This window comes from Chlorocebus sabaeus, chromosome 2 (genome assembly GCF_047675955.1).
Source record: "Chlorocebus sabaeus isolate Y175 chromosome 2, mChlSab1.0.hap1, whole genome shotgun sequence".
Lineage (NCBI taxonomy): Eukaryota > Metazoa > Chordata > Mammalia > Primates > Cercopithecidae > Chlorocebus > Chlorocebus sabaeus.
This window is the reverse complement of record NC_132905.1, coordinates 41308585-41380673: the sequence shown is the minus strand read 5'-3', so window position 1 is coordinate 41380673 and position 72089 is coordinate 41308585. Positions and strand designations below refer to the sequence as shown.

The window sequence follows — 72089 nt, the reverse complement described above, 5'->3', positions numbered from 1 at the left end:
ATTTTCTGCTCATCAGAAACACTGTTAAGAGAATGAAAAGACAAGCCACAGGCTAGGATGAAATATTTGTAAAGTGTGTATTTGAGAAAGAACTTGTATCTAGAATATATAAAGAATTTACAAAAGTCAGCAATATAAAAGCCAACTACCCAATTGTTAAAACTAGGCAAGATATTTGAACAGATACTTCTCTTCATTAAAGAAGATATTCAGATGACAAGCAAGCAAATGCCAGGATGCTCAATATAGTTAGTCATCAGGAAAATGCAAATTAAAATCCCAATGAGATAACACTACACACCTATTAGAATGGCTAAATTTGTTATGAAGATGTGGATGAAAATGTGGAAGAACTACTTATGGAGATGTAAAAATGACACAACTACTTTGGAAAATAGTTTGGCAGCTTCTTAAAAAATTAAAAATATATCTACTCTAGGGTTTAGCCACTTCTCTTAGGTATTTACATGAGATAAATAAAAACCTATGTCCACATGAAGACTTGTACACAAATACTCATAACAACTTTGTTTGTAGTAGCCCACATCTGGAAACAACTCAAATATCTATCTACAGGTGAATAGATAAATTGTATGATATCCATTCAATGGAATATTACTTACTCAGCAATAAAAGGAATGATTGGTACATACAGCAACATGGATGGATATTGAAATAGTTATCCTGGGTAAAAGAAGATGGAGTATGATGATATTTATGTAAAATTCTAGAAAATGCAAATGAATCAAAGTGACAAAAAGCAATTCGGTAGTTTGCTGGGAGTGCAGTGGGTAAAGGGGGATGTGGAAAACTGGGAGGGAGGGACTCCCAAGAGGATAGCTATGGTCTGAATGTTTGTGTTCCCCCCAAATTTATATGCTGAAACCCAAACCACCCCCCCAAGGTGATAGTATTAGGAGGTGGGCCCTTTTGGGAGGTGATGAGGTCATGAGGGAGGATTCCTCATGAAGAAGATTGTTCCCCTTAGGAGATAAGCCCACGGGAGCTCATTTGCCCCTTCCACCTTATGGGGATACAAGAAGACTCCACCTTTGAAGCAGAGAGAGAGCTGTCACCAGACACTGAATCTGCCAGTGCGTTGATCTTGTACAGCCTCAAGAACTGTGAGGAATGCATTTCTGTTGTTTATAAGCTACCCAGTTTATGATATTTTGTTATAGCAGCCCGAAAAGAATAAGATAGGGCCCAAGGAAATTTTGGGGGATGATATATATGTTCCCCTCACTTGATTGTGGTGATGATTTCATGGATAGATACAGATACAGCCTCAAAATTCATCAAACGGATACTTTAAGTATGTATAGTTTATTATACGTCAATTATACCTCAATAACAAAACATTTAAAAAATAAAACTATGACTACAAATTGAGATTTTAAAAAATATATTCAGTGAACAGAAAAGGAAGTTTTGGTATTGTGGCTAAACTCCCTTTTTTCTCCTAGTATTAAGTAATAAAGAGTAGGCATATTTACTAAAATATTGCCATATACTAGGTATAATTTTAAATACTTTATATATGTTTGTTATTTAACATTCAGAACATCTCTGTGAGATAGATAATGCTATTAGACCATTTCATAATTGGAAAACAGATGGACTTAACCAAGTACTCACTGCTAAAACTGACAAAGTCAGGATTTAAATCACTCACTACCTCACGTAAGACAAAGCACTCCTTTAATTGTTAAACTGTGCTTGCTGTCTTGAATTAGAAATACTAGACTAGGAAGGAGACCTCCAGAGAGCCAAAGAGGACTGAATGAGGGCCAGAAAGAATCACCCAGAACTGAGTCTGGAGTGATAAATAGTTTAGATCTGGCTCCGTACCTGTCCTGCAACTGCATCCTGACTCTGTGTGTAATACTTAACTGCCTGTGTCGAGTAATTCAGACTAGACCTGACCCTTTCCCTTATTTGTGCAGGTGACTCTGTTTCTGCCCCAGGCCAACCTTAACACCAAGGCCCTTCACCAGTTTTTACAGCAAACGATTTTTGGTAATTTTAGTGGTGATCTGAAGATTCATGGGAACGAGTCACCTCTCCCAGTGCACTGCTCAATCCCCCACATTCTGAAGCTACCTATTTCTCTAAGCCTCCCACCACTTCTCCAGTCAGACTCCCATCACTCTTCACATTTCCCCCGCAGTGTGTGGTCCCAGTCTTCCATCTACTTTCCTTCTTCACTTAAGACCAAGGCATGTCTTTTACCCAACTCATTGCTATCAAAACCATTTCTCCCTTAGGAAATTCTCTTGCCACCTACTAAGAAGATAAATTTGCTTCTATGTCCTGACAGAAGTTCTTGCTGTCTTCCCAAGGCTGACCTGACAAGTGTGTTGCTGTTGTAACCACAGCTAAAAAATGTGTGGCCAATAGCAAAGATATGGAGTCAACCTAAGTGTCCTGTCAGTGGATAATAGGATAAAGAAAATGTGGTATATATACACAATGGAATAGTATTCAACCATCAAAAAGAATGAAATAATGTGTTTTGCAGTGACATGGATGGAACTGAAGGTCATTACCTTAAGTGAAACAACTCAGAAACAGAAAGTCAAATACTGCATGTTTTCACTTATAAGTAGGAGCTAAATAATGTGTACTCATGGGCAAAGAGTGTAGAATGATACACACTAGAGACTCAGAAGGGTGGGGGGCACAGAAGGTGGGGAGATTATGAGAAATTACTTACTGGGTACAAAGTACATTTTTCAAGTAACAAACCAGTAAAAGCCAAGACTTCACCACTATGCAATACATGCATGTAACAAAATTTTGCTTAAATCCTTTAAATTTATACAAATAAAAATTGCATGGAGAATGGGAGAGGACCTTCCTCTCAAAGAGAATCTCAGCTCTTGGTTATTAAAACAAAGGCCAAAGCTCATGCACACCTCAGAAATCAGGTATAGAATTTTCAGATTGATATCAGATATCCACTGGTGGCTAGCAGGCTCATCTGCATCAATTTGTATGAGTTCATTAAGGAGGGGATAAAAAAAAGTATGCACACTTCTGTCCTCCTTGCAAACTTTGCACAGCTACCTCACTAGGGTTTGCAAAGTACAGTTTCAAATGTGAAGGGGGCATTTATAACTCAGTATCTCAGGTCTCCAGGGGCAGGAAAAACAATACTAGGATAATGTCTGCCACCAACCAGGATTGTCTCTCTTACCTCCTCTGTGGCTGCATTTGGGAGAATAAGGGCTAGAAAGGCAGGGAGAGAGAGTGGATGGGGCCTCTCCAACAGTTTGGGCAGGATGAGGTGGAGAGCAGAATAAATACTGCTTAAGGAAGTGAAAGCCGCTATGGGATTTGTAATGCCTCTTTGCTGTTCTGCTAGCTCCCGCACTCCAGAGATGACTAAGCAGCTGATTCATTGTGACACACTCAGAAAAACAACTCAGCCTTGAGAAAGGAGGCAGGCAAGAGCAGAGAGCATGCATGTATGTGTGTGTGTTGCGGGGGAGGGAGTGGTGTCTGTCAACATGTCTTTTAATGAGCTGTCACAATGTTTCACAAAGGCTTGAATTAGTTACCAATATGTTTAAAGAAACACAAAGATGAGGTTTTTTGTTTTTTGTTTTTTTGCATGAAAAGTCAGAATTAGTGAATATCAGCTGATCCAACACCCTATGTTACTTTAATAGCTTCCTAACTGGTCTTCCTGCTTCCATCATTTTCTCTTTTACAGTCTGTTTTCGACCCAGCAGCCAGAGGGATCCTTTTCCAATGTAAATCAAATTATGTCACTTCCTTGATTAAAATCCTCCCATGATGTTCCATCTCACTCAGAGTAAAAATGAGAGTCCCAGAAATGCTCTGTGAGACCCTACCTGCTGAGGTACCCAGTTACCTTTCACCTATCCTGTTCTTCCCTGTCCTCTTCCTCTCCTTCCCCTTCCAGTTTCCTCTCCATCTCCTCCTCTTTCTTTTCCTCCTCCTCCTAGGATAGAAGATGGAACCAGATTATTCTCTGGCTCTATTTTCTGTATGTTTTTGAGTAAATTACTTAACTGATCTGTGCCTCACTTCCTCATTGGTGAAATGAGGCTAAAAATCATATCTTGTTTGTAATGTTGTTTTGAGGACAAACTGAGTTAATATTTTTAAAGCCCTTAAAACAGTGCCTGACACATAATAAAAACAATCCCATTGCTCTTTTAATCCAACCATGTAGGTTTTCTTAATTTTGCTCAAATAAGATAGGTTTGCTCCTGCCTCAGTACCTTTGCAGATGCTCCTTTCTCTGCCTGTCTGTGGCTTCCACAAATACCCATCTCTTTCAAGCCTTGCTTACCCATCTTTGAGGTGAATCAAAAATTGAAAAACAAAAACCCAAGTGGACCAAAAAATAAGCAAACAAAAGCCAACCAGGAAGAAATGAAGAGTATTGATTAAATTCGGGAAATAAATGGAAGAAAAAAAACAAACTATCTCAAAATAAAGACTCATTTACAAGGTGGATTTAGGAAAAGAGATTCAAATTAAAATTTAACAAGAAGCATTGAAGAAAACTGGAAAGTAACCAAGATAATTAAAATTTATAATAATTTTTTTTCTAGAAAATCATGAGGACACCTAAAGTGTAAATTAGATACGGATCAGCACTGTCTAGTTTACAATTTACCTTATAAAGTCAACTTATTGCTCTAAGTATTTGGATCCAGGCATCTGGGACCAGCTTGTCACCATCTCTGACTACTGGAAAACTTTTGCCAATTGCTTCCCCTCTGCTTCCTTTTCTAGTCCCGTCTGAACTGTCTTGTCTGGCCCTGTTGCCACTCAGGAAGCCACAGATCCTGACTCCTTTTGTTTATTTCTCTGCCCGGATGAGAAACACCCATCACCCCTGACTTTCCAGGGAGCAAATCACGCTCCATGCCCCACTCCCCCACAATACCTCTCCCTATTCCTAGGTACCTTCCCTTGCAATCCCCAGGTCCTCCTTTGACACTTCACTTCTCCGGAGAATCACACTGCTTCGGTTTCCACTCTGCATGCCGGAAGTTATTGCTTTCATCTATTCAATAAAGATTTATTTTAAGCAATTAAGTACCTGATATGTTTTCTTTTTTTCCAGCAGGGGACTTTGTACAATCTTATGTTTTTAAAAATTATTTCCAGAGTCATCTGAACAATTACAAATGGAGACTTCAGTATGAGTAACTTAAATAAATATCACCTATTATTCAGAGACAAAGAGAGGATGGGAAAGGTACATTCCCTCTCTGGTCCTGGGGAGTTGAGGCTGCATAGAGGGGTCTCCTCTACGGAGTCTGGAACATTGTTTATAACTCCTGGTTGGCCCTGTCCTTGATCATGCCTTTCCTGGACTCCATAGCACCGTGGGGCTATGTAGAAAGGCTCTGTTCATCCAATAAGAAAAAAGACATTTTATGTCATGCCTGGCAAGAACCTGCCTCCCCACTTTATCCTGAAGTGAGGCTTGTCTGGGAGACCAGGACTCACTAAAAGGACTCAGAAATACATAAGCTGTCAAGGTGTGAAAATGAATGTTATTTGACAGAAAAGTTTTCAAAATATTAAAAATTTCAGGAAGCGGAAGAGGAACAAAACTATAGAAAAAAACAAAATCTGGAAATAAGAGCGTGGATTTTGTGTGATGCTTGAATTAGAGCTAGAGGAAGAGTGGAGAGGAGAGAGTCATTGGATTTCCCCTCAGCAACTTTTAAGGCACTTATGAAACTCAGATGTTGATTTTATTTTTTCCTATTTAGTAACCTTGTCTGATGAAGTCTTCATCTAGCCATTCTCTGCCCCTTCAAATGAGATCATTGTTTTCCTAACCTGTTGTGGGGTGGAAAAGAGTTCGGTGAATTTGTTCCAGAATAGACAGTGTCAATTCAACTGAGGTTTATTCTTTGATTACAGAAGATTTCCCTTCTAAAATGCCAACAATATCACCATTCTGCCATATCGCTCTACGCTTCTCTCCTCTTCTTAAACCAGATGCAGTGTCCTTTGACCACAGCGGGGAGGAGGCGAGCTGACTCCACATGTCCACCCAGATGGCACCCTGATGAGCATTGGAATGACCCATTCAGGATGTCACTGCTTACTGTCTCTGACTTTTGGCAGAAGGAGGAAGTTGCTTGAAACAATTCCAGAGAGAGGGATAAATTTAGAGGCCAAACAACATTCATTAATGTTTTTTAATTAAAATTGATGTTCACACAAAAGTCAGTCAGCTCTATAAGTACTAATTCTAGAGAAATACTAATGAGTAAATTTTAACAATTGAAGGCCATATTAATATTCATTTCCGTAGATACACAAAATACCACTTACCCCAGTTTCCCCTTGAATCCCAATACTACTGCAGTCTGTGATTATGGAAGATTACACCACTTGAGTTCTGACTTTTGAAATTGCCTATGTTTTTAAATATAAAATAAGCTGATTCTTAAAATTCAGAAGTGAATGGCTTTCAGGGTTTTGGGGGCAATTCTGTACATGTCCCCGCTCCCTTCAGATCTTGCCATCTGCCCCACACATACCATTGCCCACCCCTACTCTCTCCTACTGCCCCTGGATGAAGAATGCCTGTTGTTCACACGTTTTATGCTGTGTTATATAGAAGAGTAACAGCCTCTTAGCTCCATATGACGTTGGGCAAGTCACTAAATCTCTGTGCTGTATTCCTGCCATCTTTAATATAAGAGATCATTTAGAACTTATCTCATAAGGCTCTAAGGAATAAAATAAATTAAGATGTATACAGTGCCTAGAACAGTTTAGCAATGTAGTGTGAATGTTAAATATTATTTTCCAATCCTTTTGTTTACACTATTTGTCTGTGAGCCCCTCCAGAATTATTCTGTCTGATAATTTAATACCTCCCTGTCCTGTCAATTCAGATGAATTTCTTCTTCATGTGAAATCATTACCTGTACCTTGTACTTAATACCTAATATATTCCATGTGTTATTTATTTTTTCTTATGAGCCTTTTTTTCTGTCTCAATTAGACTGATCTCAAGGACAGTAATGCTCTTCACACATTTTTTTTTCTGTGTCCTGTTGAATGCTTTGCACACAATAGATCCTCAAGTAAATTTTTGTTATTGAGACTACTGAAGATAGCAACAATGTAGAATCTGGAAAGAAAAGCATGACAAAAAAATAAAATAAAGTATTTTGGTATGATGTGTTGGTTCCTGTTCTTACACTGAAGAATCCAGATGATCTATGCAAGCAAGAAGACAAAATTTTCATCTTGTCTGGATGGGTGAGCCTGAAATGAATAATTTCCTTTGTGGATACAATGTGGGTTTTATTTGAACTGTCTCTATAAACCATACAGGAATTTTTATCTTTCTGCAAATTGGTCTGCTAAGGAAAGATACTGAGATCTTTCAGTCAATGCAGTTCTCACCCTGTTCAGCACTTCTCCCACAATAGTCTGCAGTCCCTCTGCAGAAATCTCTGCAGAACTTTGGCCTAAGGGTAGCTCAGCACTCTGACACCACATGTGATTATCTAGAAGGCAGGGACCCTGCATAGACCCATATGACTGATGTTCCTGGTGGGATTCTGGTAGTCAGATGGATGCACAAAGCTAACTGCTAGGGAGTGGAGGGCAGACAGAGACATGTATAATGATAACTTTACACCTCTACAGCTTAGGGGGAAGAGCCTGATCAATCTGACTTAGTTTAGAGGATGTGGGTTTGTCTTGGGAAAAACTGAATGGTAAGGGTTTGCTCTAAGTCTGATCTTAGCACTTGGAAAACGAGTGTCAAATTGCTGTCTATTGAATTAAGAAATTAGTGAATGAGAGAGTGGCTTGAGGAGATCTGGGTAGTTCTAGACCTTCAACTCTGAAATATGTGAAAAAGACCAGGTTGGTCTGTGTATCTGTTTCTGTGGCTCAAGCCACACCTGGGATATCTACTGAGTTATGAAAGCAAATGGTGTCATGAACTATTGAAATTTTTCTACCCAAGGCTTTTTTCTACCTTAGCCTTATACAATCCTCTAGTCCATTCTTATCTAAGTTACAAAAGTTATCTAAAACACGAATGTGATCGTGTTACAGACACTCCTTCAATGGCTTTTTTTTTTTTTTTTTTTTCCTGCGCTTGGGAAAAGTCCAAAGTCCTTAGCATAGCATGCAAAGTTCTCCGTGTTCTGCCTTCTGCCTTTTATCCCCATCATGTCTCTTATCTCTCCTCCATTCAGTATCCAAAATTCTATATCTTACACTCTCACGATGGAAAGAATTTACTGTTCTGCAATGTGCCAGATTCTCTTAAGCCTTCCTGCCTTTGCATTCCTCTGCCAGGAGTGACCGCCAGCCTTTTCTGCCTTGCTAATGCCTATAATTCCCCAAAGATTAGCTCACGAGTTTCCTCCTATGTGGCACTTTCTCTGATTCCCTCCAGGAAGAGTTAGGTGTTCTCTTTTCTCTGTTCTCCCAGCAATCTTTGCTAGTCTCTTTTGTTACATACTTGTCTTTCCCGCCACACTGTGACCTAATTTAAGGCAAATATTCCATTGTACCACAGAGCGTAATTTTAGTAGATAGCTCTTGTTGTCCATAAATATAATTATGAATTATAATATAGCATAATGCTTATATTATGCATGTTTAAGTTTGCTGAGCCTGTGTTTGCACCATAGAACCTCCATTTTCTGAACTGTGCGAGTTTTGTAACCTCTCTAAGGCTCAATTTGTTCATCTGTAAAATGGAGATAATAATCATATCTTCTTCATAGCCTTATGTGAGTATTAAATCAGACAGTGACTGTGAATGTTTTAGCCCAGTGCCTTGAACACAGTATGTATTCCATTTTGTAGCAGAGGCCCAGCTGGAGATAGAATTTGGTTTTGTTTTCTCTACTTCAAAAAGAAAGGAGTGGCTGGACATGGTGGCTCATGCCTGTAATCCCAGCACTTTGGGAGGCCAAGGTGGGTAGATCGCTAGAGATAGGAGCTCGGCACCAGCCCAATCAATATGATGAAACCCTGTCTCTACTAAAAGTACAAAATTAGCCGGCCGTGCTGAACCCAGGAGGTGGAGGTTGCAGTGAGCCGAGATCACACCACTGCACTCCAGCCTGGGTGACAGAGCAAGATCCTGTCTCAAACAAACAAACAAAAAAAATCTATACAAAAATTGTATTATAATAGTTTATGACACTGTTTTAATCCAGAACTCAGTGGACAGCCCAGGTGTGGCTTGAGCCACTGAAACAGATACACAGACCAACCTAGTCTTTTTCACATATACTATACTGATGTCAATTTTTCTTGCAAGTGAATTGCAAGGCATTGTGTTTTTATGGTTTTTTGTTTGTTTGTGTGGTATTTTTGGTTTGTTTGGGTTTTTTTTGAGTGTTGCTGTGTCTCCAGGCTGGAGTGCAGTGGCATGATCTCAGCTCACTGCAACTTCTGTCTCCCGGGTTCAAGAGACTCCCCTGCCTCAGCCTCCTGAGTAGCTGGGACTACAAGCGTACGCCACCATACCTGGCTAATTTTTTGTATTTTAGTAGAGACGGGATTTCTCCATGTTGGCCAGATTCACAACTTATACTCAGAAAGCTGGAATTCTAAGCAATGCTATTCAACGTGTGACCCAAAAACTGTTGTTGCAGCCTGTGACAAGATAAGGACAGATATTGACAGGAATATTTAGAAACTTTTGTAGCAGTTTGGTGTTTCTGTGACATCTATGCATGTGTTTGCTTTTCTGGCAATTATTTTTATTGTGTTGTACGAAAGAACTAGTCTGCAACCAAATGTACGTAAAACAAAAACAAAACTAGAACTTCGCCATACACAATTTGAGAAGCATTGACTGAAAGTACTTAAAAATCAACTAGTTCAGCCTTTTTCATATTGGACTGGAGACTACCAACACCCAGAGAAGTAAAGCGAGAAAATAAGGAACCAGATCTAAAACCCAGGTGTACCAATCCCTGTTCCAATGTACTTTCTCAAAGACTCTCAGTCCTGAAACTAGAATTACAAATTGTCATCTGGGTTAGAATATCTAGGTTTACTACTACCTTTTCTCTTCCCTTCTGCAGCTTGTACTTGAGGACCATTTTCGTGCTCAGAAATATCTCTGCTAGCAGGGGATTCCAATGTATCTTGGAAGAAGGTTCGAGAATGACCCACATTGTGGACTCCTTGGTCCCTGTGTTTTTCTGTTCTGCCAAGTAAGGTGGCTAGGCATCAGACATCATGTACTCATACATAGTATGGACAAGTTCCTAATTTCAGGAGTCCCGCCTGTCTAGACCTATATGCACCGTGTTTAGTCTGTGGCCAGGGATCCCAAATTCCTATTACTAGAGCATTGAAAAGCACCCATTTACCCTTTACCATAATATGGAATTCAGTTTGTTACATTTCTCTCTTTCCTTGGAAATCTGAGGTCTCTCTTTACCTGAAGATGGCTTATTTTTTACTGAGTCCCATTGCCCATCAGGAAAAGCAAACACAACTCCTTGGTAGAGATGGAAAAAGAGAAGGATGATCAATGGGGAACTGAAAAAGGGCTTGCAAACCTTAGTTCCCAGAGATAATTATACAGGAAAGGACCCAGGAGGCCAGATTCCCACAACAGTAAGACAATCCAGTCCAAACCATTTGCATTCAGATCTGAGTCTCTCTGAGAAAAGGCATGTTTTCCTTTTAGCCTGTTTCTTCCCATTGGTATTCCCCTAGTTTCCTCTAAAATCTTCTCTTGGAAAATCCCAACTCCTCTTAGCTTATCAAAGGGAGAGATGAAAACTTAACCTAGGACAAGATGCCTGTGAGGATCTGAAGGTACTTGGGGCCAGGGGTGGTGGCCACATGCATCTGGGGAGATAAAAGAGAAAGGAGGAAACCATGGGATGACTCTGATTGTGGATCCCTTTCTGACTGGCATTTCTTCAGAAAAGATCCTCTTCCCTTGTCCCGTAGTCCCTCGTTTGCATTAGACAACCAAAGGCAGAGGCACGCTCTCCAGAAGTCCTCAACACTTAGGAGGATGGGAAGAAAGACCCTTAAAGACCTGAGGCTTCATGAGCACCATCATGAAGATGGAGGAATCCTATTGGATAACTGTCCTCTTGGGTACACAAAGGGCACAGATTTTGAGGGCAGGGCAGAGCACCATAGTAGGGGCTAGGAATGCCTAAGGAAAGAAGGCTGGGAAACTACGGATGAAGAGCTAGAACTGAGGGACAGACCTTGAGAGAGGAACTAACTATAGAGGGTTAACCCCTTTGTGATTTCCCCAGGATAGGTCTATGATGCAGAGATAATGTAATATAACATTTGCATGGACCCCTTTAGGCACATACACTCTCTTCAGGTCTCTTGGGTCTGAATTAGTTTTTAAGAACTACTTTTAAATTGATGAAATTTTATTTTTAATAAAAGCAAGAGTGCTGTGTGAGAAACAATATAAATTATCATTAGAAAAATGAACTTATAGGGACTACACCACCAAATAGCTCAATGTTTCTAAATTTCCAGATATTAAGGAATTGTGGGATCTCAACTACTTGCTAATTGACCATTTATCTATTTATATGGATGTTTTGTCTTCATTTTGTCAAATCCCAAATTTTGGAAAAATAATCTTCTTGGTGTTTCAGGTTATTTTGTAAGGCTTTGTGAGCTATTTATGGCTACCATCCCTCATTCAACACCAATCAAACCCACTTATTGATTGTTGCTAACCTCCTAATTTTTCTTCTCCAGTATCTTTAGCATTATCTTAAAATTATGAGCATTCTTTTCAGCAATTCATAAAATGTCTAGAACAATTTCTGATAATGGAGGCATATATATATGTATATATGTAAAAATGTGCATAAATGTGTAAACGTGTGTCTCCTGCTTCAAGTCCCACAGAAACATCTTTATGCCAGGAAGATGGAGACTGAGAGATCATAGAGATTTCTAAGCATGCTTAGCCTGTACTCATGTGTTTCCTTCATTAGTAGTTTGTACAAAACACTTTTGATGTGGCTAACTGAGCAAAGAAAACATGCAGTACACTGTGCATGGTTGGTCATTGCAAAGTATTTCCTATAATTCGCTGTTAGTTATTGAAATAGAGGAGTTAATATTAATTTACATGTTTGTATAAAATGGTTTATACCTTTCAACTGGCCCTCATGGATTCTCTGGTTTATTTCTCATCAATTAAAGGTGTCACTATTGTTCCCTTCGTGTTGTGCTTGTGGTTTTGTTTTGTCTATTTTCCTTCACTCATTCTGATTCATCTGCTTCATGTCAGAATAAGAAGAGAAGAGAAAAAAGAAAGAGAGAGAGAGAGAGAGATGGAGACACATAAATAATGGGAGAGAATGACAGCTTCTATGGGTGTGTAGAACATCATGACATTAGTCAGGTAACTACTTCCTTCAACATTATTTCCATTTATTATTAATAAGCTCATTGCGTATGTCTTGTCCAAACCTAGAAAGTCAACGCCCCCTGGGTCAACTTTCTAGGGTTATACCTGCTTAGATCAGGCAGGGGCAGTAAAGAACTACTATGGTAGCTAAATTCCAGTGGGAAAAAGAGACTGGAGGGGTTTATAGGAAGGCCGTATGACTGTAAGTAAGCCAGAGTTATTCCAAGACCAGAACCAGACATCTGAAGGGGGAAACCCTGATGACCACGGAATGACAGTTAACACCAAGGTTCATGACAGTTGTAAATCCTGAGGGGTCAGGACTAAGAACCATGATATAGAAAATTGTTCTCATCACATGCAGGCAGGTAGAGTTGACAGGGTAGATGGACAGAGCTTTAGAGGTATTTGCAAGGACTTTTCCTCTTGCCTTGCGGTTCTTGAAGGATGCTGGTTTCTCTGGACCCAGAAACTCTGCAGAGCTGATCTACAGCCCAGAAGCATGTGTGAAGATAAAGGAGCCAAAGAAAAGACTAGTTCCTTATCTTCAGAGCTGGAACTTCTGTTTCTATTTAAGTTGACGTGATTACTTAGAAAACTCTGTTTAAGGGTATGTTTTAAATTTTTTTCATGTTGGCATTTTAATGTCCTAAACTTTCTTTACAGATGTTTCTTTCAAGGGGGTTCTTGCAGTGAAAGTGTCTAGCACAAATATTAAGTAAGGCCATGAAGACAGTAAAAAGGAGACACACTATAATACCCTTTTGATAGTTCTTTGCTTTGAAAAATTTGTGTTCCCATAAATATTTTGCACTGCATGGGCAGCCATGGGATCAGAAATTTTTACAAAAGATTCTGTGTAATGTTAGTTTTGGATCACATTTTGAGTGTAATGGTTCCATACAAGGATGATTAAGTGTTGCTAATCTGTCATGCTTTTAAAATCTTTCTTTAAATCCATATCACAATAATGGGAACATGCTGTGGATACCAAAAAGGGCTCATGGGAATGGTCAAAGCACAAAGCTTTGGGCTTAAGGTCTTCTGTCTTGATCTAATATACTTTGTGATTGACCAATACCTGTTGCTTACCAGTAATTGAGGCCTGCACATAAATTAAGAGAAAACCATTCTGACTACAGCCACAGTGAATATCAAAGATGCAAATTAGATGGGGTAGTAAAAGTAGAATAAGTTAAACTTGTAAATATGGATAAACTGGATTCCCATAATATTGAAACATTCTTCCTTTCAAAGGAATTAGTATTCAAACTTGGCTCCCTATAGGCAAGTTGAGATAGAGATCTGCTAGCATGACAAAAAGAAGGCAAAAAGTTTTAATAAATAAAAATAATAATCAGACACTAAACATTAAACTCCCTCTTTTGCGTGGTTGTGTTAACCAAACACAAAATTTCAAGCACAATAATTTGACCACCAACCACATTGTGAAAACACTATAAAAGAAGACTCAGAAAAATACAAAGCAAAATTTTCCCTTTTGACTGTAGGTACGAAGAATGTTGTTAAATCAGAAGAAATATATCTTTCCCCAAATTTCATATTAAAGAGAAGGCAGAAGATTTGGACATTCAATGATAAATCAAATTTTTTTATTGAAATTTTAAAATAAGTCATGCTTAGGAATAAAAGCAGGAATGTTTTTACTTTTAAAGTAGAAGTGATAGAGCAGAACTGAATAAAATTGAGACCCAAAAATCCATACAAAGAATCATTGAAACAAAAAGTTGGTTATTTGAAAGGATAAACAAGATAAATAGACTTTTAGCTAGACTACTAATGAACAAAAGAGAGAAGATTTAAATAAACACAATAAGAAATGACAAAGGTGATGTTACAACTGACCATACAGAAATAGAAAAGATCCTCAGAGGCTACTATGAACACCTATTCATGGAAACTAGGAAATCTAGAAAAAATTGATAAATTCCTGGAAACACACAATCTCCCAAGATTGAATCAGGAAGAAATTGAAACCGTGAACAGACCAACATCAAGTTCCGAAATTGAATCAATAATAAAGAAAAACACCTATCAGCCACAGCAAGCTCAAGACCAGATGGATTCCCAGCTAAATTCTACCAGTTATACAAAGAAGAACTGGTACCAATTCTGAAACTACTCCAAAAATTTGAGAAGGAGGAACTTCTCTCTAACATATCTTATGAATGCAGTGTCTCCTGATATCAAAACCTGGCAAAGACACAACAAAAAAAGAAAACTACAGGCAAATATCCCCTATAAACACAGATGCAAAAATCCTCAACATAATACTAGCAAACCAAATCCAACAGGACATAAAAAAAGTTAATTCACCATGACCATATTTGACTTCATTCCTGGGATGCAAGGTTGATTCAACATACATAAATCAATAAACATGATTCATCACATAAACAGAACTACAGACAAAAACATATGATCTCTCAATAGACATGGAAAAAGCTTTTGATACAATCCAACATCTCTTAATGATTAAAAAAAAAAAAACCTCAACAAACTAGGCATTGAAGGAACAAACCTCAAAATAAGAGCTATCTATGACAAATCCATAGCCAACATCATATTGAATGGGCAGAAAGTTGGAAACATTCCCCTTGAGAAACGGAATAAGACAAGGGTGCCTACTCTCCCCATTCCTATTCAACCTGGCACTGGAAGTCCTAGCCAGAATGGTCAGGCTAGAGGAAGAAATAAAAGGCATCCAAATAAGAAGAGAAGTCAAACTGTCTATCTTCACGGATGCTATGATTCTATACCCAGAAAACCCTAAAGACAAATGACTTCAGTAAAGTTCTAGGATACAAAAGTCAATATACAAAAATCAGTAGCACTTCTATTCACCAATAACGTTCAAGCAAAGAGCCAAATCAATAATTGAATCCCATTCACAATAGCCACAAAAATAATAAAATACTTATGAATACATCTAAACAAGGAAGTGAAAAATCTCGACAAGGAGAACCACAAAACACTGCTCAAAGTAATCATAGATGACACAAACAAATGAAAAAATGTTCCATGTTCATGAATTGGGCGAATCAATACCATTAAAATGACCATACTGTCAAAAGCTATCTACAGATTCAATGCTATTCCTATCAAACTACCAAAAACTACCAGAACTAGTTTTTTCTAGCTCTGTCACTTTTCTCAGAACTAGAAAAAAACTATTCTAAAATTCATATGGAACCAAAAAAGAGCCTGGATAGCCAAAGAAATCCTAAGCCAAAAGAACAAAGCTGGAAGTATCATATTACCTGATTTCAAATACACTGTAGGGTTAGAGTAACCAAAACATCATGGTACTGGTGCAAAACCAAACACATAGACCTATGGAATAGAATAGATAATTCAGAAATAAAGCTCCACTCCTACAGCCATCTGATCTTTGACAAAGTCAACAAAACTAAGCCATGGGGAAAGGATTCCCCACTCAATAAATGGCACTAGAATAGCTGGCTAGACATATAAAGAAGAATAAAACTGGACCTACTCTTCACCATATACAAAATTAACTTAAGATCAAGTGAAGACTCAAATGTAACACCTCAAACTCTAAGAATACTAGAAGAAAACCTAGGAAACATCATTCTGGACTTTGACCTGGGGACAGGATTTATAACTAAGTCCTCAAAAGCAATTGCAACAAAACCAAAAATTGACAAGTGAGGCCTAATTAAAATAAAGAGTTTCTGCACAGCAAAAGAAACTATCAACAGAGTAAAGAGAATGGTAGAAAATATTTGCAAACTATACATCTGGCAAAGGTCTAATATCCAGAATCTGTAAGGAACTTAAACAATTCAACAAGCAAATAACAAATAACTCCATTAAAAAAACAGACAAAAGACAAGGACGCTTCTCAAATGAAGACATACAAGCAGCCAACAAATGTATGAAAACATTCTCAACATCACTAACCATCACAACCATTTAATTTGCATCAAATGCAAATTAAAACCACAATGAGATACCATCTCCCATCAGTCAGAATGGCTATTACTAAAAAGTCAAAAAACAACAGATGCTGGTGGGGCTGTGGAGAAAAGGGAATATTATATGTTGTTGGTGGGAGTGTAAATCAGTTCAATCACCATGGAAAGCCATTTAGAGATTTATCAAAGAACTTAAAACAGAACTACCATTCGACCCAGCAATCCCATTACTGGGTAAACACCCAAAGGAAAATAAATCATTCTACCAAAAAGACACATATACTTGTATGCTTGTATGTTTATTGCAGTACTATTCACAATAGCAAAGACATAGACTCAACCTAGGTGCCCATCGACAGTGGGTTGGATAAAGAAAATGTGGTATATATACACTATGGAACACTACACAGCCGTAAAAAGAACAAACTCTTGTCCTTTTCAGCAACGTAGATGCAGCTGGAGATCATTATCCTAAATGAATTAACGTGGGAACAGAAAACCAAACACTGCACGTTCTCACTTATAAATGGAAGCTAAGTATTGAGTATACATGGACATAAAGATGGGAACAGTAGATACTAGGGACTATTAGAGTGGAGAGGGAGGGAGAGAGGGAGAAATTCTGAAAAACTATTAGGTACTATGCTCACTAGCTGAGTGATAGGATCAATGGTACCCCAAACCTCAGCATCGTGCAATGTACCCATGTAACAAATCTTCACTTGTACTCCCTGAATCTAAAATAAAAGGTGAAATTATTAATTAATTAATTAATTAATTAACTTATCAGTGATAATAATATTTACTTTATCAGGTTATTCACCTAAAAAGTTCTGGCATTGGTATGGGTGTGGTGGCTCACACCTGTAATCCCAGCACTTTGCAGGCCAAGGTGGGCAGATCACTTGAGGTCAGGTGTTCAAGACCATCCTGGCCAACATGGTGAAACCCCATCTTTTCTAAAAATACAAAAATTAGCCAGGCATGGTGGCACGTGCCTGTAATCCCAGCTACTCAGGAGGCTAAGGCAGAAGAATCACTTGAACCCAGGAGGCGGAGGTTGCAGTGAGCTGAGATAGCGCCACTGCACTCCAGCCTGGGTGACAGAGCGAGTCTTCATCAGAAACAAACAACAAAAAGAATTCTGGCCTGACGAAGAGGTCAATTAGCACATATTCATTTCCTCTCTTCAAAGAGGATCACCAAAATGTAACTATGAATATTCCTCTGGATTACTTAGCACAAAATAAATTGAGATGGGAATTTAATTATTATTTACTCTTAGATTTTAAAAAACAGTTATTTTAGAGGAAAGTAGGGAACTACAGCAGAGGGAGAGAAATCTTTAGAAAAGTATCCCCTCCCTTCCAAGAATGCACCCCCAACTACCCTCACACAATGATACTATTGGACTTGGCAAAGTGACTAACACCTTATCCACTATTTTTAACTCTGGTGTCTGTAATTTACAAAGACAAATATTTAAGTCAAGTTACAGTAATTCTGAACAATTCTTTTGAAAAATGGAATTAGAAAGCAATTAGGGTAAACAACAACAATAACATCAACAAAAGAAAAACAACTTAAAGGCACCTACCTCATGGGAGGCTGATTGTGTGAGGCAAAACCACACGCTATCTATAATCATATAATATAATCATATAAACAGGGTTTTATAAGGGTTTTAATAAAATAATACGAGTTGAAGGGTATTATAGGGTTTCAATTCCAGCTACAAACATAAGCACTGTGTGCCCTGGAGACTACATTTCCTTGGCTGTGAAATGAAGATAATATCTGCAGTGAGTAAAACGGTAACTATAGTACACTCAACCCACTGCTTGGCTGATGGTATTCACTCACTTATTCATTCAACAATGTTTGTCTTTTTTAACACCGTATCTGGCAATGTGCTGGACAATAGAAATATAGCAGTGAAAAAATAGGTATGGTTCTTGTTTTCATGGAGTTTAACAGTATGACAGAAGAGGCAGATATTAATAACGATATGAATAATAGTTTGATAAATAAGTAAAAGTTAATTCTGATTAAAAGTTAGTTGCCTTTCTCTTCTCCTTATTTGCTATTTCAAAATCCTGTTCTTTCTACTTTCACTTTTGAAAATGTAGTGAATTAATGAATGTTAACCTAAATTCAGAATGTAAATTCTGAAGTTCTCTACAAACATTAATTGCTGTATTTGAAACAAAAATATATCAAGCACACACTATTTGTAAGGTCCTAAGAAAATCAAAAGGTAAACTAGACATAGGTTCTGCCTGTCCCTGCTGGAGGAAGGTAGGACAACTGGCACTATGAGCTATTAATGTAACTCCAGGCAGAAAGTATTAACAGGTGCTTTGAGAGAGGGATGGGGAAAGGGATTTGATATTTGGAGGAGACAGAGATTGGTCCAGTTGGAGAGGGCTCAGGGAAGACTTTATGGAGCAGATGCATTTGAACTGGATCTAGACAATTAGGGGGCATTTGGACTTGAGGAGATCAGGGAACAACATGCAAAGGTGCAGAAGTGAGAAAATGAGGGGCAACAACAGTAACAAAACAGTATGTAGCATTTGGTTCGATTGAAAGAGGCATGAACGGCAGTAGTCGGCAACGAGTTTGGACGAGTCGTTTGGGATCAGAGGATCAGAACATAGAGGACCCTGAATGCTGAGCTAGACAGTGTGACCTGTACTTTTTTTTTTTTTTTTTTTTTTTTTTTTTTTTTTTTTTTTTGAGGCGGAGTCTCGCTCTGTCGCCCAGGCTGGAGTGCAGTGGCCGGATCTCAGCTCACTGCAAGCTCCGCCTCCTGGGTTCACGCCATTCTCCTGCCTCAAGACTCCCGAGTAGCTGGGACTACAGGCGCCCGCCACCTCGCCCGTCTAGATTTTTGTATTTTTTAGTAGCTGTGAGCCACTGGAGGAAACTGAGCAAGACAGTAACTCGGCTGGAGCTGTGAATCAGAAATAGTGTGCCCTCAGTCAGGAAGAGTAACCTACAAACCTACAACTGCGTATAGGATGTATCGTTATGACTGTCAATATAATTTTGCTGAAGAATTTGGAAAGAGTGCTTTTAACCTTGTGTTCTGGCCCTCTTGAAATACAGGGTCTAGAAGCTCACAGTTCAAGTGGTCTATGGAACCTGAAGTCTTTTTGTATTCAGGAGTACGGAGACATATTGAAGACAAACTTCCTTCTTGAAATAATATGGAACTCATAAAATGGACCCAAAGATCTTATTTGTTTGGAAAAAATAAAGCAGTTTTTTTTTTAGTACATTTACCTTAGCACAGGTCACATTCTCTATAATTTAATGTCATAGAAATAGGGAAGAGAAACACCAAGAGGTAAAAATGATTGCTCTAAAAACTAAGCTGCTATGATTCAACATCCTAAAATGCACATACCAAACCCTCTCCCTCCTTCACACCCACTCAGGGCTGTGACTTTAGCATTCAGTAATGACTGATCAAAACATCTATCCCTGCTCCTGGAGCTCCCATGGGCTGTGTGCACAGAACAAGCTGACCCTGACCGTCTCTTCTCCCATGAGTCTCTCAGAGCCAAACCAGCTGTGGGAGATGTGTGGCAGCTGGTCAGCCAATCAACAAAAAGCTGCTGGATGACAATCTCCATTTGTGACTTTACAGAGATGGTGGATGAAGCCAAGTTGCCCTGCTCAGCTGTGTGGAGAACCTCTCCACTGAAAGAGAATAACAGATGTTCATTTTTTAAAAAAATTTCCAAACCCGAAACATAATTTTACTACACAAATACATGCCAGTGAATATTTGGAGAATAAGAACAGTTTTTGCCAGCCTTCACAGGGTGTCTGGATGACAAACACAAAGAGAAGGATCTACATATTTGTAATCGACATCAGCTTTCTATGATGAATGCCAGAGAGCATGAGACACTGTCTTGGTATGTCCCACAGAGCAGTTCTCATTGCTGGCGCTGGATGTGTTTGGAGCCGGGGCAAAGATGAGGGTAGGCTACCCATTCCCAAGGCAAGGAGAACTAATGATGTAGGAACAAGATAGGTAGCTGAAGACTTTGTCCTATTACCTCACGTAAAAGTCGTTGTGGTAAATAAATATATCTGGCATGAATTTATCAACATAGAAGAAAATGATACCAAACCAACCAGATAAGCTTTTAACAAATTCAAAGTCCAGAATTTAAAATCTCTTCATTCAAATAAGCAACCAGTGCCTTAGGGTTGGGCCCTCAGAGATGAAAAGATTATGTAACCAACGAAGGCAGCCAGAGGCTAAGCCCTTTCTCCTAATGATGAACAAGGAACTGAAGAACTACCACAGAGAATGGTACCTCAGAACCCATTCTTCAAACACTTTACCTTGCTGCCTTGTCCCAAAAGTTGTATATTTATGACCAACATGTGCGTTCATACATTTTATAAAAGGCACCCAATGCTTAAGTTCTCTGTTAAGGATCTCTCCTCCCACTTTAATTTAACACCTTCTCCAACAGGGTGCGCTCTGCCTCCGCAAGCATCTCTCCCCATCTTTACACAGCTCTTATAGAACATTTTCCTTACAGTAAGCTGAAATATTCTCTAATATTTGGGCATGTGAAAGTATAGCTGAAAGGACGCTGGAAAGCACAGTAAAGAAAATGGAGAAAGAAAAGCAACTGGGTTATTTTTTCCACAGAAGTAAGTTGAATTTGAATAGTTGAGTGAACATTTAACTGGTTGTGTTGTAATTGAAAAACAGGAGATAAATTGGTTCTTTAAATCATCAGTTTGTCTAGTTCTGAATATGTATAAAACAGTTTCAAATGTTTCCCCAAGTACCTCTGTCATATCAATAAACTGGGTGGATATTATTCACTTGCACATAATAAAATATTTGTTTTAAAAAAACTCAAAAATAACCTCTGGATTTAAGATATTGTTTTATGCTCTATTTCTACCATAATCACTTGTACAAAAATCTCGATACTTCAGATATACTTGTTCACCATGTGTAGGTGTACATATGTCATGTTTTAATGGCCATCTATTTTGAAACACTATTAAATTACAAATAAAATTAAAGCCACAATTCTTTAAAAAAATAAGGGTCAGGCAAGGTGGCTTATGCTTGTAATCCCAGCACTTTGGGAGGCCGAGAAGAGTGGATCACCTGAGGTTAGGAGTTTGAGACCAGCCTGGCCAACATGGTGAAACCCCACCTCTACTAAAAATACAAAAAAAAAAAAAAAAAAAAATAGCTAGGCGTGGTGGCTCGTGCCTGTAATCCCAGCTACTTGGGAAGCTGAGGCAGGAGAATTGCTTGAACCTGGGAGGCAGACGTTGCAGTGAGCTGAGGTTGCTCCACTGTCCTCCAGCCTGGGCAACAAGACGAAACTCTGTTTCAAAATAAATATATATATAAAACAAGCTATTTTGTTCTTAAAATAAAACTTAAACCACATCTTCTTTCTGCCTTTTCTTTTTCTTAAAAAAAGCAACTCTTTGTATAGACAGGTTAATTTAGGCCCAACATGGTAAAAACAAATTATTTCCATCTTATTCCAAGTTTAGACCCAGGCAAACTTTTTAATAACCAAGTTGTTAAAACGCTTAATTAATGGAATCACTGCTTCTCAATTTCCAAATCATGCTACTAAGCTGCTGTTTAACTAGAAGCAAAGGCTCTGTGGCTCTGTGGCTCTGTGGCTCTGCTCTGCATTCATATATGGGAATGTTCACGATTCAATATGCCCTGTGAGGTGTGTCTAGCATGCTTCATAATTCCAGTAAGTCTGTGCAGCCCACACTCAAACCGCCAAGTGGTTTTCTCCTGATGATCACAGCCCTGAAGCCATGTATTCCTCTTGGACTTCCCCCGGGCGTCTTCTGTGTCATACTCATCTGGTGGTTAGAGCTCAAAAACTTCTTTGCAGGAGGAAATCTCAGGGTAGCAAGTTCCATTCAGATATTACATTGTAGGCATCTTATTACTCCTTTCAGCTGGATCCAACTTCAGACCATCATTAGATTTCCACTGTTACCGCCGGGATCACTACCTATGTCTCAGCTCAGGGAACTTCTAGGCCCGGGGAGCCTTGAGTTCTCTCTCTGAAGTTCTCTGCTCACTTGAGAAAGCAACATCTTTTTTTGCTCAATTCTTCAGATTTTATTTTTGATTTCATGCTGCATTTTAGTCCAAAAAGTTCCCTGGGCTGCTTCTCACAGCCTGAGGTGGTTACACCATTCTTCACTGGTTACACCCAGTGACAGTTTTTTTTTGGCCAATCTCTTTTCAGGTCAGATGACATATAGGGTGACTGCACGTCCTGGTTTTCCTGTAACCACATCAGTTTATACTTGGTGTTCTCTTATAATTATTAAAAGTGTTCCTCTTTCACTCTCACAATCCTGGTTTGGATAATAATGAAAAGGATACTCAAGTTGATGTCTTCTTTGCAACCCAGCAACGGAGTCAATTCTATGAATTTTTTATTGCTTTCAGTTGCTTTTAAACATTCTTTATGTTTTTAAAAATGTGTGAACCTCCCCAACATATATGTCAAGGATATTAGTTATCTATTGCTACATAATAAACTACCCCCAAACTTAAAGCAGCAATAGACATTTACTATTTCACACAGTTTCTGTAGGTCAAGAATTTGGGAGCAGCATAACTGAGTGGTTCTGTCTTGGGGTCTCTCATGAGGTTGCAGTTGAGAAGTTCATTAGGGCTGTAGTCATCCAAAGCCTGGAATGGAGCTGGGGAATGTGCTTCTGAGATCGCCTACTCATGAGGAAGATAAGTCGGGGCTGGCTGTTGCCAGGAAGCCTCATTTCCTTAACACACGGAGCTCTCCAAGGAGCTACTTGAGTGTTTTCACAGGATGGCAGTTGGCTTTCCTCAGAACAAGTTATCCAAGAAAGGAGAAGCAGAACTCACAATGTCTTTTATGACCTATGCTCAGAAATCACACTATGTCATTTCACAGTATCTGATTGGTTACTTGGCACATATTTGAAACGGCCATGGAGTAAAAAATATTTCATTGTATTCTTTGAGAAGAAAAACTATTCCCTGCAAGGATGAGATAATAGCAACACTAAGTGTGAACCTTATAGGTACAGCAACTTACAGATATGTATATGTATATATATGTGTGTATATATCTGCACACACAAATATATACATATTTGCTTGCGTGTTTAGATTATATGTGTATATACATATTTATAGATATGTATGTATTTGTAAACATATATATTTGCTTGTGTGTGTAGATAGATATAGATATAAATATAAATGTAAATATATTTAAGTAATGCTGAACTTTGGATGAGTTTAAAGAAATAAAATACAAATACCTAGGCATAGTCAGAGGTTCTCACATTTATATTTAACAGTTATCAATGTTTGCTTAATCATTGAGTTTCCTTTTCTGACTAAACTAGAAAACAGTTCTCTGCTTACTCCGAAATGCTGCCTTGAATACAAAGCTTATGAGTTTGCATTTATTTGTTATATCATTCACTCATTCATCAAATTGTAATTGGGAGTTTACCATCTGCTAATCAAACTGTGCTAGATGGTAAGGACATAGTCCTTACCTTCAAAATGCTTAATGTTTAGAGTAGAGGAACAGACTAGAAATGATACATGTTAAAAAGTGAAACCCATAGGTTCTTACAGAAGTATAGGGAGGGGCACCAAATTCAGTCTGGTTGGGGAGAAGCCAGGAAATTATTCTAAGTTTTATGACATGACATTTGAGTAGAGTCTTGAAGGGTAAATAAAAATTTACAGGCAGATCCAGGGTGAAGAAGGAGGAGCTTTCCAGATGGAAGGAATATTATAACCATGAATGCCAAGATGTGAGAGAGGAGGTGTCTTAGGAATGGTGAGAGAGCTGGTCTGAAGAGTAGGCATGCAACAGTGTAAGGAAGCCAACAAGATACAAGTGGAATAGATCATGGGAGGGCTTGTGAGCCTCATTAAGATGCTGAAATGTAACTTGAGGGCAATGAGAAAAATGTTGAGGAATTTGCAGCAGGAATGAAACACTGATATTTTAGGAAAATTATAGTGATGGCCACTGGAGGATGGATTAGAGAGGATCAGTCTGCTGGCTGGAAGACCAACTGAAAGACTACTGCAGCCATAGAGTTGATAGCAAACAGGAGACACAAAGTGCACATATTGCCCTGGCTTCTGATTTCATGACAAATTGGCATGGCAATACTTAATACTTAACAGGTAAATCTACTATTTTTCAGTAATTTCTGTTTGTGTTAGGTGCTTAGCTCCTTTGTCTGACCCTTGAGTTCCTTCTGACCCTGGAGTACAGTGTTGTGATCCTAACTCACTACAGCCTCAAACTGGGGCTCAAGCGATCCTTCCACCTCAGCGTCCCTTGTGGCTGGAACTACAGATGCATGCCATCTATGTTGTTTTGATAGCCTTTTGCCTTAGGCTGGAAGTTAAGAGTTTATGACTGCTCTTGTGCAGGTATTATTTCCTTCACCATTAACTGAGTATTAGCATTGTGATAGGCACATTTCATTCATTAAAAATAACTATTCGCAGTCAAGTTCAAAGGAATGGAAAGTAGAATAGTGGTTACCAGGGGCTAAGGAAAAGGGAGAACAGGAAGTTATTGTTTAGTGGGTAACAAGTTTCAGTTTGAGATAATGGAAAAGTTCTAGAGATGGATAGTGGTTGTGATTGCACACAGTGTGAATGTAGGCTGGGCACGGTGACTCACACCTGTAATCCCAGCACTTTGGGAGGCCGAGGCAGGGGGACATCTGAGGTCAGAAGTTCGAGACCAGCCTGGCCAACATAGTGAAACATCGTCTCTACTAAAAATACAAAAAAAAAAATTAGCCAGGCATGGTGGTACATGCCTGTAATCCCAGCTACTCAGGAGACTGAAGCAGGAGAATCACTTGAACCCAGGAGGTGGAGGTTTCAGTGAGCTGAGATAGTGCCACTGCACTCCAGCTTGGGTGACAGAATGATACTCCATCTCAAATCAAAAAAAAAAAAAAAGATTTAATTTTGATTATTTACAGTGCTATGTCTTCTGTTTCCACTCTTATTATTTAGTACATAGAGGCTAAAGAGACTCCCTGGTTCAAAAGCAGTGTCGAGTTTTTTTCTTCTTTTCTTTCTCTCTTTAAAGTGATAATTCATAGTTGGGTTGGCTTCTAGGGTTTTTCCATCTTTTTTTAAAATGTATTTGATTGACATGCACTTAAAATTCTTGTACCTTTACTATATACCAGAATGATAAGGATGATGAAAAATAATGTAAGAATAATCCATGTTCTTACAAGCTAAAGATCTGCTTAGAAGAGCACGAACCTGTGCGTGAAGTACAAAAAGATCAGATGAGTGATGCTCTACAGAATTGCTTCTCAGAGAAGAGGGAGCTGTCTGGGTTGGAGCATCTGGGAAAACCCTGTGGAGGAGGTGATGCCGGACCTGGACCCTGATGAATAAGCTGAATCTGGACACATGTAGCAAGGACCTGTGGAGAAAGGGCCAAAGAAGTAACATGGTCCCAGCTTCCGGCCACTGAAAAACACTGCGTGCTCCTGTCTTTCCCCCATCACACCAGTTGTTCCTCTTTCATGTCCTTTACTCTTTTTCTTCCTCTACCAGTCCCTAAGTAATTTATTCTAGCCTTAGGCTTTAAATCAGGGGTGTCCAATCTTTTGGCTTCTCTGGCCACACTGGAAGAAGATGAATTATCTTGGGCTACACATAAAATACACTAACAAGAGCTGATAAGCTAAAAACAAACAAACAAACAAACAAACAAAACTCATAATGTTTTAAGAAAGTTTACAAATTGTGTTGGGCTACATTGAAAGCCATCCTGGGCTGCATGTGGCCCATGGGCCATGGGTTGGACAAGCTTGCTTTAAATAGCCTCTCAAATTTATAATTCCAGCCTCAGTCCTCCTCAAAGTCCAGTCTCATGTATCTAACTGCTTGCTTGACATCTGTATCAGAGTGTCTGACAGGAATTTCAAACAAAATGTTTGATTCTTTCTGCCCCAAACTGCTCCTGTCACCACTGTCTTCAGAATATATATACCAAATCGAGTGACTTTTCTGCACTTACCGTGCTACAGCACATTGGTTCAATAGACTGTAACTTTCACTTGTACCACTGCATTATCTTCCTCAGCAGTTGCTTAACTGTTGTCATTCTTGCCACCATACTCTATTCTCCAGGCAGCATTCCTAGCATTCCTTTTCAGTTACATATCAAGCTTTGCTACATCCTTGCTTAAAATCCACCAACATCGCTCTTCTGGAACACGCTTGTCAAATAGCCCTGGTGTCAGTGCCTGTGCACTCACCGTTCCCTCTACTCTGAATGTTCTTCCCCTCTCCCAATACTTGAGTGACTTGCTTTCCATTCTCATTTAAAATCCTTTTCTTTGGATAAAGGTATCTAAAATGGCCTCTTCCCCTTCATCAACTTTTACTCCTTTCCTTTAAAAAAAAAAAAATATTATTTTAAGTACATATGTAGTTTTAGGTATATTTGTTTTTATTTTTATTGTCTGTTTCCCACCATTGTAATGTAAGCTCCCTGGGGTCAGGGAATGTTCACTGGTGTATCCCTATTGAGTAGAATAGTGCCTTGCATTGAGTAAATATTTGTCGAATGAATGAGCGGCCATCCTGTTGGTTCACACTTTCTTATGTAAGGTGATATTCTAAGTGATGTGGTCAAGACTTGCCATGCAAGGTCAGTACAGTGAACCGACCACTGAAGGATAGGGCAATCCTAGCAAGACTGGTGCAGGGCTGAGATTGGGACTGGGAAAATGAGATATAGCACTTGTCTGCCAGACAAGAGTATCTGGAACTCTTGGGGACTCTAGAGCCAAAAGGATATCCAAGCAAGATCTTACAGGCGACACATAGTTGCTGCCATGGCAAACCTCCTTCAGTGGAAAACCTGCTCAAGGAATTGAAGAGGCAAATTCTCCCACAGAAATGAACTCTGTGCATACGGACTGCAACCATAGTCAGCACTGAAATTTTACGTGCAGAGAAAGTTGGCAGCACTGCTGTGGAGAGTATAATATTTATCTTTTCCAATGGGCTGTGAACTTCTAGGGGGGGAGAGGCTGCTTGATTCTGTATCATTCCCGGTGCAAAGTCTGCACTTTTGCCAAACATTTGAGAGAAGGGTTGAAAAAAATTGGATCAGTTTTATCTTCTTGGCCATACCTAAGGGCACAGAGAGAGGTACAATCAGAATGTTCTCCTTCAAATTTGATTGATGTAAATCTTTTGCATGCATTGAATGACCAATGATAAAGACTTTAAATCCACCCCTTCCAGATCCAAGCACAAATCCCCCGAGCAGCAAATTCATATGCCCACCAGTTCACATCTTTTACATAAAATAGCAATCAATAAATATTTGAACTTTAAATCATTCACTTTGGAGATTTAAAATGAATCTCTGGTCCATTCACACAGCTCCTTAATTTCTGCTAGGGCAAGATCTTTAATTTGTTCTAACTAGTAGATGGACATTGTCTTAATTAAGCAACCTTCTACAGGAAAAAAAATGTGCCTACAAGGTTTCTCCAGCAAACTCTAAGTAATTAAAAATAAATGCATAAAGAAAGAACATTAACAACTGTTCTCAAGAGCTTTGACCATTATCCCATTAGGTAACTTTTATTTTTATTTTTAAGTACACATTTCCTTCAATTTTGGATTAAACATGTGACTTTGTTGACACTTCATGGACAATACTGAGTGTTTCTCTTAGGGGTTTACACTTTCTCAGAACCTCCCTGTGAGAAAGGAATAATACAGGGTGGTTGGAGGAGATTAGAAAATTCCAGGCAGCAGTTTCACATGACTAGCAAAAGGAAACTTGAAATAGCTTCGGAAGCTATGGCCTAATAAGATCTTGAAAGCACAGGGATCAAGAGGGCTGGGCTCAGTGGCTCATACCTGTAATCCCAGCACTTTGGGAGGCCGAGGTGGGCGGATCACGAGGTCAGGAGATTGAGACCATCCTGGCTAACACGGTGAAACCCTGTCTCTACTAAAAATATTTTTAAAAATTAGCTGGGTGTGGTGGCAGGCGCCTGTAGTCCCAGCTACTCGGGAGGCTAAGGCAGGAAAATGATGTGAACCCGGGAGCAGAGGTTGCAGTGAGCCAAGATCACACCACTGCACTCCAGCCTCAGGGACAGAGCAAGACTCCATCTCAAAAAAAAAAAAAGCAGGGATCAAGAATCCTGAAAAACCAATAGACTAAGCTGGCTAAGACCAACTGGCCCCAACATGGAGCTGGATTCGACCTAGGTTTCACCTAGGACCTCATTATTACTCATTAACATACTAAATCACACACCCACAAGTACCATGATGGTTCTGGGAACACCCATATTTGATGTAAAAATGGGTGGCACCACAGTTCCAAGAAATCTCCACCTTTTCCAGGAATCTTCATGAATATCACACACCTTAGTTAAAGAAATCAATAAAGATAGAAACCCCAGGCCGGGTGTGGTGGCTCAAGCCTGTAATCCCAGCACTTTGGGAGGCCGAGACGGGCGGATCACAAGGTCAGGAGATCGAGACCATCCTGGCTAACATGGTGAAACTCCGTCTCTACTAAAAAAAAAAAAAAGTACAACTCGCCGGGCGAGGTGGCGGGCGCCTGTAGTCCCAGCTACTCAGGAGGCTGAGGCAGGAGAATGGCGTGAACCGGGGAGGCGGAGCTTGCAGTGAGCTGAGATCCGGCCACTGCACTCCAGCCTGGGCGACAGAGCGAGACTGCGTCTCAAAAAAAAAAAAAAAAAAAAAAAAAAAAAGATAGAAACCCCAAACCCCAAACCCCAATGTGTGACTCTCTCTTGAGTATGCCCATACCCCCTTTTCTTGAGTGTGTACTTTTCTCTTTGCAGTAAATCTCCACACTTTCACTGTTTTCCAACTCATCCTTGAATTCATTCTCACAATGGTGTCAAGAGCCTAGACACTGACTGGAGTTAAGTTCTCACCAGCATTTAGGGAGCTCCCCAAGCCCTCAGGCACCATCTTCGTGGCAATCGGAGCTGGAGCATTGTCATCCCCATTTGAGAAGCACCAGCAGTTGCTAAGTCCCACTCTGGCCTTAGTCAGAGTCTTCTTGTTCTCTGGAGTTACTACTACTTTCTCCCATGTTCCTTGGAACTAACTACAACCTAACTCCCCTCAGCCGTAGCACATCTGCTCCTTCCTGCTGGAAAACCCGGTTCACCCTGAGTGACCACGAGTAGAGGAGGGAAGGTTGTGATCTATGCTGAATTGTTCTGAGGCACCAGGGTCCTGCCTGACAGGAGGCTAATGAGGCTGGTAGGGTAAAACCCCATATTGTGCAGTGGTTAGACAGCTTCCAAGGAGCACTATGACTTTTTCCTGGGAAGGGTCTTTCGTTTTCCCAAGGGACCAGCTGCACCAAGACACTGACCCTGGTTGGGAACTGGTTTCTCTTTTCTGTCTTTCTTTAAACCCTGCTTGTGCAATTTTCTGTTCTCGTGTTACTTCCTCATACTTCACACAAAAGCTAAGTGAACTCTTTGGATACAGAAAGGCCTCTGAGATATTGCCCTCTGGAAAGCCAAATCCAGGCCTATGGTTCTTAAGGGGTTCCTTCAAGATCCTTGTTTATTGGCCATGCTGAATCATCTTTACTCCCAAGTTTTACTTGGTGATAAACATTTGCATGAATATTGGCAGGCTTTGTGCTTTCAAATTAGGCCCACAAGTCTTCTTAAGGCTTCCCATTTTCAAAGCCCCAGGGGGATATGGATACCTGGGCAACAATAGGGATCCAGGGATATCTGGATGCCAAGGCAGCCAGCCATGGGGACAAGGATGCCTGTCTCCCTGGCCTGGCCTTGGAGCTGGCTAGTCATAAGGGCTACACTCCTACACCTGGAGTTTCATAAATGCTGGGACCGGTCTCTCCAAGAGAGAACCATACTGATATTTCCCCCTTCTTCTCTCTTTCAAGTCATGCCCAAGACAAGTCAAGACCATGGGTAACTCTCTTTGAGAAAATAGAGTGCAATGGCCAGAGAACAGGACCCTGAATTTTAATACCATCTTACAATTATATCTTTTTTGTAAACATCAGGAGAAATGGACTGAAATACCATATGTATAGACCCTCATGGCTTGTATCAGAACCCTGATCTTCGTGGGAATTGCTGCCTTTGTTACACCCATATTCCTTTAGGGGAATCAAATGAAGAACCAGATATCCTGCATGATCCCCTTTAGGAAAATGCACCTCCTCAGAGCCTTCCCCCACCTCTTAACCCAGACCCAATTCCAGCACCCTCAGCTCCTCCATCTCACCCAAATCCACTTTCAACTCCCCAGTCTTCTGCTGGTTCTACCATCTCCAGCCCCCAAACTCCCACAAGTCTATCTCCTTACCAACCTATATGTGCTTCCCTGCCAAAGGAACGGAGCCCTGCTGGGGTTACCTGCCATGGCACCTCTTACCTTCCTGACCATTCTACGTTATGCTCATTTAGAGAGGTGGCCAAAGGGGATGCTGGGATCATCTGGGTACACGTACCTCTTTCAGTGTGTGATCTGGCACAATGCAGGCAGAGGTTGGGCCGATCTTTAGAGGATCCAAATAAATTCATGGAGTTTTGGGCTCATTTGAGTTAACTTGGGGAGATATTCATATTATCTTGTCCACAATTTGCACCCTGGGGAAAAGCAGTGTATTTGGGTAGAGGCCCAGGCTTATGCTTACAACTTGTCTGCTGGGGATCTTGAACAATACACTGTGGGGAGCCACATCCATGCTTAGCAATGACCCTTACTGGAACTATCAACAGGGCCAGGTTGATCTAAGAAAAATCATATGGTGACTTGTTTAGTGGAGGGAATGAAACAATATACCACTAAGCCTGTGAACTATAATAAAAAAAAAAAAAAAAGAAGAAAAGGTTGGAAATTCAGCTTTGTTTCAGGGGTGCCTTTGTGGAGAACCTAAAAATATACACTAACATTGATCTCAGTACTGATGCTGGCCAAATTGTACTAAAGACACACTTTATTATTAGCCAGTCAGTACCGGACAGAAGAAGAACATTATAGAAATTGGCTTTGGGACTCTACATGCCTATTAATGACATATTTGATGTGGCTTTCGGGGTATTCAATAATAGAGACAGGGCTCTATTGGCTGAAGGGCTGAAATGGCTGAAATGACCCAGAATGGCAAAAAATGGGATGGACAGCCAGCCCAAATGATAGCAGTCACTGTAAAGAGTCCCCTGCAATCTCAGGGTCACCTAGAAAGACTCTTCACTGCAGACCAAACAGGCTCAATAGCAAACCTGCAGGCAACGGTTGCTGCTCCAAGTGTGAGAAGTCAGGACACTGGAGCAAGGACTGTGCCAGCCAAGGAAGCCCAACCAGACCCTTTCCTCACTGCAAGCAGGAGGGCCATTAGAAAAGGAATTGCCCTCAGGTCTGAAGGGAGAGGAGGAAAGCCGGTGCCATAACGGCCACAACTGAGGACTGAAGGGGCTTGAGTTCCCCAGCAGCTCCCATAAAAGGCATGGTCATCGCAATTGAGGACACTCTTGACATGACAGGTTAGAATATCCTTGAATTCATTCTTTTGATGGTGTCAAGAGCCTGGACACTAGCTGGGGTCAAGGTCCCACCTACACCTGGGAAACCCCCAGCTCACTGGTATCACCTGGGCTGCAACTGCACCCTGCATTCATAGTCATCCTCGGCTTTCTGACCTGGCAACTGATTTCTTTAGTCTGTCCTACATGGCAAATACTGAGAAAGAGAAGAATTCTTTTTTCATTCTGAAGGACACAAATGCTGCCTAAGACTGAACATTTGATAGAGTTCTGCAAATGGAAAAGAAAACATAGCAGCATCCTCAGTGTGAGTATCTGTGCCTCTGCCACAAAGGTGTGATAAAATGGCTCGGCGAATTTTCTTGCTGGGGATACTGATGATCACAGAGCAGGAGAGGTGGTTTCCCTCCAAAATCACACTGAAGAGCCTGTTGCTTTCCCTCCTTTTCTTTTTATTCTTGTTTCTTCTTAAGCAAATGCTTTTTTTGAGCAATAGAACAATGTTTTGAATTTGGTTCAGTAACATCCCTGAGAGTTACTCTGTGCAAGAGAACCAACAGCATGAGAACCAACAGCTAGAGAAACCCTGGTTTCTCTGGCGTGCCTGGCACAGTGTGTTATGCTGAGCCTTGGTCCCAGGTCGCTGAACTCTTGGATTAGTGTGGTTCTGACCAGTTAGCACCCTCCTTTTTGGGTGCCTTCTTACGTTCACTCCAGCTTTCATCAGATAATTATCCCCACCCTAGTTTCTCTAAAGCAGTTCTGGTTTGTGCAGTCTTTCCTTTTCTCCCCACAAATTACTACAAAACCAATGTCAGGTAGTTTCCTGTCAATTAATTCCAAAATTAGCATTTCTAAAGTCTACTTTAAAATTTTTTTCCTTTTATCTTTTTCTGACTCAACATTAATGTCTTCCTTTCAGATATCACTAACCCCCACTGGCCCCCCTCCCTGCCCAACCCCTAGCACTAATTGGTTAATTGTTTCTTTCTTAGATTGCAGAAAAATAGAAATATCTAAATGGGGGACTTAGAAAATACAGCACTCTTAAATAACAGACTTGGAATTGAGAATCCTTACAAGCCTTTAATCATTATAGGCCTCCCCGGAAATGAATGAATGAGAATTTATCATTGCTCTTATTAGGTATGTGCCTCCCAGACTTCTTCAGGAGGGTTTTCTGAAGCCCCAGGTAAGGGTTTGGGCACTGAGATGAAAACAAGCATGAGAAGCCCCACTTTGCCAGTGTGTGTGTATGTATCTGTGTGTGAGAAGAGACTGGGGGAAGGCGCAGGGTGTGGGATGGGGACTAATGGAGGTGGTGGAGTGTTAGGTCCTCTCTGGTGTGTGTGTTTAGTGCGCCATCTGGTGACTGAAGCTCACAGAAGGAAGAAAGCCTGAGGTCCTAGGAAGACAGGCACAACTCAGGGTTGGGATGGCTCCTCAGGGTCAACTCTAGGTTGCTAAAGTGGCTGTATTTCAGCTTTACCAGCGCACAGGTGACAAACGTTGTGCACATCATGGAGAGGTTTGTGTAAGTCATGACGTATTCAAGAAAAATAATAAAGGACTTTAAGGACCTATTGAGAAAAGCAGAAAGTACTGTTACACAATTATTCCAGACAGTAGGACTCTGAAAGTATAAGTACTCTGGTTGAACAAATAAATGAAACTCTTCTATGAACATAGGAAACGCAAAAAGGAATTGAAGGAAGAGAAAAAACTGAAGGCATGGGTAGAAAATGAAAGAGAGAGGCAGGATAGCATCATGTTTTGTAGGCTGTTCTAAACCTGGGTTCACATTTCAGAGCTCCTGCTTACTGTTTGTGGGACAATAGGCAATTTATTTAAACTCACCAAGCCTCAGTTTGCTCATCTATAAAATGAGGATCATTCTATTTACTTCCTAAGGATACTGTGAAGGTTAAATAAAAGAATTCACAAAAATACTAAGCCCAAAGCTTCACACGAAAATGTTCAGTAAAGGGTAGTTGTTATAAGCAGAGAGAAGAGAAAAGGAAATGAAAAGACAGAAGGGAGAAAGCCCAGTAAGGATAGTGTAGGATGCATTAGGAAATTATGAGAAATGAAGTAACATCTAGGACCCTCCAACTTAGTTGACAAGGCCAGGTTGGTCAGCCTAACAGGTGAATGCCATGAAGGCTGCAATCTATGACTCCAGTGGACAGAGGGTCTCTGCCTGAAGCCCACTTTTGTTATTGTCCTCACAAGTGTCTGAGAGAATGCCACAGCAGGGCCAGCCATCCTTCTTGGTACCCCTGGGAGTTTAAGGTGTGGCCTGGCAGCTCTACAGCTAACCTCTATACAGGACTTTCTCAGTTCCATGCTCGTAGCTTATGTGAAAAAATGTCAAATGTGACCAGGGCCAGATGGGGCTGATCAAGGCATAACAACTAGGGATGAAGTTTGATCCAGTGAGGGACGCTATTAGCATGACCGAGCTTGCAAGGAGGTTTCTGAGGACCCTGGCTTGCCACTGTTGGTGGCAGTTAATAGTGACCTGGAAGGTCAGCTCGCCCAGCATGGCCAGAAGAAATATCCATGTAACCTGAGGCCCCTTCCTTCTCCACTGGCAGAATCCTCATGGCAGACTCAGGAGGTAGAAGCCCAAAGCTGCCTCACTCTCTCTTTTGGCTACTTGTACAGATTGCCTAAAGCCCTTCAGACATCTAAAGTTTCTGCAGAGGAACATATGGAACTGTACACACACACACACACACACACACACACACACACACACACACACACAATCAGTGACTCGGGACCTCCAAGGAAGCCCTTAGTCTACCATCTGCAGCCAGAGCTTTGAAGCTAGAGATCATAATGCCCATTCCGTGATGTAATAGTCAACTGCAATCTCGACTTGCAGCCATTGCCTGCATTTCTAACCTTTCACCAGCTTCCTTCCATGCCGAGGAGAAACTAGGACCAAGAACACAGTAATATGATCCCCAATTAGCATAAAATAAAAACAACCTAGTCATGTTTTCCATGGGGTTTTCCAACCTCAAACTAAAAGCACAAAACAGGGAGAAAGATATAAAAATATACACATGGGACTATAAATACATATATACTGTCTGTGTCTGCACAGCCAAGCACCCTGACCCAAATGAGTATCTGTCTCTAAGAAAAGCATGTAGCCTGTTGCAGAAATCTGAGAATTTTCTCCTTCCAAAGTGCAATGTAAGAACAGACTGGAAGAGAAGGTACCCCGATGACTTGGTTTGGAAGGGGTTAAGTCACCAGTCATCCTATTCTAGAGTGATTTATGATGATGTGTGGAGTTTCAAAACTTTCCCCCATCCCAAAGAACAGCCCTCTCCCTCCTCACTGAGTCCACTCCGAACGTGCTGAAATGGGAAGGAGGCGGTGTTTTGCTGATCTGTTAAATTCTTAGTGAAGTTTCCTTGATTTCCAGTGGCTGCTGTTGTTTGAGTTTGGTGTGGAGCAAAACTGAGGTAGTCCTAACATTTCTGGGACTGAATCTCCAGGCAAGAGAAAGAAGAAAAAGAAGAAGAAAAAGAGGAGAAAAAAGGTAGGGAGCAATAAAGGGAGGAGAGAAGCATAGGGAAAGAAAAAAGTCCTTTTTCGACATCACATTCCTGTGTTTTCCCTCAGCCTGGAAAACATATTAATCCCAGTGCTTTTACGCCCGGAAACAAAGAGACTAAGCCAGACTGTGGGGGAAAGGGAGATAAGAAGGATCCTGGAACTTTAAAGAGGGAAAGAGTGAGATTCAGAAATCGCCGGGACTGGACTTTAAGGGACGTCCTGTGTCGGCACAAGGGACTGGCACACACAGACACACAAGACCAAGGAGAAACTGCAGACAAATGGAGATACAAAGACTTATAAGGACAGCTCCTTTCACCTCATCCTACTTGTCCAGAAGGTAAAAAGACACAGCCAGAAAGAAAAGGAACCGGCTCAGCTCTCAGATCAGGACGGGCTGTGGATCTGTGGCGGTACTCTGAAAGCTGGAGCTACAGCACACCCCTTTTGTATTGCTCACCCTCGGAAAAGAGAGAGGGCTGGGAGGAAAACTGATTCATCTAGGAAACTGTCCTGGGAACCAAACTTCTGATTTCTTTTGCAACCCTCTGCATTCCATCTCTATGAGCCACCATGTAAGTGTGTAATCCTTTCTGTCTTTAGTGTGTTTATTTGTTTCTTTGTCGCTTATTTTGAAGGAATGAAATGTGAATGTTGTCATAATTAATATGCCAGTTTGCATTTTCTTTGGAGCATCCAGAGCCTTAGTTGAAACAGTGCAAGCATGCTGACTGGGGAACTGAATTGGATTTCCTGCTTAATGTAACTGTCTCTGTTAAACACTAACAAATTATAGGGGCTTGAAAGTAACAGAATCTCATACCATTTTCCATCTCCTGACCTCCCTCCTTCTTCTCTAACCACCCTTTTCCCCTCCCCTTGGCTGAGATGCAGAAAAAGAAAATGACCAGCTCTGTTTCCAGTTAAATAATTTTCTTCCTTTTTCTCCCCCTCCCCTTTGTCTTATGACCTCGGTGCATCGCAAAGTGGATTACACAATGACATGGAGAATGAGACCCCGTTTCACTATGCTGTTGGCCATGTGACTCGTGTGTGGATCAGAACCCCACCCCCACGCCACGATCAGAGACAGCCATGGAGGGCGGAAAGTGCCTTTGGTTTCTCCGGACCGCAGTAGGCCAGTTCGGTTTCTGAGGCACACTGGGAGGTCTCGTGGAATTGAGAGATCCACTCTGGAACAACCAAACCTTCAGCCTCTCCAGAGAAGGAGGAGTGTGCCCGTGTTGAGACTAGCTCGCGCAACGGAACCGCCAGCCCGCGTGGACGTCAATGGGGCCCCCATGAGACCTGAGCAAAGACCAGCGGCCAGGAGCTCTCCGCGTGAGATGATCAGAGATGAGGGGTCCTCAGCTCGGTCAAGAATGTTGCGTTTCCCTTCGGGATCCAGCTCTCCCAACATCCTTGCCAGCTTTGCAGGTAAGAACAGAGTGTGGGTCATCTCCGCCCCTCATGCCTCAGAAGGCTACTGCCGCCTCATGATGAGCCTGCTGAAGGACGATGTGTACTGTGAGCTGGCGGAGAGGCATATCCAACAGATTGTGCTCTTCCACCAGGCAGGCGAGGAAGGAGGCAAGGTGAGAAGGATCACCAGTGAGGGCCAGATCCTGGAGCAGTCCCTGGACCCCAGCCTCATCCCTAAGCTGATGAGCTTCCTGAAGCTGGAGAAGGGCAAGTTTGGCATGGTGCTGCTGAAGAAGACGCTGCAGGTGGAGGAGCGCTACCCATACCCCGTTAGGCTGGAAGCCATGTACGAGGTCATCGACCAAGGCCCCATCCGTAGGATCCAGAAGATCAGGCAGAAGGGCTTTGTCCAGAAATGTAAGGCAGCTGGTGTAGAGGGCCAGGTGGTGGAGGAGGGGAATGATGGTGGAGGTGGAGCAGGAAGGCCGAGCCTGGGCAGTGAGAAGAGGAAAGAGGATCCCAGGAGAGCACAAGTCCCACCAACCAGAGAGAGTCGGGTGAAGGTCCTGAGAAAACTGGCCGCCACTACACCAGCTTTGCCCCCACCTCCCTCAACCCCCAGGGCCACCACCCTTCCTCCTGCTCCAGCCACAACAGTTACTCGGTCCACGTCCCGGGTGGTAACAGTTGCTGCAAGACCTATGACCACTACTGCCTTTCCCACCACGCAGAGGCCCTGGACCCCCTCACCCTCCCACAGGCCTCCTACAACCACTGAGGTGACCACTGCCAGGAGACCCTCAGTTTCAGAGAATCTTTACCCTCCATCCCGGAAGGATCAGCATAGGGAGAGGCCACAGACAACCAGGAGACCCAGCAAGGCCACCGGCTTGGAGAGCTTCACAGATGCCCCTCCCACCACCATTTCAGAGCCCAGCACAAGGGCTGCTGGCCCAGGCCGTTTCCGGGACAACCGCATGGACAGGCGGGAACATGGCCATCAAGACCCAAATGTGGTGCCAGGTCCTCCCAAGCCAGCAAAGGAGAAACCTCCCAAAAAGAAGGCCCAGGACAAAATTCTTAGTAATGAGTACGAGGAGAAGTATGACCTCAGCCAGCCTACTGCCTCTCAGCTGGAGGAGGAGCTGCAGGTGGGGAATGTTCCCCTTAAAAAAGCAAAGGAGTCTAAAAAGCATGAAAAGCTTGAGAAACCCGAGAAGGAGAAGAAAAAAAAGATGAAGAATGAGAATGCAGACAAGTTACTTAAGGGTGAAAAGCAAATGAAGAAGTCTGAGAAAAAGAGCAAGCAAGAGAAAGAGAAGAGCAAGAAGAAAAAAGGAGGTAAAACAGAACAGGACGGCTATCAGAAACCCACCAACAAACACTTCACGCAGAGTCCCAAGAAGTCAGTGGCTGACCTGCTGGGGTCCTTTGAAGGCAAACGAAGGCTCCTTGTAAGTAGCCTTCTCCTTGGCGTTGTTCTATGGGCTGAGGCAGGGCATGTTAATGTCTGTCTTATTAGTTATATAAAAATCATATTGCTAGATGCCAGATTGTGGCTGAACCTGTACTGTGTCAAGAAGCTCAGAAGTCTGGCAAAAGAGGGCAGCAGGCCAATAGCTCCTTCTGGTTTAGTGCCCTACGAAGTTCTGCTCACACAACTCATGGCCCTGTGGCACAAAGTCAATGGCTGGGGGACCCTACACATGAGCCCAGGAGAACACCTGTAGTCAGCTTCTTCCAGACCTGTAGGGACCCTTCCCCCATTTCTACCACTCTCTTCCAAGGGATATTTCTGGACAGAGCTCCCTTTTACCAAGTCCCAAGGATGAAAAGAATGATGAAATTCCCAAAAGGAAGTGCATTGACTTCAGTCACATCTTATTAAAAGGGTTTCTGTCTGTCTGACTTAGGAACTAGAATCATGTCTATGGGACAATAGCAGAGGTCCCCTCTTTCCCTAATTAGGTCTATATCAACACTGGAGTGCTCAAAAAAAAGACAGCTTGGGTGGGGAGTGGGGATGACTGGGAGTAGGGAAGGGTCCCTGTTAGTGTGACCTTCATGGATCCTTTTAAAATGAACTATCAGAAATCTTCTCCCCTTAAAGCCTACCTCTCCCATCGCTGTCCAACTACTAGGAAGAGCCAAAGGGTGGAATGTGAGGAACAGAGGTAATTGCTTCAATTTCCACGACTCTAGAAATACACCTGAATTTGAAATCTAGATGTCAGTTTCTCCGGGGGCTCTGTAAAATGTGTATGCGTACATGCGTGTGCCTGTGCACCAGTGTGTGAAAAAGGAGACAAGCTGTCCCTACTTGCCCTTGGTCTGTGGTTCTGAGTGCCACTCGTGTTGAGTAAGTCACAGATGCATCTCAGCAACCCTCTCTTTTGGCCATCACTTGCCACCACCAAATGAGGGCTTTGGGCAGGAACGAGCCAAATAAAAGGGCAGATTTTATCAGTGATGTGCAAATGGCTCCTTCTCCTCTTCATGTCTTCTCTTTCCCTCTTACTGCCCCTCCAAAATTTCTACCCCTGGTTCTTAAGGCTAGCTTTTTACTCTAGGCTGTCAAGGAGGAAAAGGATATTGTTGCCATTAATTCTGGGTAAAAGATCAATAAATTGATGTTGGGTAGTGTGAGTCGGGAATGATTTTTTCAGATGCCTGGGTGAGAGAATCAACTCATGCCGTTGAGGGCAGCACCCATCCTCCTGAAGGCACAAGGTGACTGCACACCCCGCATTTCCCCCACCAAAAGAAACAGGCTCTCTTTTCTCAAGGCATTTCTTAGAGAATCTTTTAGGTTTTCCAAGCTAGCCTAAATGTTGGTTAATGATCTGGGCAGAGGAACTCTGGTGCCCATTTATCATATGTTGTTTCAGAAAGTTTAAATGTGCATTTGAAATATTACTCAGAGCAAAGTTCTTTGTGATGTTTATCACGAGTGGGACATATCGCAAATTCTCTTAGCTGCTTACATGGATAGTAGGTCTGTGTATTAGAGCAAAACCTAGCTCTGGTGGATTCTAAGGATTTATCTGTATGCCTCTGTGTGTTTTGTCATATATTTTCTGTATATTGGTGCAATATCTAACCAGAGCCTTAACGTGTCTATATAAACTTAGGTTATCAGGTGATAGGCCGCTTGGATATTCTCAGTGTACATATATTTAAATGGGAATGTTCCCATTAGAACAAAAAAGAAATCAGATTTCAGAGTAAAACTCTACCTGACACTTGAATGTCTGTTAGGGAGCCCCTGGGGGCAAACTGCTCTCTTTGGGGCATGGGAAAGCGTTAGTGGTTTGCTCCAATGCTCTCCTCCTGAGTATCTACAACTTTATCCAACCCATTAAAATACATCACCCAACTCTGTTCATTTAGCCAACAGGGCAGGCAAAATGTTCCTCATGGTCAGGTTTAAAAAAAGAAAATCACGGGTAAAATGTCAGGATTGTAATTGTGCACCCGTCTGGCAAATATTTCCCATTGCCGCCAGCTTGTGAGTCAAAAGAAAGGGGTTTTCATAGTGTATTCCTGATATTAGTCATACTTTTCATTTCTCCCTCCTTCTCCCCACTCCTTTAGTCGGGGATCTGAAAGCCCAGCTGGGCCATTCCTGCTTTTAATGGTATCCCTGCTTATAAATTTCTAGCAAATGAAACTCAAATGACAGCTTCTGCTGATGTCATGTGAGGCAAAACAGAAACCAGCTGGAATTGCGCCTGGCAGTGTTGGTTCTTTGGGCTAGTGAGAGAACCAGGTTTGTTATTAGAAAGAAAATACTAACAGAAGGCTTTTCAGACTTTTGATCCTATGTGCGCCCAGCTGATGATCATATCAGAAATGTGTCTTCTGAAGAGCTAATGATGTCTAAAGTAAGAATGGATTAGAAAAGACCAAATGAAATAAACATGATACCAAAGCAAAAGATGGAGAGAAAAGAAGTTTTCACCAGAGAGGAGACCAATGGGTGAAAAACATTGTTGGTGCGGTTTAGCCTTTTCCACTCACTTTTCCCATCAAACTTGGCTAATGTTACTCAGGAACCTCAGTGATTCAATTACTATTCATTAAGGCTTAGCACTCTCAAGCTATTTAAGTATGGCTGAGAACAGCTACCTCCAACTGGCCTTAACTTAACCCAGTAAACTCAAACTGAAAGCAGGTTTACATTCCATGAAATTTTGTGCAGGACTTTCAGCTCATCTTCTCAGCTTTTCAGTAACCTGGTACTTAACTACCATTTATTGTAAACCCTTAGTGCTTTGTCCTTATTTATACCATTCTTTAGATGTGGACATACCACATAACTGCTACTTAACAATTACAGAAACACTAACAGCAATGGTGTAGGTCCCAGGTGGATGGCTTCCTAGAGGCCTTCACAGGAGCTGCAGGTGGAGCCGGGTGTCCTATTTTTAGACTAGTGTTCACTCTTTCAAACCTCCTGCCTCTAAACCTGTTGATGAAGAAGGGCATATCCTGCAAGGTACTTTGCCAAGACTGTGTGGTTTAATTCTCGAAACAATCCCTCAATGAATGATTTATTAACCCCTTTCTACACATGAGAAAACAGAACCCAAGATATATAGCTAATATGTGGTGAAGTCAGAATTAGAACTCAGATCTGTTTGAGTTGAAAGCTCAAATTCAGGCCAATCTCCCTTTCTGATTTCTTTTGAATATGAACTTCCTGTGGGACATGCCATAAAGTGAAGGGGAAACTGAGGAATGATCTTGCCAGTTAATAAATATGAATTTAAAAAGTTAATACATATGAATACAAATAAATTTAAAAATTCATTTTCAACCTTGAGTCACCCAGATAAGTGGTAAAGGGATTGCTAAGCACAAATGTGGAGTTTCTGCCTTTAATACACAGCTAGTCCTCTGCACTCAATTCCCTGGCTTTCCAGACAGTCAGTCAAAAACAATAGATTGGATTCCAGTTAACCTAATCCTTCAGACTGCTTGGTGTCAGTTTGAGGTTGAAGATAGTGAGAGTATAGGTAAGCTTATCACCAAAGCATTGCGCTATGGGGAGTATAGCTGACAAGCCATCATTCTGCGCTCTGAGATCTATTCACTTGTCAATGAACAAGGGACCTCAAATGCTGAATTGAATGAATTCAAGTGCAAGTTTAAGAATTCTTTGAGGCTGGGCGCGGTGGCTCAAGCCTGTAATCCCAGCACTGTGGGAGGCCCAGGCGGGCGGATCACGAGGTCAGGAGATCGAGACCATCCTGGCTAACATGGTGAAACCCCGTCTCTACTAAAAATACAAAAAGAAATTAGCCGGGCGTGGTGGTGGGCTCCTGTAGCCCCAGCTACTCTGGAGGCTGAGGCAGGAGAATGGCGTGAACCCCAGTGGCGGAGCTTGCAGTGAGCCGAGATCGCGCCACTGCACTCCAGCCTGGGCGACTGAGCGAGACTCCGTCTCAAAAAAAAAAAAAAAAAAGAATTATTTGGTGACCGAATCTCCTGTAATTCAGGTGGGTTAGTATTTCCAACCTTACTTCAGACATCTATGTATTGGGGCAACAATCAACTTATTTGGTTTGATTTTGGGAAAGGATTTAAGGTTTCCTGCTGTACTAAGGCAGACTATTAGCTTGAAAGTTATTTTTCAGAATCCTGTAAAAACAAAACAAAACAAAACAAAACAAAAGACTCTAGTGTTTTGAACCTAACACAGTATTTTGAATAATCTGAGACTTAAAATACCTTCCCTCTAGCTTTTTTCCATTGCTGTTTGCTCTCTTTACTTATGCAAACAGGCTTCCTTATCCTCTGAGGCTCATTGAGCCAAGACACCAGTTGGAACAGAAGCATGAAAAAGAAATACAACACAGTTTTAAATTCATGATACATGCCCTGATTTATTGCCATCAAACTGGAAAGAGGCCAAGTGACAGAAAATAGTGTTTACTGAGGAGCTCTAAGCTGCTCTTTTTAGAAAGAGGGGACTGGAAATGGTTCCCATTTTAAACACTGTCTGAAATACTGCCAAACTAGAAAGTGAATGGGATGGAGATGTCAAAACGTAGGGAAAGAGTCCCTGAAATGGGTTCAGATGGTCAGTCTTCCCTAAAAGTTGCAAACTTGAGGAGCAGACTAAACGTAAGAGAGTGTTTTTACCAACTGGTAAGGTTGTAGCCTGCATCTAGACACTCACAACAACCAGGGGACCCCTTTGTTCCTGAGTCCCTCTCCTCTCCTCTGACTGGGGTGATCTATACAACCTGAGGAGTATTGGCCAGCATTTATGCCCCCACCATCTGCAGGACGGTAATAGAGTCTGAGGAACTTACATTCTGCCTGGGGAGATGTGACCGTTATATAGTAAATTAAGGAAATACTTAAATTCCAAGTGGGCGGGGCAGACAATAAGAGCAGTAATTAAAAGGAAGAAGTGATGGAAAAGACTTTTCTGTGTGCTAGAAAAGACTTTAAGGAGGATAGTACATTGAAAGAAAGAATCAGATTTAGAGAAGGGAGGGGGCAGGTTTCTGAGGTAGGAGGAGTGACACAGGCAAAGACAGAGGAGGGATTGTGGGTGAATTATTCAGAGGCAACATACCTGTGTGTGCTTGGGGAACACATATTTATTTATTAAGAATAAATCAACCTGTAATAAGTTCATGTTATGTACTTATAAAGATATACAGATATATTTACTTTTGCTCAGATCTCACAACTTGATGAGGTTGGCAGGAAAGTTTTGTCATTGTAACAATGACAATGCTGAGCTTCAGAAGTTTAAGTGGATTTATTCAGGCTACAAGCTAGCCGGGGGCCGAACTAGGACCGAAATGACAACCCCCTGACTTTGACTGCAGTTATTCTTTCTCTGTGCCTCTCTGCCCAAGATTCCTTTCGTTTCCTAATTTAGACTGGGTCTGGCTCTAGGGGGTAAAGAGGTCAGTTAAGGGAGGTATAGGAGGACATTAGCAAAAGAGAGCCTGGGATCAGAACGTGGAGGGCCGGAAGTTAGGGAATGAGTCCTGCAAAACGAATGTCACCCCCCTGGTGGTTAAAGGCATTCTTGGGCAAAGGTTCTGCAGTGAAAGTAAATATCAGAGGCTCTTATTTATTTAAATGAGATTCCCACGGGGTATCCATGGCCTCTCATCACTACATATAGAGCCATGTGGGAGAATCTATCACATAGGGGAGGATAAGGTTCTGTGTGATTACATACTGTCTGATATTCTTAGTATACACAAGGAGGAGAAGACTAGAAGAGGGTTGAGGACTCTTAAAATCCTGTCATACCATGATCTGTCCACAGATTGTAAGGGTCTATGGCAAAGTATGGGATGAATGAAATGGAATCTATGTATGAATTTGAAGTTACAGAAACAGGTAATTTTCTGTCATCTAACATCTAAGCAGCTTTGCCCTAGAAACTCCTCTAAATATATTCTAAATATGTGCTTATCCTTAATTTAGAATAGGGAGTCCAAAACCATTAACAGTAAGTCCCTTTCTCTTACCTTTGTTTTTACTGTTTTGTGTTTTTACTTAAACATTCATTTTATTTATTTCGGAATAGTGTGTTTTTGAGCACAAAACAGTCAGAAAAAAAGACCTAAAATATACCAACTTAAAATAACGGTATCTGGGCTCCCATTGAAATCTGAAGAAATATTTTCAGATGCCATAAAGCTAATTAAAAACAAACCAAGTAACTAAAAATACCATCATCACATCTTTTTGTAGCTGCCTTAAATCTTGTTTTAAAGCTAAGTGTGAATCAATGAATAAATCTGGAGAAATTTTGTTTTTCCCCTTGAAAAATTGTTGTTCCTAAAACAAACATTTCCTACCCAGAATGTCCATATAAGCAGGCATAGAAACACAGGAAAAATAAACTAAAGCATGTCTATTTAGAATTAATTGTGATCTGAAAAACAAAACAAAACAAAAACTTCATCCCAGAAAACCTTTGTTAATGTTCCATTCAAAGGCGATTGAACACGTTTGATTTCCTTGAGGGAGAGTATTTTGTCATGCGGAGAGAATTCTTAGAAGGGAAAGCCTGCAGGCAGCAATACAGACATCTCTGATAGAGAAAAATAAACAGCAGGATCAAGCTGAGACCAGATTTATTAACTATTTTTGATAAAATATTTGGAAGAGGTACACAGCCTGGTGACTTGCCCTCTGAAAAATGCCAATAGTCATAAACTTCAGAAATATTTTATAAAGTTACGTGGATAAATAGAAAATTGGTTGATAAATTTGAGTTTAGTCAAATGCAAGAAAATTGGCTGATACATTTGTATTTAGTCAAATGCAAAAAGTTGTTTACAGAAAAATGATTTATAGAGGCTTGCTTCTGAGCTTAGTGATGACGCAACAAAGGGCAAATGGGCAGCGTTCATTGCAGACATCAGCCTGGTGATCTATTTGGGATCAAAGATCTCAACAAAGACCTGGTCATCATCACAATAAAATTTCACGTCCTCTCACCTCCAAGGTGAGCAGCACTATGCCCACTAGCCTGTGGAGTGTGGAACACAGTTCTAGCTTCAGCTCAAGAAGACCTGGTAAAATTGGAGAAGGCTCAGGGAAGGGCAACTAAATTAATCAAGAGAGTGGAGAAGCTTTTGTATTAGGTTAGATAAAAATAGTGAGACATTCTCAGAGAAAAGATTCAAAAGGACCTCTTAAAAATAGGGTTATCCTCACTGTATCCAAAATAAATTACATTTTCTCAGATTCCTGGTGACTAAAGTATTTCTTTTGATTGCTTTGTCTTTCCTCTTTTTTCTTTTCCCCAGAAAACAAGGGTCACAGAATGAGGATGAAAGACAGAGGGGTAGGTGAAAAATACCAGGTCTGAACCAAAGAGAAGGCTAAACTTAGAGTAAAAGACATCCTGTTGGAAAACTGCAATATCCAAAGACAAACACCACCAACTCTGTGCAGGCTGAATGTGACAATGAATACATTCTATGTGACAAAACGTAGGCCTGAAAGTCATCATAAAACCTTTCCTCAAGGTTTTCTAATAAAAATTCTAAAGTTTCGTAGTGCCCAGGACCTGGCTATGAAACTCTCTTAACCTTGTGAAATGTGAATAATAGTAGTAACCATTGAATTAACCAATATCTAATCAGCCAATAAGAATAATGAAGATCAAAATTAGGGAAGGAAAATAACATTTATTGAACAATTACTGCGCGCCAAGTATTCATGTAATGGTCACAGCAGTCTTGCAAAATAAGTATTCCTTTGCAGAGTTCACAAACGAGAAAACTGAGACACATGGAGACTAGTAATGGAGGTAAATAATGGAAGTGAGTAGAAAACTCTAAGCTGTCTTGGAGACAAGAAGAGGCCTTTTCAAATGGCCCTTTTTGGCCATAATTATGCTAACTGTTCAGCAGAATATCTGTAGCGTAGATGCAGTCACTACCAGCCCTCTCTTTCAAATCATCTCTTTGGGTTTTGCCCCAGTGTGAAACTATCACTATAAATTAGTATTTGTTTGTCTTCACCCACCTCCAGCTGATCACTGCTCCCAAGGCTGAGAACAATATGTATGTGCAACAACGTGATGAATATCTGGAAAGTTTCTGCAAGATGGCCACCAGGAAAATCTCTGTGATCACCATCTTCGGCCCTGTCAACAACAGCACCATGAAAATCGACCACTTTCAGCTAGGTTCTCTTAAACATTTTAATTATATTATTGTTTTTCTCATATCTAAGGTGGGACAAACTTTATGGGAGAGGTACATGGGGGATCCAAAAGAAAAGGCGGATGTTCAGAGGGCTCTTTGGTTGTGATAACACAGGTCACTTTGCCTGCTTATTTAAATAGCCATTCCAGGATGGTTCTGGTTTAAGTTTTCCGCACTGTAAAAAAGGAAAACATGCAAACACTCTATTGTCTGAAAGTCAGTAAGGTGGAAGAAAATGGGAAAAGTAATACAGTGTGGGAGAGAATCAGAGAGACATTCAGACACTTTCTGGGTACTAAGTCTCCTTGCCTGTGCCAGCCCCATCTGATCTTCCTGCAGACTCTGCTGCAGGTGACTCATCACAGATGGGACTTGCCAGACTCTTGGAAGTACTTGACTCTGGCAAGCCTGAGGAAGGAATTAACCAGAACTGAGAGAAGCTGTTAAGATAAATGAAAAGTCACTGAAAATATGGACTGAACTGCACCCAAGTCGTTTTGGAGAGCAGAAGAATTTGGCTGAATTTAGAGTTTTCACAATTTTACATATTAATAGTACACGTGAAACTCATAAGGCGTACAGCCCAGTGTTGGGCAGCTGAGATCTAACTCATTGCAGTTCTCATGGGAATGTTGTAAGATTTACTGTGATTAGTTAAGCCGCATAGTCAGAAGCCCAAAATATGACCCACCCAGTTTATTTTATAATTATTGCATCTCTGGGGCTTTATTTTTTAAAAAGCTTTTTTTCTTATATGTATTTTCTACTGTTTTGTTGTTGTTCATGGTTTAACTACAAAAAAAAAATCTCTTAGAGTAATCCTTTATATTCCATTGTTTGCATATTCTGCATAGTTGCCATAAAATATATTTCATCTAAAAGCACCTGAAAGAATATAAAATATATTTTAGTAATATATAACTCATTATTTGTTAGTCAACATTTAACTTCAATACACATAACATTATCGCACAGATTTTTCTGACATGCAATTTTGGTGTAATTGAAGACATATCAGTTATACTATGTCACGATAATGTCAACTTGATTTGAATATGGTCTAGCTTTCTAAGTCATATTTTTTTTTATTGTGGTAAGTACACTTAACGTGAAATCTTTCCTCTTAATACATTTTTAAGTGCACAATACAGTACAGATAACTATAGGTACAATATTGTATAGCAGATCTCTAGAGCTGATTCAGGGTTAAGTATCAGTTATGCATTCTTTACTTTAAATAGCCCACCTTCCTCTGAGACGGTTACAAAAGGAAAAATAAATAGCATCCTTTCCAGTGTCCCACCATAAATTATTGTGGATTGATGATTCATTTTTGGACATTTATCCTGCACCGTATGTATAATTTAGGGGGAGAACAAGCAAAAAAGGAATTTTCTTAACCAAAACAACAACAATAATGATCATACAAGCAAAAGACAAAAAATGAATTCTGGAGACAGACAGATTTAAATCCAGGGTCACAATTTACTTGTTGTGTCACCTTGGGGAAGCTACTCCTAAGTCTTAGTTTAGAAGATAATCATATCTATTTCACAGGATTAAATAAGATAGTATACAGAAATGCTGGTCAGGTAACAGGCACTATTATGTGGTCATCCTCTGCATCACCATTTGATCTGGTAGTCATCTGGAGATCAATGAGCTGTCACACTTGTCACTAGAGCACCTATAATGGCAAAACACTTGTTATTGCTTTGTGCTGATTGCAGAATGTTGACACACGAACCCTCACAACAGCTCATCCAGATCAGGCTGCATTATTATTCTTGGTGATAAAACTGACGCCCAAGAGACTAATACTACAAAGCCACATATTTATTGGCTAACTAGGATTCAACCATTTGTTTCCTGGATTTTTCAAATAATAGCATGAGGGCAGTGAGCTTAATTACACTCCAGATGTCCAGAAAGGAAGTAAGTATTCAATCCAGCCAGAGACTGGTGTTGGCTAGTGATGAAAGCCCTCACAAACCAGGTGTTCCCAATGTCAAATGTGTTACCTACCAACCCTTCCACAAAGTGTTCTCATTCCTTATTTCAGAGAAGTTTGGAAAAATCATTACATCTTCCACTTCAACTTCTATACGGTCCCATTATAAGCATCTGGTACTGCCTTGGCAAATTTTTAGCATAATCCTACTGTTTTCTAGACATCTGGATCGAATATGAATTGTAGAGGGGCTGCGGGTTTGTTGTTTTTTTTTTTTTCTGCCTTATTGGAAATCAGGTATTATGATTTGGGCATTTTCCTCACTGAATGGCAGCCTGGACCTGATTTGGGCAGGGGGATCTTTTACTTTGTTTCTCATCTAATTCCTGGAAGGCCACTCTCTCCCTGTGTCATGTCCCAGGTTACCCTTATGGGAAAGGCTGTAGCACTTTCAGCCAAGACTGAGAGTCAGCCATGGGAAAATAAGAATTGGCCTGAGCCATGGACTCAGTGAACCAAAAAACTCCAGCCTTGACTGACTTTCAGCTGGAAATCCATCAGATGGCCTTACTTTTCCTTACAAATAAATCAAGCTCTGCCTACTATTCCAGACTTTTACTGGGCCTTGAAAGCAGGGGCACACATCCAACTACAGTGTAGGCCGTACTCACCAGCTGGTCCATCTTGCTAAAAGTATTTGGATATCACCGATGAACCTACAAAAGCCAAGAAACTTACCTTAAGATTTTAGGCTTTCATGTAAATAAAGTTATTTATGCTTGAGCGAATTCCAGTGCCTATCTGGTTTTGCCAGCACAGTGTATATTGCATGTAGGATTTAAAATGGTCTAACACATAAAGGCATTCTTTCTTGTTAGTGGTATTTAAAATGTCAGTCTAGGATAGGAATGGTGGGTGTGTTTGTTAAGTGAATGGATTACAGACAAATTTTGTCAGATAGGAAAAACTCGCTGGCTAAAGGCACTTCATTGCAGAATGAAAAAAGAAGTGGGGGGGAACGCACAGCAAGTGTGTTTCTTTCTTAGCAATATTTAGAGATGAAAAATATTTTGACATTGGCATTTTATCACCAAATTTTAAGAGCTAGAATACACAGGACATTTAATAGGGCAAGGGAAGTTTTTTGATAGCTTCTTTCAAAGAAGGGAGAGTTTGAGGGTAATCAAGAGAGGTGGCAAAGTTCATGGAGGTGGAATATGGCAACAAGGAGAGAGAAAATGTTGATTTACTACTAAGGACTTCATAAGTGAATTTTTAAAATGAGAATGGTAGGCTGGGTGCTCTGGCTCATGCTTGTAATCCCAGTACTTTGGGAGGCCGACATGGGCGGATCACTTGAGGCCAGGAGTTCGGGACCAGCCTGGCCAATATGGTGAAATCTCATCTCTACTAAAAATACAAAAATTAGCTGGACATGGTGGCAGATGCCTGTAATTCCAGCTATTTGAGGGGTTGAGGCAGGAGAATTGATTGAACCTGGGAGGCAGAGGTTGCAGTGAGCCAAGATTACACCAGTACACTCTAACCTGGGTGACAAAGTGAGACTCTGTCTCAAAATAAATAGATAAGTAAATCAATAAATAAGCAAAATGAGAATGATGGTATACAAATCAGTCTAAAATACCCTTTCTGTCTGATCCTGTTGAAGATAATTGTTCTTTCTGGAGAAGCCTCACAGTCATCAGGATCCATAACAATTCAGAAATGCTGCTTTGCCTCTGGGGCAGTCCTGAAAAATTGACCCTTTGCCCCCAACTTCTCCTTTCATCAGTGGTGACAGTGCCTGGCAGCTGCCTTCTCTAGACCCTGCAACACTGAGCTGGGAGGAGAGGCTGGATGAGTGCTCAGACTTCCACACAGTGGCTGTGTGTTCCCCTCTGCTTTGATAAGTCTTTACTTATCAATCATTCTGTGCCCTAGAGACTAGAGAGCCTGTCTCCTAACCTAGTCAGTCTTCTTAGTCCACTGCCGTTGCTGCCTCCAACATCAAGCATATCAGCGTCAAGACCAATCCCTGACATTCCAAGGGGGAAAAGTGCCTGATATGTCAAATGTACAAAACAAGGGTTTGAAGAATGTAGTGGAGGGATTGGCTCTTCCAATTGTAGTCATCAGATAAGGTATTGAAAATGTCAGAGAATTTTGAAAAGTAGGTTGATTTAATGGAGGGACCTTGAAAAATGAGTAGGTTTTGTTTGTTTGTTTGTTTGTTTGTTTGTTTTGATAGGGTAATGACTTGATCAAGGCATTTTTGTTTAATATTTCAAAGAAATGATACTTTTTTTTAAATTTTCAAAGTCAAAGCTATATAAAAAGGTGTATACAGACAAGTCTTGTATCCTTCCTGATCCCTTTACCCTGCTACTCCCTGCACCCACAGGTAATCATTTTTGTAATTCCTTATTTATTCATTTAGTGCTTTTTTAGACAAATACAAAGAATACCTATATATTTTTTCTTTTTATACAAAATATAGCATATTATATATACCATTCCACACCTTGCTTTTTTCACTTAAAATATTTCTAGGAGATCTTTCTTTATGAGTATATTGCAATCTTCCCCATTTCTTATCAAAAAATTGTGAGATTCTATCACAGTTTAAATATTGTGTCCATGGACACTTGAACTATTTTCAATATTTTGTTCTTATACATATATCACACATACATAGAGTGATATATAAACAAGGTTACAATTAAATTGTGAAATTGTGTGTACATCTTTCCAATAGAGTCTAAGAAGCAGGATTGTTGGACCAAATAGAAAATGTAGTTTGAGTGGATACTTCCTGATTTCTCTCCATACAAGTTGAATCATGTTGCAATTCCAACAGTAATGTTTAAAAGTGTCTATTTCCCCAAACCTCTTCAATTAATGTGTGTGATCAAACTTTTGGGTACTTTTGACCAGTGTAATATGTGAAAAATGGTATCAGTATAGGGTAGTGTTGGTTTGCATTTCGCATTTTGTGAGTGTGATTGAACACCTTTTCATGTTTAGGGAGCATTTATATTTCCTCTTTAGTGTTCTTTGCCCATTTTTCTACTGAGTTGTCATCTTTTTCATCTCAATGCATAGGTACTCTATATAAATTGGAAAAAATTCAGACTCCCACCTCCCCTTTCTACTCCAAGATAAGGACTCATTTGTTTAGGAATGAGGTCCAGGAATCTATAGTTTAAAATGTTGCTCAGGTGATTCTGATTTGCTATTAGGTTTGATCTAGAGCAGAAGGCTAGGTAGAGGATAGGAGAGGAAGACAGGGCTAGAAATGTAGTTTGGCACTTGAAATTAGATTTCTAATACCAAGACGAAGAATTCAAACTTTATATGTAAACCATATGAAGTCACTAAGTATTTCTGAATATATTTTTCAAATATATTTATAACTTTAAGATTGTATGGAGTCAATCTGTAGGACAGCAAATCACTTGGACAGGACACACTTTTTATTAATAAGACAAGTTGTTCTTTCTAGAGAACAAGTGATCGGGAATGGCCAGGGGAGTCCCACTTATCAATTCAATCAGGTCACTTATCTCACAGTGGGGTAGTAGATCGGAAAATGACCCACTCATAGAGTAAAAGAGGAGTAAGCAGATCAATTGCAAAGTAATTTAAACATGTCTATTTCCAATCAAAAGGAAGTAAGTTCCAAGCTGGAGGCCAAGGTTATCCTAACTGAAACGACCTGCCATGGACTGCTCAGCACTCCTGGCAATGTTCTTGAGAATAAAAGCAATTTAGCTTCTGCTGGCATCTACCTCCTGGCTTATCTACAGCACAGCCAAGAGAGTTTTGGCCCCTGCTGACTTGTTGAAAAGAATGGTTATATTTTAAATGCCTTACAAATATGTTTTATGTAAAAGACCTAATACATGCAAAACCAATTTTAGAAAATAAATATATATGAATGTGTTTTCTTAAATTACATTAGACTGTGTTGCGGGTTCACAGGGTCAAAGGAAAATGTGAAGGTTTTATGGCGGGTTTTCTACACAGTCCCAGAATCGCTCACCTTATCTATACTTTATTACTGTCTTTTTCATATGATATCCTTCTTATGGGAGCGTTCTTCTGATTACCAAATCCTTACTGAATGCCAGTTGTATGCTAGGAACTGTGCTAGGCTGAAAGGATATAAAAGGTGACCAAAACTCAGTCCCTATTGTTGAATTATTCATATCTAGGGGGAAGACAGATATGTAAACAACTGATTGCAATGCAAGGTGATTAGCTTATTACAGAAGAATACCAAAATGTTAAGTGCACAAGTGAGGTAAAGACAGGTTTCACAGACAATGAGTACTCATGTGGATAGCATTCCAGGAAGAGAGGACAGGTTTCTAGAGACTGAAGATAGAGGGCTGGAGCATAATGTGTGGAAGAAGAGTTAATAGATAAGTTAATAATGCCATAAATGATCTTGCATGCTATGACAAGGATTTAGATTTTCTCCTCTGGGACAGTAGCTCTTTGTCTTTAGAGTGCATAACAACTACCCAGGAAAAATTTTAAATGCAGATTCCTGGGCTTCACCACCAGTGATTCTGAGTCAATTGATCTGGATCCAAGGATTGTAATTTTAACAAGTACTCCTGGTGATTGTGATGAAGGTGGATAGTGGATCATACTTTTAAAAACTGCTAGAAGAGATTGGGAACTTTTGAAGCAATGTCAGAGGCTAAAGTAGTCCAGGTATTAGTGGAATTACCTGAACTTAGGCAAGAGAGGGTTGGAGGAGGAGAATCCATGGATGTCACAAGGAAAGCAGTTACAGATGGAAGCTTTAAGCATAATGCCTAGCACATATTTGGTGTTTAATATGTTATAACTGAAGCTGAATTTCCTGCAATGTCATTGCTGTCTGTAATTAGTCATGGAAGGACAAATATATGAAGAAATTTAGTACCACCTGAATTTGACTGCTGATGTTTGGAGTTGGAATTTTTAAAGAATGGCACTCTAGGCAAATGTCCCACTTCTAGGGCCAGACTTTATCGACACGTAACAGAGTTCATCTTCCCTGGGAATCCCTTACCTCAATAATCTTAGGTCCAAATCCCACAAAATGGGCTTGAATCTGTGAAGCATTTCAGCTGGATCAGGTGCACATAGACAGTTTAGACAATGTGTCCTAAAGATTTTTTTCTTCCGGCTGGGCATGGTAGCTCACACCTATAATCCCAGCACTTTGGAAGGCTGAGATGGGTGAATCACTTGAGGTCAAGGGTGCGAGACCAGCCTGGCCAACATGGTGAAACCTCATCTCTACTATAAATACAAAAAAAAAAAAAATATATTAGGTGGGCATGGTGGCACATGCCTGTAATCCCAGCTATTCAGGAGACTGAGGTGGAAGGATCACTTGAACTGCAGATGCAGAGATTGCAGTGAGCCAAGATTGCACCATTGCACTCCAACCTGGGTGACAGAGCAAGACTCCATCTCAAAAATAATAATAATATTGTTTTTAAAAAAAGAATTTTTCCTTCTAAGCCCTGTAATCCGTACAATCATTAGTGAGCTTAAACAGAATTTGGATAAATTTAACAAGAACCTGCCAAGTCTATGTTGCTTTTCCAGACTAAAGAGAACCTCAACACTGAGCCCTGATTTAGATGGAATGCAGAGCTCAAGAAAGACCTGTGGCAGGAGCAGGAGCTGAGACAGGATGTAGCTTCACAGATACTGGCCTAGACTGGCCTCTGTCCTGCTATAGAGTTGCCACTACCCTAGTCTGATCCAGTGTTGATTAGGACTTTCATTGTTTTGCTTTGGCAGATTCTCTTACTCAGCACAAACATGTAGATATTCCTGTAATCTGTGAGTGCAAAATATTTTATTTCTAATGTTTGGTTGAAATATTTCAGAAAACATTTTGGTTGAAAGAAAACAGGCTGTGAAATTGGTTTCTTGCCATATACTAGTAAAGCAAAGTTTGGTCCTGGGTCCTCTCTACCCTTGAGTGTGAGGCATTTTGGCATAGCAGAGAGAACACTGGGTGGGAGTGAGGTGATGTCACCTGAGTCCCAACCTCACTCTGTCATTAACCTGCAATGTGAACTTGAGCAAGTCACTCCTCATCTCAGGGTCTGTGACAGATTGGGTTTTCTGAGAAACAGATGCTGAGACTCTGAGTTTTGCCTGTAAGCAGTTAACACAGGAACAATTCTTATGAGGGGTGAGGGATACAAGACTGGACAGGGTGAATTTGAGCTGCAATAGAGTTGGCTCTTCCGAATAGTCCACTGTGAGACAAAGGGGATAGCTTTCATATCTATCCCCTCTTCTACTACATCAACCATTGAATGTGAGCTGTCCCATGGTAGGGGTGTGACTTGGGGAAAGGTGGCTACCTTATAAGCAGATCGGTTGTCAGAGATCTAACTACTTATATTGACAGCACCCTTAGTTCTGAAGGTAGCATCTGGACAGCACAGCACGGTGTCCACAACAGTTTCCTTAGTTTCAACCTTAATAATGTGATGGGGTGGAGCCAGATAATGTCTATACTCAGTTGTCTATTGCCATAATAAGGTGAAGTAACAAAGACCACAAACCTTAGTGGCACATACAGTAAACATCCATTTAGTGACAAGTTTCTAGGGTTCAGCTGATCTGGGCTGGGCTTGATTAGGTTTGCTCATGCATCTACAGTCAGCAACAGGTTGGGTAAGAGGTTCTGCTGATCTTGGCTGGGCTTGTACACATGTTGGGGTCAATGGGCTGTCAGCTGACCTGGGGTAGCCTTGGTTAGGATGAGAACAGGGTAACTTGGCTTGACTGACCCTCCAGCAAGCTGGTGTGGGCATATTCTCATGGAAATGGCAGAAGCAAGAACAATCCCTAATGCATAAGCCCATTTCTAGCCTCTGTTTGTGTCATTGTGCTAATATCCCATTGACCAAAGCCAGTGATATGGATGAGCTCAGAATCAAGAGGCAGGACAGCTCAACCCGTTTCCCATATGAAGAAGCTGCAGTTACTGGGCAAGGGTATAGCTATAGGGAGAGGGAAGAATTGGTGCTATATTAAAAATCTACTACAATCTCCAGCTTCCTTCCATCTGAGCCATTCAGTGGTTTTGTGACTTTATCCATTAAGTGGATGCTAATGGTCTAATTCTGGTTCTAATTAGGAGCTTGAACTTTGTCCGAGTTATTGGTTCTAGCACTCAGCACAGAACCAACTCTGGACATTAGTGATAAATATTTCATTGAATGAACAAAAGCAAGAATGAATGTATGTTGGGAATTAAAAATTATAATTTCCAAGTACAAGATAAAATCTGGTTTGTAAAGTCTTAGAATCAGAACATTAGTTGTTAAGAACATTTTTTAAAAACCAGTTTTTGAATGGTTTTCTTTATTATTATTATTACTATTCACAAAGTAAAATATGTTCCTTGTTAAAATTTGAATAACATAGGTATGCAGAATAAACAATAAAAGTTTTCACTTCACCTTTTCCTATGGACTTTTTCCTATGTGTATTTCCATATGAATGTATCTTCTTTTGTTTTTATTTCCTTATAACCAAGAATAAAGTCATACTATGCATTTTGTTTTGCAACTTGTTTTTATACTCAACAAGATACATTTAAAAATATAAATCTAATAACTGTAAATTAATTTAAATTTTTCTAATAACAAAAATGTACATTTGGAAAATAGTTTATATGCATGAGACCTATCACCTTTTATGTTGCAGACAGTGCTTGGTTCTCATCTAGGCTCTCAGCTCCTTTTCCTTTGGACCACCTCCATGAAGCACTGTTATGACTTTGGGAAGGAATACAGATTGATTCTTTCCCCTCTCATTTTGATTTGCTTTGGAGAAATAAAGTTCCTTGTTTATACACTTTCAACAATCCTAATCAAATAAAAGTAACAGTTAAGTTATAATTATCCCCTTTTTATTAATGAAGAGTAATGCCTGTGGTACTCAAATTATAACATCTCATTTGCAAAATTGTGGTTGTTTTTACTGTGGTATAGTATTGCAGTACAGTACTGTTCACTGGGTAGTGCTGTTGGTAATAAGTGATAGGCTCTCATTGCTAATTTTCCTGTTATCACATATTTGCTAACGTTAATTTTTCACATTTGTTTTTAATATAGGGGATTATTTTGCAGATAAAATCTTAGGTAGGGTTGAGAGATACACTGTGACTTGTTTGAGAGGGAAGAAGTAAATAAAGTTCTTCTGTCCTTGAAAATGTTAAAATGCTTTCCCGACATACAAGTTGCCATGTAAAACCACTGGTATCTTGATTTTCATGCTTCCCATTAATCCAGTGACACCTTCCGGAACCATTCTGAACTATAAGGATTTATTTGGGGGGGTTGATAATTGAAAAAATATATAGTGATTTAAAATTTCCATAAATTGTCACATTTTGTTTGAAACTGTATTCACTTACAAAAGTTGCATTATGAATAGCTTGACTTCTTTTGGAGCCAAAATGAACCTGTGACTAGGTTTCAACAGAAACTCTATTTTTCTCTATAGATATGACATGCTTACTGGGTCCCAAAGTTAATTCTATACCAAAAAAGAGGAACAGACACAGATTTTAGACTCAGAATTACGTTTAATGGAAATAGAACTTAACAAAAGTGTCTGGGTTGGTCCAGTTCCCCGGTGAGTTGGGGTGAAGACTGACTCCCTGGGTGAGTTGCAGTCTTCTCCTAGGTGTGACTCAGCAGTCTCCACTCTCACTTTGTTCCTGTTTGCTACGAACAGGATGGACAGAGATAGAGCCTTGATCATCTATAGAAGAGTAGCTTTCAAAACTTTATTCATGTATTTGTTTCTATATTTATTAATTCACTCTGAAAACTTTTGTTCAAACACAATGTGAGTTGAATATATAAAACTAATGAAGGCTGGTGTGATTAGGCCCAGAGCCTTCACCCATTCACTTCCCAGTGATTTCTGTCTTGCCACACCCATATTCATTCACATTTTATTTCCCTTAAGATAATGAGAAGCCCATGCGAGTAGTGGATGATGAAGACTTGGTAGACCAGCATCTCATCAGTGAGCTGAGGAAAGAGTACGGAATGACCTATAATGACTTCTTCATGGTGCTAACAGATGTGGATCTGAGAGTCAAGGTACAATTGCTTATTTTGAATAACGTAGTGCTATTTTTTAGAATAGCAAATCTGAATTGTTTTGTTAATGAGTCCATTCAATTTATGAGTAAGCATAAATTATTTTATAAGTGGGAAGGTTTTGAGATGAGCCAAATTTTCCATGTTGTCGTATGAATTTGCATCCAGAAATGTGGTATCTGGCAAAGACTGAGTTGGAGTGACTTCCCACAGCCCAGCTAGTTGACTCAGACTAAATTCTTTTCTAACACCAATGTTTTACATTCATCAGAAACTGGTTAAAGAGCTATGATGTGCCAGGTCCTGGAGATAAAAGGTGAAGAGTGGTCTCTGCCTTCAAGAAACCCATATTTAACGTAGGCCTATCTCAGAGGGGTCTAAAAGTGTGCTTCCTGATCCAATGTGGACAAGAGTTTGGGGTTTTACACCTACTTTCTTTCTATGCTTACGGACAAAGGTTCTGAACCATGAAAAACTATGCCATGTAATAATAACAATAGCAAAAATAGTCACTTTATCAAGTGCTTTCCTTATGCCTGGCACTTTCTTCAACCCTTTGCAATCCTTATCTTACACGTCTAAGATAAATGCTAGTATTATTTTTGTTTCACAGAGGAAAAAACAGAGGCCCAGAACGGTTAAGTAACTAGCCCAAGGTCACCATGCAGTTAATGTTGAACTTCATTCCCACAGAGGCTGGCTCCAGAACCCACTGTCTTAACAACTCTGGCATACTGGCACTATATCACTGAAAATACATTTTACTACAGTTTATCTTAATACCTTTTTAAAGCATTCCCTAAACAATTTTTAAAACAACTTATCAAAATATTATTTTAAAGTTCCAGGCTTCTAAAACCCTGTGAAATGGGGAACATAAAAAATATTCATGAAAAAGTCATCCATATACCATGCTTGTGTGAGAATCTTCAGGGGAAAAAAGGCTGTCTGTGCTATCAGAATAGCTGACCCAACATGCAATATGTTTCTGGATCTGGAGAGATGGCGTCATTAGCTAATTCTGCACATGTGTTGTCCCACCTCTAATGAGAGAGATTGGGCCAGATAATCTCTAAGGTCCTTACCAGCTCTCACATTCTGTGATTTACTGAATTCCCAGGGAGGGCGGAGCTTCGAGCCATGTCCAGACTGCTCTCCAGCTTACACTGATTATGCTCAGCCAGCCCCTAAATCCATCTAAGGTTGCTTTTGTAAGTCCAGGCAACTGTGATTCAGGAACCTGAATTTCATTGTCTTTAAGTTGGATCCCAACTTATTTCTGAGAATATGTAAAAAGCATGATTTAATATTAAGTGATGCTTACTCAGTAAAACAATCCCTGGGACCACAGAACAGGCCTTGGTGGAAAACTACTCATTGCTCAGGTTACACACTCGAACATGTCATTCCATTTAGTTTCCTGTGTTAGGTACAGTGTTTCTCACTTCTTCTCCAGTTGTTAGTCAATAGGAACCTTAGTGCCAAAGGTAGAGAGGTGAACATAGGACTTGTATGGTGAGGAAGGCATGGACCCTTTCCAACAAAAGGAGTGTAGTTAAGAATTCCTTGTAAAAGAGGCAGTTGTTTCATGGAATCTAACCCTCAAAACATCAGCAGAGGGTACTATTGCAGGAGAGCATTTATGAAGCAATATGTCCTCCAGGCTCTGATTTCAAAGATTTCACCAGAGCTCCTCTGAATTCTCACAGGTTCTCTATCCTCTGAATAGAGAAAAGAAATGCACTTGTACATTAAATGCATTCTATTCTTTCTTAAACAGCAATACTATGAGGTGCCAATAACAATGAAGTCTGTGTTTGATCTGATCGATACTTTCCAGTCCCGAATCAAAGATATGGAGAAGCAGAAGAAGGAGGGCATTGTTTGCAAAGAGGACAAAAAGCAGTCCCTGGAGAACTTCCTATCCAGGTACATCACCTTTGGAGTCGCGAAAGAGGAAGGTGCAAATTTGTTCTGAGTGAGCTCATGAAAATGCCAAAGAAACACAGAGCCCACGTGTGTTTACAGAGAGTAACCCCCACTGGAGAAAAACCTACCCATCTTTGACCACTGGGCTTTGTCTTGTCCTGTTGAAGTGTCTCTGGCTACAAGGCTGGCTGGGTTCAGCTCCAAGCATCAGTGTTGATTTGGTGGCTCTGGATAGTTCTTTTCTCCTTTTTTTTTTTTTTTGCTCTTTTTTTTTTGGTACAGAAAATAGAATCCTGACCTCCCAAGAAGGTTAATTTACTCAGTCAGTAAATCTGGAGATCTCTGCATCTAGCATTTCTATTTTGCATATTTATTTGTTAGGCCCCTTCTGGTTCCAAACAGGATTTGGCACACTGTGCTGGATTTTCCGCTTCCTTCCAACTCTGCAGGAAACAACAAAAGCCCCACTAAGACCTCAAAAGGAGAAATCCTCTTGACCCAGTTTCATGAATTTTTCGACAGTGTCATTTATTGAAGGCCATCTTGTGACAACCCCAGTGTCCATGGGGGAGTAGCATACCCAGAGAAGAGTGTAAAAACAACTCAATCTGTTACAGGACAAGGGTCCCAATCCAGACCCCAAGAGAGGGTTCTTGGATCTCGTGCAAGAAAGAATTCAGGGCGAATCTGCAGTGCAAAGTGAAAGCAAGTTTATTAAGAAAGTAAAGGAATAAAAGGATAGCTACTCCATAGACTGAGCAGCCCAGAGGGCTGCTGGCTGCCCATTTTTGTGGTTATTTTTCGATGATATGCTAAATACGGGATGGATTATACTTGCCTCTCCTTTTTAGACCATATAGGGTAACTTCCCGACATTGCTATGGCGTTTGTAAACTGTCATGGTGCTTGGAGTATAGCAGTGAGGATGACCAGAAGTCACTCTCATCGCCATTTTGATCTTGGTGGATTTGGGCTGGCCCCTTTACTGGAAACTGTTTTATCATCAAGTTCTTTATGACCTGTATTTTGTGCTGACTTCCTGTCTCATCCTGTGACTTAGAATGCCTTAATCGTCTGGGAATGCAGCCCAGTAGATTTTAGCCTCATTTTACCCAGCTCCTATTTAAGATGGAGTTGCTTTGGTTTAAACGCCTCTGACAAGTCCACTTTTCTCCCTTCTCCTTCACTCCCCCGATGTAGTATGAAACTTCTACAGAGACTTTGGGGCCCTAGGAGGTGCAAAGTTGCAGAAAACTATACGCAACAAACTTACGGAGGTCCCAGTATAAACACCACTCCAGCTATACTGTGTGGTTAAGGGGCTCCAGAAACCAAGCAAGCATGTAATACACATTTAGTGCTTGAGCCTCCAAACCAAATCTTTACTAAAAGCACATTCTCTATATGTGAGACAGAGCTTTAAGAAGGATATGATTAGGAAGTGGATAATCTGAATTTCTACAGATTTGTGAAGCTTGGGTCTTCTAGGATGTAACATCATGATATATAAAGAGTACAGAACTTACCATTCATCCAAGTTTTGAGTCTGCAACTTACTAGCTATGTTGACCTTTTTCAATTAAACTGCCTGAAAAACCTCTCACCCATAAAATTAAAAACGATAGCAAGCAGCTCTATCTCCATCCATCTCCATTTCACATAGCCATTATACCTGTGACCACTTTTTGTGTGCTAATCTCTGGGCCAAGCACTTCACCTTCATTGCCTAGTTTTACCCTTACAAGAATCCCATTATCTAAACACTGTGACTATTGTCATGTTGCAGGAGAGACAACTGAAGCCAATGGAGGTTAAGTAACTTTCATCACTGAGCTAGTGTCAGCTCTAGGAGTCAGTACCCTGGGACAATTTGACTCCCCAAATCTACCTTCTCATCTTATGCTCCTTTTGAAAATATGATGTGAATTATTATTAGTTCTGAACCTAAAGGCCTAGAATTTGAAGCAAAACAAAGAAACTCTTAAAACCACAGAATTTCAGCTCTGAAAGGAAACCAAGGCTCTTCCTTCATCCAAATTCTCAATGCAGTGCAAGTATCCAAAATGGAAATAGAAGGCATACACCTTCATAAGGACTTAAAATCAACTCAGCCTTAGGGTCAGCCTCCACTGAGAAAGAGCTCTGAGCTTCACCGGACAATGCATTGCTCTTTGTCTGGTCTCAGGGGTACTAAAACACCAACTTCTGATCCAAAATCATCACTTTAGGTGACGATAATTGAAATAAATGTATTAAATGTATAATGCCTATGTGAAATGATGAAGTTGTTTAATTACTGGGTTTATAAGTAAGATCAAACATTATTCAAAGACCTCTTAAAAGTGATGGCAAAAATTTGCTGGGTTATGAATTGGAAAATAAAATTTAGAAGACTAATTCAGAAGTTTTTCTTTTCTTTTCTTTTCTTTTGCTCTTAAGGTGCTTTTGTTTTTTTCTTTTTAAGGTAGAAATTCTTTAGAATTTTATTTTTGATTTTAACAGTGTTAAATATATTTCAAGTTATAAATTCAAGACTCCAGTTCCAAAACTTCTGAATTAGGCTTCTAAATTTTATCTTCCAATTTGTAACCCAGCAAACTTTTGCCATCGCTTCTAAGAGGGCTTTGAATAATGTTTGATCTTGCTTATAAACCCAGTAATTAAACAACTTCATCATTTCATATAGGCATTATGCATTTAATACATTTCTTTCAATTATTTGAAATTAAACAAACAAAATCTTTCTGAGTACTTAAAGATCTGTAAGTTTAATAAGTTAATTTTACAAATACAGTGAATCTAACGTTCTCTCAGATATTCCAAAAACTGCATACACTGTAAGATTTCAACTTAGCCACACGTCTAAACCAATTACTTAATTACACTTTCTAATTTGGAGTTTCAAGTTGTCATTTTATTAGGCCAAATTCTCTTAAGCTTCACAATAATATAAATTATATATATACACATAATACATATATAACCAGAATTATATATATATATATACACAAACATATATATAATTATTACTATGTTACTATAATTTTGATTATTTGGAAACTTTTTCTTCTTAATTCTAAATCTTCCAGGGTTAGTGATCTATCCCAGTAAATTCAGGTTGCCCACCCTATAAAGCAGACAGTTATCATCCAATTCATTGATGTTACTTAAAACCAGAGATTTATCATGAGACTGGCAGTTATAGACATCCTCAGAGATTCTTCTTACCATCCCTAGGTAGAGTGTCTTTTTATAACCACTGTCATGGGTTTCAACATTTTAAAGGGAAAACTGACATCGTCTCAGTTTTCTTCATTCACAAAAGCTTGTAATACTCCTGTAGGTCGATTACTTAAATTTTGTATTTTTTTGATTCTTAAGAAATGTACAAATACTATAAAGTCTTTTGAACTAGATAGGGTCCTAAGATGTGTAAGTGTATTTTCCACCTAATGTAAGAGTTTTATGGGCTCTTATCTTCATTACTACTATAGGAATATACATCTTTTATGGATATTCAGAGATATATATAATTACAATTTGGATGTCCCATAACGGTACCTGACTTGTGGTCACAACTCATAAAATCATTCTGCTAATAATCCTAATTTATTGGAAGGATTAAAGTGGAATAGTGTACTACTTAAAGGCACAAGCAAGACAAAATGAGTTTGATTCCAGGTTCCTCCATTTACTAGCTGTGTGACCCTGAGCTAATTACTTAACCATTCTGGGCTTCAGTTTTCTCATTTGCAAAATGAAAATTGTAAGTGTATTTTTGTTTAAGACTATTGTGAAGGGTACATTCAATACTAAAGGTAAAGATGGCCCAGGACCTAGTACAAAGCAGGTAGTCAATAAATGCTACTTATTAGTAGTCCTAGGGTCAGCTATTCTGGTCCTATAGAGAACTTTGCCATCAAGGAAGAGTTACCAGAAAGAGATTTAGTAAACACTCCAGAATTGAAGCCTAGGCAAACAGAAATTAAAAAAAAAAAAAATTACAGTTCTGCAATTAAACCAGTATCCAAATGGGAATTTTCCTTCAAATTTGCTGAGTGATTGATGGGTTTACACAGGCTAGTTTCAGCAGACCAGACTCTAAAGCCAGTCTAGTCTTCAATAGCATTCATTTGGTTCAGGGTATAATCACCTTTCCCTGAGACAGAAGCCCCAAAGAGTGGGCAAATGCATACTAATCTGGGCATGCCAGTTAAGAGAAGCAAACACATTCATAGCTTGTAAAGTTTTTATTTCCTGGGAAGCTAAAGTGACAGAAAAACAATTTGTCTAAAATAAGGGTCTGGGTCAGTTTCACAACTCTTGTTACATCTTTTGGAAGTTTCCTTCTGGGTCATGAGCTGGGACCTTGTATCTTAATGTGAAGGTCTGTGGGAAGCTGAATCATGACTTAGGGGAAATGACCTTCTCTTAGTTGTGTCTGGGACAGGGAGTCTGAGATCCCATCCCTCTCCAATCAGGACTGCACTCAGTGTGCACATAGGTAAACAAACTAAAATAGACTTCACCCAAAATAGCTCCTTCCAAGACACCCTACAGCTCTGTGTGAGGCCAGGAAGGCTGGTCTGGTTTGGATGCTGGCTAGGGGGCCAGTGCTGGTCTGGCATGCCTCCTAAGGAAGCAGGAGAAGTACCTGAGACTGTCATGTTTGTGATCCGACAGCAGTCACTGTTCCCTTCCTAAGAAACACTGGATAGCCTCAGAGGCTCCTCTCTTGCCCTTCGTGCCAAACACATTCAGCTCCCTGTCCTCAGTAGAGATCTTAGTTTTTCTTTCCCTTTAAAAAAAAAAAAAAAAGGCAGAGGAAGTGAATGTAATGTCACAGCAAGCAATACTTGGCGAACTTTGCGACAGGCATCCATTCAGAGGTTGTATTTCATCAAACTATCATTTTCTCTTATTCACCCAAACCACTGTTCCCTCAAGAGGCCATTTTCTTTGGGGTTGAAAACTCTCATGTTCACTCCTGATGCTAGAAGGAGCACAAGGATCAAAGCCATGAATAAAATTAACTGGCTATCAGCTCTATGAGTGCGCTAACACCCTGCAGTGACCTGCACTGAAGGCAAAAAGTAAAACTCCAGTGAAGATGGAAGTTGAGACGACTCTATACAGTTGCCCCTTAGATGCATACCCTCTCTCTTTTATACCTTCTTGTAGACCCTGATAGCAGCAGCCAAAATATCATGTCTGAGGGTAGTAGATCAGGGAAACCACTGGACCAGGAGTCAGAGAAGTGTCTGTATTTTGGGAATGCTTCTTAGATTTACTAGTTGGGCAAGTTATTTACTTCTGTAAGCCTTGTTTTGTTATCTGCATAATGGGGAAAATAATCTGCAGCCTCACTGAGCTCTAAAGAAGAACCATATTGCAATGGTGAAAGTGAGCTATAAAATGATACACAAACCTAAGGACTGAATAGGTTATTTGATGGTGCTGTGATGGATAATGTCAATGTCTGTTAATGGATTAAGTTCTACATCTAGAAGCCTGCAGATTAAGACATAATCTTCTATATCCATGTCATCATGTGGATAACTTGCATTGATAAGTTTGAGAGCTGAATTCTTGTAACATTCCTGTGAACAACATACTGCTATTTTTTATTTTAAAAATAAGGAAGGCCAGGCACAGTGGCTCACGCCTGTAATCCCAGCACTTTGGAAGGCTGAGGCGGGCGGATCACGAAGTCAGGAGATGGAGACCATCCTGGCTAACACAGTGAAACCCCGTTTTTACTAAATATACAAAAAAATTAGCCAGGTGTGGTGGCACATGCCTGTAGTCCCAGCTACTCGGGAGGCTGAGGCAGGAGAATCACTTGAACCCAGGAGGTGGAGGTTGCAGTGAGCCGAGATCATGCCACCGTACTCCAGCCTTGGCGACAGAGTGAGACTCTGTCTCAAAAAAAAAAAAAAAAAAAAAAGGAAAAGAAAAGAAAACAAAAGAAAAAGAAATAAGGAAAAACTGAGACTTTGGTGAATTGAGTGATATGCTCAACAACACCCAAAAAGACAAAAGCCTTTTCTACTACTCTACTGTGTTGGAACTGTAAAAACAGAAACTAAGTTTACTAGACATTCTAAAATCTTATGGTTCTAGGCTTAATATCATTCCACTTCATAGAAGTACTTTGTAAGCATTGGCTCTTATTCATAATAGGGTACATTTTAGAAATTGCATTTGCCTCTGGAAGAACCACTGGCTACTGAGGAAGGTACATAGGGTTTTGTTTTTCCAGGAATCCTCTTTGAACCTTTAAACCACTCTTCCATTTTCCTTTTTCCTGTCACTGTAATCTACTGAAAATTCAGTTACCTTTTTCTACTCTATCTCCTATCCATATATTCATTTCTTAACTCCCTCTAAACTCTAGCAGTAACTCTACTAAGACCAGTTCTCTTCGGTTACCTTCTGAGTTTCTCATTTCTGTTGCTACAGTCTAATGTACAATTTTAGCCTGTCTTCATTGCATCTGAGAGTTTGTCTCTCCCCAAGTGACCTCATTAGGCATGGTGACCACAGACTCATGCTTAACACGTCATGCTAATGCCAAGGCAGAAAGACTGTGAAGTTACAACAGAAAAACTACACGAGTGTGGCAATGGAGTTTAAAGGCTTTGAGAAGCTATGGGACAGTTCTAAGCATGTGTTTTTTTTCTTTTTTTTTTTTTTTTTTTCTGGGCACAGAAAAAAATTGCTAGCCTAAGTCACTCTGGTTTCCTACACTGGTTTCTATTGTTTGAAGCAGTAAGGAATAACAGTGTTCTGCTTTTTTTCCAGGTTCCAGTGGAGGAGGAGGTTGCTGGTGATCTCTGCTCCTAACGATGAAGACTGGGCCTATTCACAGCAGCTCTCTGCCCTCAGTGGTCAGGCATGCAATTTTGGTGAGTGGGAAGCCACCTCATTACTGCTTTCCCATACCACTCTCCTCCTGGTCAATTCTAAAATGGAACATAGAACCTTAGATCATCAAAATGATTCCCAGTTCAGACTGTTCAGGTTTCCAGACACATACTCTATTATATTGAGTATAAAGTTGCTTTTAGACTGGAGCTTTAGTCTACTGTGGATTTTTTTCCCCTCAATATTCTCTCCTCTCTAGTTCTTCTTCATTCATGTGTTTGAAAATATCTTCTGATTTACTTTTAATGATCTGTATCATTTGTCTTCAGTTTTTTTTTTAATTGTCTCACTTAGGTATTATCATTCACTTAGGTAATACTTGAATATCTGCTTACATACCATCATCGGATACTCCATAGATTAAATGTCTTTTTTAAAAATAAGAGTGGCTCTGGGAATTAATATATTAATTGAAGCAGACTATATTGCCCTTCTCTTAAAAATGATTTTTATCTTCAAAACTCAGAAGACTTAGTGAACGAATTTTATAAAAAAAGATTTTTATTACTGAGCACTAAGAAAGTAGCAAGATCTCTTAAGTAAAACCTTATTTGAAAGACAAGCAAGCCAAAGAAAAACATAGTTTACTGTTTTTTTGTAGTGAATCGCTCAGTATTTTGAAAATGAATATATGCTTTATTTACCAAACATTTTTATTCTAGTGTCCTGAAGGAGCTAATATCATTTTGGATATGGATATATAGGCAGTAAAATGAATGGTATATAGAACTTACTACTAAGTTCAATGATAAATCAAGAGGATGACTACATTTCAAGAGTAGAAGTCATGAGTGAAATCTCATATGAGATATGCCTCTGCAGAAGGAGAATTTTGAGAGATTCATTGGGCAGGGGCAGGGGCAGGGGGAAGTAGCTAAGGGCAACAAATTAAAAAATTCTCTGGTAGAATATAGATGAATCACCATTATTTTGATGCCTCTATTAGGAGGAAGAATCATCTACTAGTTACAAAACTGTGCTTGATTTTTTTTAAAAAGGGAGGAGTGTAAGTTTTGTAAAGCATTAACAGAGCCAAGGTCCTTGTTATGACCTAGTATGTGTAAATTTTAAGTACATTTTAATTTTAAGATATGAAATAACTCAAAGGAAGGCCAAAACCAAGCTCATAATAGTAAGAACAATAGAAAATTCAGAAATTTTTATTTGTACTCCTATTATCAAGGTTAATAATTTAAGACTTTATATTAACATATAAATTTGATTGTGCCAGTATTCTTAAGCTCACTTTATTTATAGCCACCAATGTTGCCAGTTAAGATAGAAGTTCTTACAGCAGTTAAGAACCTTTACAAAAAAAATATAAAGCCACAGTTTGTTAATTTTCCAAAGATGCTTTTGTAGCAGCTATGTGGTGGTACTTTATTTTTAAATCTCTGCACACAGATCCTATGTCACATTGTGAAAGCAAACCCTTTTGTGCTATACACGAAACGTGAACAAATAATGTTCACATGTATTAATTAATGAATAATTAAATTGATGATCTTCCCTTTTGAAAACATGACTAACCAATATGTAGAACAGAATACTTCACTTCTCTGGGAAAAGAGTAAAGGTGAAAAAAAAATTTCTTGAATAGCATTGTGCCTAGATTTTAGCTTCACCTTGGAAGTGCCCTCCCATGGCAGTGTTCAATTTTCTCTCCTGGACAATAAACAGCACCAACAATCTTATTATTAGTTCCAAGTTATTACCCTGACCTGGTTGGGATTTTATTTAAAACTATGAAAGCTTGATATGATGGCTTGACAGCCCCTTTGTCCTCCTATTTTCTTCTCCGGAATTCTCTTCATGTGCACTTCATCTTCAAAAGAATTCCAACAAGCTACCAAGGCATGACCTTCCCCGCTGTCCTGAAACTTTAGCAGAGGATATGAAGGCAAGCTGTGCTTGCTTAAATGTTTTGCCTTTGAATCCTCTAAATTAGTGGTAAAAAAAAAAAAAAAAAAAAAAAAAAAATTCCCTTAAGCTAACACAGTTTTGTGTGAGAAAACAGAACAATTTCTTTAACCATCACAATTGATGGAGTCTATAGTCTTTTCTCTGAAAGTTAAGTTAGCCATAAAAGCTGTTATAAATTCAGAACACTAACTAGCTTAGATCAGCTCAGATATTTTAATGTTCCAATGGCTTCATCTTTTCTTTCTTTCTTTCTTTCTTTCTTTCTTTTTTTTTTTTTTTTTTTTTTTTGTCATTTAGTAGAATGAGAATCACAGTTGGTCTTCTTCGAGGTTTTGGAAGTATTTGCTTCCTTATGGTAAAAATTTTAAATAGATGATTCTTCTCAATCAGGTTATGCTCTATATTCTTTTTAAATTTAAGAGATTTTTAATTGTCAGATATCAGGGCTTTGTGGAAAATGATGACTTCTAATCCTTTCCTCTAATTCTATGGTTTTCTTTTTTCTCTCAGGTCTGCGCCACATAACCATTCTGAAGCTTTTAGGCGTTGGAGAGGAAGTTGGGGGAGTGTTAGAACTGTTCCCAATTAATGGTAATGTGTTGTTATTTTGAAGCAGTATGAACTAGTGTTAAGTTCGGTTAAATAACATTAAGCTATATGCTAGCAGTGGGTGTATCTCTAAGGTGAATAAAGTTCACTGATTCCTCCTCCCACTTCATGCACTTGTGCATGTGTGCATGTGTGTGCACGGGATATGTAGGGGAAGGGGTGTGGAGTACAGGGACTTATATTATTTCTAATATAAACCATTCAAAGTAACAGTAAAACTATCCATTTTTCTTAACTAAAATAATGCTTTTGGGGGGTCGTATAGGCCCTTATAGTTTACAAAGCATTTTCTTCTATTTTATATCATTTAATTCTCACAATAGTTTTGTGAGGCACATAGGTCATATCTTGTTGATTCCCTTTCAACAGATAAGGACATACACTAAAAGGCTCAGAGAAGCTGAAAGATACACACACTAAAAGGCTCAGAGAAGCCAGGCACGGTGGCTCATGCCTGTAATCCCACACTTTGGGAGGCCCAGGAGGGCAGAACACTTGAGGTCAGGAGTTTGAAACCAGCCTGGCCAACATGGTAAAACTCGTCTCTACAAAAAATATAAAACTTAGCCAGGTATGGTGGCATGCACCTGTAATCCCAGCTACTTGGGAGACTGAGGTAGGACAATTGCTTGAACCTCGGAGGTGGAGGTTGCGGTGAGCCTAGAGCACACCACTGCACTCCAGTCTGGGTGACAGAGCAAGACTCCATCTCAAAAACAAAACAAAAAACAAAACAAAACAAAACAAGACAAGACTAAAGGTTTCAGAAAGCAAATTCAGTCCTTTCTTCCAAGACCAAGCTCTTTAAATAAAATAATGTGTGTAAAATACTTAGCAGAGTGTCGAAACAGCAGACATGAAAGTATCAGCTCCTTTTCTCCTTCCCCTTTATTCTTATCACTATTCACAATAGTTTAAATATTCATCTAGATCTTAACGGAATTGGTATTTTCACTTTTAACAATGAAATAAGCTTTTTATTATAAAGATGTGTCAAAAGGAAAGCTGTAGTTACAGAGAAATAACTAAGCTAATTGGAAATACACTTAGAAATGTAAACTATATAATCCTTGCTAGTGACAAATTTTAAAGAAATTAATCTTGCCAGGATTAAATTAAGAAATTGGTTTCATACTTTGTAACATTCCTACAAAAGACACATCGTGTGCCCGAAAGTTTGACCCTAATGATGTTGCAGAACAGCAGGGACATTTAATTTCTAGTAGAAAAAGCCCCAGCAAACTTCTTTAATTAGATTTTGAACTAAAGAGAAGAGGCTCATGGGTCCTCCCTATTTGCGCTGTGATTTCCTCACACTTCAATGTTTTCATGGGCTCTGACTGTTCAATGCACTAACAATAACTATTCCAATGTTATTCTAGGGAGCTCCGTTGTTGAGCGAGAAGATGTACCAGCCCATTTGGTGAAAGACATTCGTAACTATTTTCAAGTGAGCCCGGAGTACTTCTCCATGCTTCTAGTTGGAAAAGACGGAAATGTCAAATCCTGGTATCCTTCCCCAATGTGGTCCATGGTGATTGTGTACGATTTAATTGATTCGATGCAACTTCGGAGACAGGAAATGGCAATTCAGCAGTCACTGGGGATGCGCTGCCCAGAAGATGAGTATGCAGGCTACGGTTACCATAGTTACCACCAAGGATACCAGGATGGTTACCAGGATGACTACCGTCATCATGAGAGTTATCACCATGGATACCCTTACTGAACAGAAATATGTAACCTTAGACTCAGCCAGTTTCCTCTGCAGCTGCTAAAACCACATGTGGCCAGCTCCATTCTTCCACACTGCCTACTACACTCCCTGCCTTTTTCTTTCAGTGTTTTCTTAAGATTAAATAAATAGCAAACTTTCACCTATTCATGAGTTATTATTGAAACCTTAAATCATAAAGACATTTAAAAGAATTGTTTTTCTAACTAGAGGAGTGAAAATGGATATGATTTTCCTTTACTTATATAAAGGACCTTATTTGGTATGAAAATTTTATAAAATATGTATTTATAGCTCTTTTTCTTATTTTTGTATTAATTGGTAAGTGAAAACTCTGTTAAAGATCACACCACAAATGTTTTCAGGAAACATCTGAAAAGATAAAACAAAGAACAAGTTACTTTCAATACTTACTGAAATTGACACTTTTTGAAATGTCAGTCTGAAAATAATTAAGATATCTCTGCTTTGTATGAGTTTCTTTTATGAAACTTGATACCACAGGAGTCCAGTGATATTGGTCACAAAAGCCAGAGAAAGCACCAAGCCCAGCTTTGTTATCATAGCCACTTTCTGCCCAGCTTCTGTTATTTTTAGTGTTTTTTCAGATATAAATCGGGGTCCAGGAAATCCTCACCAGAATCTGGCACTGCAGCCAGAGGTGACACTTCCAGAGTTCTAGTAGGCTGCTATGGAATTTCTGGCATGAAAATTCTTGACCCCTCACACTTTACCCCCTGTATAGCACAAGCATACCATGGAGCTATTACAGGATCAGTTCCAGACCACTATAATAAAGTGGATATCGCGATAAAGTGAGTCACACAAAATTTTTGGTTTCTCAGTGCATATAAAATTTATGTTTACACTCTTTTGTAGTCTATGAAGTGTATAATAGCTTCATGTCTTAAAAATGTACATATTTTATTTTAAAAATACTTTATTGCTAAAAATTGCTAATTATCATAATCTTTTTGCCTTGATGTTGATGGCTGCTGAATGATCAGGGTGGTGGTTACTGAAGGTTGGGGGCGACGGTGGCAATTTCTTAAAATAAGACAGCAATGAAGTTTGCCACTTTGATTGACTTTTTCTTCATGAAAGATTTCTCTGCAGCATGTGATGCGTATGATAGCATTTTACCCATAGTAAAACTTCTTTTG

At 40.0% G+C, this 72089-nt stretch overlaps 1 protein-coding gene across 1 annotated transcript; it reads left to right on the top strand.

Annotated features, from left to right (window-relative positions):
• Positions 1 to 35187: 35187 nt before the first annotated feature.
• Positions 35188 to 71065, top strand: LOC140709384 (coiled-coil domain-containing protein 80-like). The gene is made up of 8 exons (XM_073008128.1): positions 35188 to 36158; positions 36571 to 38459; positions 46531 to 46687; positions 57667 to 57803; positions 59584 to 59732; positions 66537 to 66640; positions 69093 to 69173; positions 70574 to 71065. The coding sequence occupies exons 2-8, from the start codon at positions 36885 to 36887 to the stop codon at positions 70918 to 70920; spliced, it is 2550 nt and encodes an 849-aa protein (XP_072864229.1). The 5' UTR covers positions 35188 to 36158; positions 36571 to 36884; the 3' UTR covers positions 70921 to 71065.
• The last annotated feature ends 1024 nt before the right edge of the window (positions 71066 to 72089 follow it).

Excerpts from the sequence above, each read along its gene's own strand:
- LOC140709384 (XM_073008128.1), top strand. The coding sequence starts at position 36,885 with ATGAGACCTGAGCAAAGACCAGCGGCCAGGAGCTCTCCGCGTGAGATG. Across the intron at positions 57,804-59,583 it reads ATGTGGATCTGAGAGTCAAG|CAATACTATGAGGTGCCAAT; the intron begins GTACAATTGCTT and ends TTTCTTAAACAG. Across the intron at positions 59,733-66,536 it reads CTGGAGAACTTCCTATCCAG|GTTCCAGTGGAGGAGGAGGT; the intron begins GTACATCACCTT and ends CTTTTTTTCCAG.